At 37.3% G+C, this 72089-nt stretch overlaps 1 protein-coding gene and 1 long non-coding RNA gene across 2 annotated transcripts; one reads left to right on the forward strand and one right to left on the reverse strand.

Moving 5' to 3' along the window:
- The first annotated feature begins 26267 nt into the window (after positions 1-26267).
- On the forward strand, positions 26268-27346 carry LOC145015286 (ethylene-responsive transcription factor 5-like). Its single transcript, XM_078973742.1, has one exon. The coding sequence runs from the start codon at positions 26380-26382 to the stop codon at positions 27166-27168; it is 789 nt and encodes a 262-aa protein (XP_078829868.1). The 5' UTR covers positions 26268-26379; the 3' UTR covers positions 27169-27346.
- An 8802-nt stretch (positions 27347-36148) lies between these two features.
- Positions 36149-36990, reverse strand: LOC145014368 (uncharacterized). Its single transcript, XR_013665509.1, has 3 exons — positions 36939-36990; positions 36499-36567; positions 36149-36412 (listed from the first exon to the last, which is right to left on the reverse strand). It is a non-coding gene; the product is annotated as an uncharacterized LOC145014368 (long non-coding RNA).
- Between the last annotated feature and the right edge of the window lie 35099 nt (positions 36991-72089).

Genomic DNA, 72089 nt, shown 5'->3' on the forward strand with positions numbered 1-72089 from the left:
CAACACCTCCCGCAGGTGCTCCTCGTGCTGCCCCTGAGTCTTGGAATATACTAAGATGTCATCTATGAATACTATCACCGACCGATCCAACATCGGTCTGCACACGCGGTTCATGAGATCCATGAACGCGGCTGGGGCATTGGTGAGCCCAAATGGCATCACCACGAACTCATAATGACCATACCGGATCCTGAAAGCAGTCTTCTGTACATCCTCATCTCTAACCCTCATCTGATGATATCCAGAGCGTAGATCGATCTTGGAGAACCAAGACGCTCCCTGAAGCTGATCAAACAAATCATCTATCCTTGGAAGTGGGTAACGGTTCTTCACCGTTACTTTGTTCAACTCCCGATAGTCAATGCATATCCGATGCGACCCATCCTTCTTCCTCACAAATAAGATCGGCGCTCCCCAAGGCGAACTGCTCGGCCGAATGAAACCCTTGTCTAACAGCTCCTGAAGCTGTGTAGACAACTCCTGCATCTCAGGGGGAGCTAGCCGATATGGTGCTTTGGCTATCGGAGCCGCACCAGGAACTAGATCGATCCTGAACTCAACCTGTCTCTCTGGAGGTATCCCCGGAAAATCCTCGGGAAACACATCCGGGTAATCTCGAACAATAGGAACATCATCAATCGTCGTCCTGCCCTTCTCCCGGGCATCCAAGACGTATGCGATAAAACCGGCGCAACCCTGCTGAACATAGCGCCTCGCCCTTGCGGCGGAACAAAAGATCGGACCACGCTGTGGCCTCTCGCCCTGAATCACTAACTCTCCCCCACTGGGAGTGTGAACCCTCACTAGCTGAAGCTCACAATCAATCACCGCCCCATTGGGGCTTAGCCAATCTATGCCCACGATAACTTTATTCCCTCGCAGGGGGATAGGAACCAGGTCCACTGAAAACTGCTCATCGAATATCTGAAGAGAACACCCTCTATGCACTCTGCCGACCCTCACGGTCCTATCATATGCTATCTCAACCTCTAACGGACAATCCAGCTCCCCTGGAGCTCTGCTAAATTTCTTGCTAAGCGCAAGCGATACAAATGATCGGGTAGCTCCCGAATCGAACAATACCAAAGCAGAAATGCCGTTCACCAAGAACGACCCTAAATAAAGCATATCATCAAGAAATATACAAACGATAACAATAATAATCAAAAGGTGAAGGAAAGATACCTACCCGTCACCACATCAGGAGTCGCTCGCGCCTCCTCTGCTGTCATCTGAAACGCCCGGCTCTTCGCTGCTGGTGCATCAGATCGGCCCTGCCGGCCATCTGTAATCCTCAAGGTGGCAGGGGCAGGTGCAACCACCTTCCCTGCTGCAGCTAGACTGGGACACTGGGACTTTTTATGTCCCCTCTGATTGCACTGAAAACAAATCAGGTCTGATGCTGAAACCGCAGTAGCAGGGGCCGTACAATCCCTGCTCATATGCCCAATCCGACCGCACTTGTAGCAGCCGGAACTCCCTGTTTTGCACGCCCCCTCGTGCATCCTCCCACACTTGCCACACCGACCGTGGCTCTGCTGACTCCTGGACCTGTGATCTGAAACCTTGGGCTTTTTGCCCGCACAACCTGAACCCGAAACCGCCTCCGGTTTCCTCTTCCTCTCCATCTCGAGATCAATCTCCCTCTCCCTGGCTCTAGCAATCATGTCGTCCAGCGTTTTACAACTGGACCGGCTCACAAACATGCGGATATCACTCCGCAACATCTCATGATAACGGGCCTTCTTCATCTCCTCATCGGCTGCATACTGAGGAACAAGAAGAGCCCTCTCCCTGAACTTGGCGGTGATCTCCGCCACTGACTCGGTAGTCTGAGTAAGATCCTGGAACTCCCTGGCTAGCTGCTGCACCTCAATGACCGGTGCAAACTCCGCCCTGAACCTGGTAGAGAAATCAGTCCAGGTCATAGCATCCAACGCCGCATCATCCCCGATGGCGTGTCCGACCTCCTCCCACCAATCCCGTGCCCTGTCCTTCAATAGACAGGATGCCAATCTGACCTTGTTCCCCTCGGGACACCTGCTAGTGCGGAAGGCGTTGGCCACATCCGCTAACCATCTAGTACTCGCTATGGGGTCCCGCGCCCCATGATAGTCTGGAGCTCTGCACGCCCTGAACTCCCTGAATGTAAGAGTGCGCGACCCCATCACGGCCGCCATCTCAGCCCGGAAAGTACTCAGTCTCTCATCCATCATCTCCAAAATACCCTCCTTGATCGAACCGAAGATCACAGGAGTCTGCTCCAATATGATGCGGGTAACCTCAGAAGAAAGGAACTCTCTGGTCTGCTCATCCATCTGCCCGACCTCCGGGCCTGATCCCGATCCTGATCCCCCTCCGGCATCTGAGCTGCCACCTGCTGGTCTCGGGCGCAAAACTACCATTCTGAAACATATCATAACAACATCAGAACATTGGAATATCTCCAGGGATCATGACACTGCTACTAGCTTCCTGGTCTTGTCTTGGCCTTCCTTGATTCGAGTACGGATCCTCTGCTTTCAGTAGTACGGGCCTATACTACCTTCCACATCTATCCGTACTTTCCTCAAGAACTGCGTTGACTCCACCAAGTCACTTCTACTACTGCTATTCTCTACTACTCTCATCCTAGGCTTGCCCTAGGAAAATCTCAGGCTCAACACAACTGGTCCTCAGCTGCTGAAGGTTTCCTCATAACGCCAATTAGCCATTACCTAAACACCATCACATGTGATGAGGATCAGATAATCCTCCGAGTAAAAGACCCGTCCCTATAACGGTTGGACTCAAACAAGAGCTGCGCAATAGGGCCAGTTCCAGTACTCTGAGATTATTCAATCCTAGTCACATGTGGTGTGACGTGTTCACCTAATGGCTAACTCCCATCACTCGGAACCCCACTAAGTACAAAGCAAGCAGCATTCGGACACGGAAAACAGACTCAAGCAAACTATTCTCATAACAAGAAACTGCACTAGCATAAGATGCTAAGCTCCTGCTATCAGGCATAACCTAATCAGGCTATCCTACTGCTGTCTACTCAGTACTAGCATGCAATACTCATAAAGCTGTAACACATAAGCAGGCACATAAGGCATTCTCCTAAATCCTTAGTCCTATACTAGCATGCTGTTCTACAAAAACTGAAATTGAACAAATAACTTGTATGGGTAATTTGGGAGTACTTAGTTGAGCTCGGCTGACCGCATGCACACACCTCTATCTTGTTTAAAAAAAATTCTTCCCTTCTAAGTACTTTCAAAATTCTTTTTATAAAACGTTTTTATTTTAATAAAATCTTTCATTTCCCTTAGTTTGAGTTCAGATACACCCGGAAGTGTATCCGAATCCCTCAAACCAGGGCTCTGATACCAACTTGAAACGACCCAAAAATACGACCCAAAAATTTTTGTTTTTAATATAATCAAAACTATAATCAGAGTATCAATTAATAAAACCATGCGTGATGTATTCCAAAACATAATAAAATACTGAGCGGAAAACTGTATCATGCTACATCAAATCAAACAACTAAATCAATCCCAGGTTAAAGCTGAGGCGGTGGTGTGTGCGATGCCGTCATCCCGAGCTCTTCCCTTTGCTTGCGGAAGTACCTGAAACCAAAACTGAAACTGTAAGCACGAAGCTTAGTGAGCTCCCCCAAAATACCACATACCATACATATCAATATCATATAAATACATATCGGGCCTTGCCCACTGCATCGAGACGAAGCCCGGAAACTGCATCGGACCGAAGTCCGGAACTGACTGGGACCTTGTCCCCTGCATCGGACCAAGGTCCGGAACTAACTGCATCGGACCGAAGTCCGGAACTGACTACATCGGACCGAAGTCCGGAACTGACTGCATCGGACCGAAGTCCGGAACTGACTGCATCGGATAGCATCTCATAACAACTAGCATGAACACATATACTGCATACTACATCGGGCCGTAGCCCGAAACACATAATACATAACACATAAAACATAGCTCACAATCAATCCCCATATATTCAATTAGTCTCTTTTGATCACAAAATTAATTCCAAATTAATTATTGACCGATACTAATTAAATAATATGATTTCATATTAATATATTATACTTGTAATATATTAATAAGTCATAAATAACCTTATTCTCAAAAGTCCATCCTATCAAATTGCACTGGTGAAGGCAACCCAAAAGGACCATGCTACAATCGGGTCAAGTACATCCCCGTTAAAGTTATGGACTTAGACACCAAATCCAACAGTCTCCTACTTGGATAAGTCTAATAACTATAGCTGCCAATGCGACTTCAGGATCCGACTTATCAATTGTAAGCTTTCAAAAGTTGCTGTCAAACTCTGACCTAGTCAGTGACGCATCCTTCAGATAAGGGATCATATATTCCTTTGTTCTCAAGATATCTATGCAGAAAAATACATGGAACATAGTCATACTTATTGTCCTGCAATTTGTTTCCCGATTTTCGATTCGTCTGACATAGAACAAAACCGAACACATCAATTTAGTTTTGACCGGGCCCGATACATAGTCAAAACAGAATCATCAAGGGGCCCAAGATACCGCTTTTAATCCTTTTAAGATAAAAGGAATAGATAAACTTTGACATTATATGCTTGTACGAATAACTCATCAAATCATGCACAATGACACGTTTTATAACATCAAGTTACTGATGCATTTTCATGCCATCAATGCACAACCAACTCGTAGCCAACAACTCATATATCTTGGTTTGAAGACTATATGATATTATCATCTCAAAATTACTCGTGATAAATTCCATGAAGTAATTCAGGTGAGCGTGGGTTGAATCTAATACTCAAATCATATTTCAGGAGCACTCACGAATAGTGTAGCATACTTTTGCTATGTCTAAGACCTTAGACAATCTACAAGCCAACTCATGACAGTGTAGCCTCATTACCTACTTCTAAAGTATGATTGACTGTGGATGCTTTGAATAATCTTAGTATTCTGTACGTCAAAACATGCAAAGTGAAACAATAGTAAATAATTGACACAAGACAGTAACTTTACTTATAAATAAAACTCCTTTTATTTAATCATCAAATATGAATTACAATTTAGTTATTACAAGTTTCTATCAAGTTTCTATTTATCTAACCACTAACACTAATATCATCCATTACCCGAATGCCCCTTGCATGCTGCAAGTGCTTAACCCTAGTCAGCCCCTTTGTAAGGGGATTTGTTGGGTTGTCCTCTGACGATATCCCTTTTACCACGAGATGTCCTTCTTCTTCTTGATGTATTATGAAGTGGTACTTTCTGTCAATATTCTTGGATCTACCATGATCTTTCGGTTCCTTGGTTAAGGAAACTGTCCCTTCATTATCGTAGAAAATATCCACGAGCTCCTTTATGGATGGTATGACTCCAAGGTCTCCGATGAAGTTTTTCAACCATATCGCCTCCTTAGATGCTTCAGTTGCTGCTATGTACTCTAATTCGCACGTTGAATGATCCACATTCTCCTGCTTGGAACTTTTTCATGTTGTTGCTCCTCCATTCAGGGTAAATACCCAACCCGACTGTGAGCGGAAATTATCTCTGTCCATTTGAAAGCTGGCATCGCTATACACTATCACTCTCAAGTCATCACTCCCACTAAGGGTAAGGACCCAGTCCTTAGTCCTCCCAGGTACTTAAGAATGTTCTTAACCACAGTCCAATGAGCTTTACCAGGATTCCCTTGATATTTGATGACCATGCTCCAAGCAAAGGCCACATCAGGGCGAGTACAAGTCATAGTATACATGATCGAGCAAACTGCAGAAGCATATGGTATCTGACTCATCTCTGTTATCTCAGCCTCTGTACTCGGACTCTGAGTCTTACTCAGTTGGCATTGCCTTGGATAGGTAAGTCCCATTTCTTGGAGTTCTCTATGCTAAAACGCTTCAACACCTTGTCCAAGTAGGTACTCTGACCAAGTCCTATTAGTCTTTTACTCCTGTTTCTCAATATCCTAATCCCTAGGATGTAAGTAGCTTCCCCAAGGCCCTTCATAGTGAAACACTTCCCTAGCCAGAACTTAACCTCCTGCAAGGTTGGGATGTCATTTCCTATGAGTAGTATGCCATCTACATACAATACCAGAAAGCTTACTATACTCCCACTAGCTTTGACATATACATAGGACTCATCCTCGCTTCTTGAAAATCCAAACTCTTTTACTTTGTCATCAAAACAAAGATTTCATCTGCTAGATGCTTTTTTTAATCCATAAATGGATTTCTCGAGCTTACACACTCTATTAGGGTACTTTGCATTGATAAAACCCTCTGGATGACTCATGTAAACATCTTCAGCTAACTTTCCATTAAGGAACACGGTTTTGACATCCATTTGCCATATTTTATAGTCATGAAATGCAGCTATGGCTAGCATAACCCTTATATATTTAATCTTTGCTACTGGTGAGAAGGTCTCATCATAGTCAACTCCATGAGTTTGAGTAAAGCCCTTCGCAACCAGTCGTGCCTTATATGTGTGTAATTTCCCATCGATATCGATCTTCTTCTTGAAGATCCATTTGCACCCGTCTGTCTTACGACCCGGTACATTGTCAACCAAGTTCCAAACTTGATTGTCATACATGGACTGAATCTTGTTGTCCGTAGTCTCTTTCCATTTTGTAGACTCGAGGCCTGCCATGGCTTCCTTGTAATTGTTAGTTTCATCCAAATTTACCAGTGTGTTATCACTGATAAATGTATCACGCTCAGATGTTATATGGAAACCATACAACACAAGTGGAACACTAACTCTACTGGAACGCCTCATAGGTACGGACTCGTTAATTGGTTCAACCAGAGTTTCCTCCTCAGGTTGATTTGTAGTGTTTGAGGTTCTTTCATCACTTGGCTCTTGAAGCTATTTTAGTTCAATTTGCCTCCCACTATCCCCTTGGCATATGAGTTCTCTCTCACAAAAGATTCCTCTCCTCGCAACGAAGACAACATTGTCATTCGGTCTATAGAAAAGATATCCAAATGAATTATGTGGGTAACCAATGAAAATACATCGCTCACTCCCAGGTTAGAGCTTGTCACGAGTCTCGTGTCTCACGAAAGCCTCACAACCCTAAACTTTCATGTGGTCTAGTGAGGGAACCTTCCCTGTCCACATCTTGTGAGGCATGTTGGAAACATTTTTGGTAGGGACTAGATTAAGGATATGAGCGACGGTCTCTAAGGCGTACCCCCAGAATGAGATAGGTAACGAAGCTCAACTCATCATGGAACGAACCATGTCCAACAAGGTTCGATTCCACCTTTCAGCCACACTATTAAACTGTGGTATCCTAGGTGGTGTCAATGGTGAAACAATTACACATTCCTTAAGATAGTCTAGGAACTCGATACTAAGATACTCTCCTCCCTGATCGAATCGAACCATCTTTATCTTCCTGTCTAATTGATTCTCCACTTCTTGCTTAAACTCTTTGAACTTTTCAAAGGTTTCTGACGTATGCTTGATTAAGTAAATATAGCCGTACCTACTGTAATCATCAGTGAAAGTCACATAGAGGCGGTTAGCATCCCTTGTAGCGGTTCTAAATGGTCCACACACATCAGTGTGTATGAGATCCAACAGACCTTCACCCATTTCACAAGTACCAGTGAAGGATGACTTGGTCATCTTTCCAAGTAAACAAGATTCACAAGTGTCATCCGACTACAAGTCAAATGACTCCAAGACTCCATCCTTTTCGATTTGGGCTATGCGCTTCTTTTTTCCATGTCCAAAACAACAATGTCACAAGCATGCCTTATCCAAATCATTGGAAGAATCAATGTGCAACACATTATTTCCTAAGTTATCTACAACTATCATAGTTTCATATATACCATTGCAAGGTAATGCTTCAAAATAAAATACACCATTTTAGTAAGCATTAATACCACCAATTTTATTATTAAAAGAAAAGGTAAAACCTTGTTTATACAAACTGTGAAAAGAAATAATATTTCTCGCCATATCGGCCGAGTAACGATAATTATTCAAATATAAATTTAAACCATTACTAAGCAATAAAGAATAAACTCGAATCTTGGTCATAGACGACACTTTCCTATTTCCCATGATTAAGTTTATCTTCCTGTGCTCCACATACCTACTTCTTTTTAGTCCCTGCAAATCAGAACAAATGTGAAATCTACAATCTATATCAAGGACCCAAGAATTAGCATGTGATGAGTTATTAGATTGAATAGTGTAAATACCTTCAAAGGAGGGCTTGATCTTGCCATCATTTATGTCCTACAAGTACTTGGGGCAGCTTCATTTCAATTTCACCTTTTCATTACAGTGGAAGCACTCTGTATCCTTCAGATTGGAAGAGGGATTAGCATAACCAACTTTGGTCCCACTTGAAGAGGATCCATCAATAGACTTTCCCTTGTGGCTCTTGTAGGAAGCCTTCCTCTTCTTTCCCTTCCCATGCCCGATTGCCAGAACACGGGCATAAGTAGTAATACTAGGAGTAGACACAACCAACTTGCCTTTCAAGTTTCTTTCTACAGTTCTTAGAAGGCCTTGAAGCTTGCTAAGAGTGACCTCTTCCTTGTTCATATGATAGGTTATACGAAACTGGTCATAACAAGAAGATAAAGAGTGTAGAATTATGTCTATGGCCAACTCTTCATCAAAACTCACATTCAGTTTTAGCAAACAGTCCACATATCTTTGCATCTTCTGCAAGTGGGTCGTGATGGAATCTCCATCCTTCATTTTGGTTGTGATCATCGAGGCAATGATCTCATACCTTTCCTGCTGATCACTTTGATGGTATCTTTCCATCAAATATAGATACATTTCGAAAGTATAAAAGTACTCATAGGACTTCTGCAGCTCATCAGTCATGGTAGCAATCATTAGGCACAACACCTTTGTTGCATCCCTCTCATGAGTATTATGTTCATCGATTTTTTCAGGAGTAGCAGTGGTTACATCAATCTCCTTAAGCTCTTTATCTAGTACATATTCTTTTTCCTCATAGCGAATAGCCATTCAGATATTATGAATCCAGTCATTGAAGTTCGATCCATCGAAATGACCCTCCCACATAGGTTCATGAGGGAGAAAGAGCCTGAAGGGATTGGGTTGGAAGCATTGTTTGGCATAGACATTTGAAAAAAAACAACAAAGTTTAGGTTAGATGATAATCCTTAATATTACACCCAAATGAAATATTAAGGCTAGGACCCAACATAATATTCTACAATTGTGAAAAGGGATGTCGTAATCCAATTGTAAAATATTTGAAGGTAGGTAAATGACAATTCACCAGTTTCCACCATAATAAACGAAATAGATTATTAAGTTTTAATTGGATTGAAATTCCTAGATCCTTTGAGATTCACTAAACTTTACAATGGCATATTTAAATCTCGATTGTGCCCTTCAAGTTTGTGAATGGGATGTTGATGATCACAAACAAGGTATGAATAACCATGCAAATTAGCTTGGTATACTCAATGTTACAAATCAACTCAACAATGTGTCGGTTAACCGTACATGTTCCATTGATATATGATTAACATCAAACTACCCTTTGCTACACATTGTCAGTCCCAGATTAGTGTGTTGGTTAACCACACACACTCAACTAACGACTTAACAAGGTGTAAAGTGTAATTTCATGGATTAGCGCCATTTTCACATTTTCCTAAAGTAACTAAGATTGGGAATTTAATAAAAGTTTAGTTACTTTATATTTATCATTATACATTTATTGAGGGATAATTAATGTCCTTTCCTACCCATTCGGCTAAAGACCCTCCACCAGTCAAGGAAGCGGTGGGTGAGAGTGGAAACCCATTAAACCACCATTTTATAGTCAATGACCTTATACCCCCTTATAGACCGGCTTTGTGAATGAGGCCTACTAACAGTAAGACTGATTTGTCTTATACATACATACATACATACATACATACATGCATATATATATATATATATATATATATATATATATATTATCAAACTTATAATATTATAAAGTATAAGGGTTGAATTTTAACTTTTAAAACTCTAGGGTTTGGAATTAAAGTTTCATTAGTGAGACTTAACAAATTCCAAAACTTGAAGTCATGTTTTGAAACTTGTCAAAACTCTTCATTTCTATAACTTATGAGTTTAATTGCATTTTAATGGACGAGACCTTTCATTTTCCATAACTTGAGGACAAGTTATGGAGGTCACTAAAAGCATTAAGATCAACATTTTATCTACCAAAAATTATCAAGTAATTTATCTATGATCTAGTTAAACTCATAACACAAGATAATTTACATCAATAATTTTACAAGAAATTAGTCTAATCATATAAACTAATACAAATTTTGAAATTTTGACAATTATCTTTTAATTGTATGAGGATGATTACTACGATATAAGAAAAAATAGATTTTATTATTCAAAACAATTTGTGGTAATGATCCTAATCCAATTCTGGCCAAAAACCTCGGATTTCTGCAACTGGAGCCTGCAACTCGTCGAGTTGCTCTGTTACTGAGTGGACTCGTCAAGTCAACCAGTGGACTCAGCGAGTTCACCAGTCAGATGCCAGGAAATTGATTTTTTTTTCAACTTTGAAAATTAATAAGCATCAAGCATCACAAAAAACAATCCTAGGCTCTAATACCACTATCGGGTTTTGAGCACTATAACACTCCTATGGTGCACATGCAACCCTAAATGCTTTGGATCTTTGTTTTCTCTAATTATACATGCATATTTTCAAATTTTCAAAGCATATATCCTAACTAGCATACAAATTGTTGAATGAACTATACAACTAGTTAGATGACTTACCTCTTAGAAGGACTTGTAGTTCTTGACCTTTTAAAGCTTGAGCACCTCAAGTGTGATACCTTTAATGGTTCACAAACACTAATATGAAAGAAGAGGCTTGATAGAATAAGTTACTTAGCACAAAATCAACACACACTCTCTAAGAATGTTGTGGCAACCGATTTTGGCTCTAGGGGGTTTATTTATAATGTAGCAAATGCTAGGGTTACACCTTGTAAACCCTAATGACCTTTCATATTACTTAGAATCCATGGGTTAACCTCCATGGATTATCTCATTGGTTTAGCCCATCCTAAATAACCATGGATCATTAGCCCACATTATAAGAATCATTGATTTACACAATCAATCCCCATATATTCAATTAAACTCTTTTGATCACAAAATTAATTCCAAATTAATTCTTGACCAATACTAATTAAATAATATGATCTCATATTAATATATTATACTTGTAATATATTAATAAATCATAAATAACCTTATTCTCAAAAGTCCATCCTATTAAATTTCACTGGTGAAAGAAACCCAAAAGAACCATGCTACAATCGGGTCAAGTACATGCTAGTTATGTTTATGGGCTTAGACACCAAATCCAACACTAATTTAGACCAAACATTGATCTTAAAGATTAACTCAAGGTTTAAGTTTTCAAACCTTTTCCTTGCATATTAACTAATTGTATTCACAATTGGGATCAACACTTGACTAGTTGTCCTTTGAATCCATAAGAACAAATTATAGTTGATTTGAAATTGCCTTGGTATTTTTTTCATTTCTGTGTTTAGAATAAAAGTTCTTCTATATACCACTTCTGCTCTAATATCTTAACTTTAATGGTTACTCCTAATTCTCAACAAATGTATTCAATGCAAATAGCAAATAGCGTGGGTTACCCTTCTCATGCCCCGTTGCTAGTTGTTGAAGAGTATGATCACTAGAAAATCATAATGGAAAGGTTCTTACATGGTAAGGAAAAAGGTGAAGAAATTTTGAGTTCTATGAAAGAAGGTCCACATGTTCCAGTTAAACAGGCTGTAAGAGATGCCGCTGCAACTCTTTTGGGCCAAGATGAACTGTGTCGGGTACCTCCCAGTGTTGCCGACTTAGAGAAGTTGCATGTAGACGAAGTTGCATTCTCAGAGATGGTGTTTCGTGTTCCTCTTTCTCTCTTTGATCACATTAAGTTGTGTTAGTCTGTAAATGAGATTTGGGACACTCTCCAATACCTGTTCGAGGGATCTGAAAACATGAAGGATAAGCGGTTGACCTTGTTCATGAACGAGTTTGATACTTTCACTACAACTCCTGGTGAGTTTATTGCCTCGGCTTCCAACATTATCGAATCATTTTCAACAACATGATAACTCATAAGATTATCTGAACTCCGCTAGAATACAATCTCAAATTTATCAATAGTCTTGGTAAAGGATGTATAAATATGAAATCGTGTCTTCAGAGTAATGGCTATCTGAAGAAACTGAAGCTTTATCAACTGTTTGATGAACTTCAAGGACATGAATAAAATGTTTCTCAAACATTGAGAGAAATCTCAGGAGATCCTCTTGCTCTTGTTAGTTCTTTTGATTCTCACATCTCGAACCCCTCTGTTTTGGATCCTTTCAAAGCCATTATCCCACCAATCCCTCCTATTGAACCCTCTACACCTACTTTACCTGCTCCTATTAGCTCAAACTATCAGTTTTATGGAGACCTCGACCCTGAAGCAATAGACTTTGAACTTCGCTTTCAACAAGATTTTGCTTTGCTTTCCATGAAATATAAACGTCCTTTCAATCCTACTCACAAACCATATCACAACCGTTTCCATGCTCCTCATCAAAGTAATCCCCATACATTTCCCAACCCTTCAAAAAATCTTCCTGCTTATAAACCCAACATCTCTATACCAAATCATACCTTGGAACTTTACGATACTCCGAAGTCAGACAAACCAAAGATCTTTTGTCACAAGTGTGGTCATGCAAGTCACTTTGCCAAAGACTATTTGGCTGAAGCGCTACAAAAACCCAAGATCAAGGACCTTGCATACTATGCACGCCAAGCTCAAGAGACAGCTACTAGTGAGAAAGCATTTTTTTATCGCTGTGTCAAGAGATGTGGAAGGATATTGGTCACCTGGAGATGACGATGATGTGAGTACTGGTAGAAACATGTGACTTATTGCTAGATAAACCATCGAATGTGTTGAAGGCTACTGGTCATTTGGATCAGAAGGTGATGATGAAGATGCTAAGCCAAACTACTGCTACGTGGCTACCAATGATCCTCCAGCACGAAGCATCATTCAGGTAAAGTCTATGATTATATATAATAATTTTGATCTATCTCTTTATGAACCATATCTAACCTAGATCTAATCAGGTATGAACATCATCTATAAATCCTATGAGTCTACCATAGAAGCCAGTTAGAAGATGGAAAGTAAATTAAGTCGTCTTAGATTACGTTTTGAGGATAAGAATCGTAAAATAGAGTCTTTAGAGCATATACTTGTAATGTCAAAAGATGAATGTATCATTCTCAAGGATAAATGCGAATTCACTTATGATGAAATGAATGTTTTAATTTCTGATAACCAACGTCTTAATTCCAAAATAGATGCTTTTCATAATGTCATAGACATTCTTGAAGCCAATGAAAGCATGACTCATAATTTTCGTCATCCTTGATCCAAAGCACTTAGTCTTGGAAGAGAGTTTCCGAAACCAATTGCTCGTTCCTTGGAGGAGTTACAAGATTTGACTTTTATGGGAGAAATTCCGAACCACGCAAATTCGGATACCCTTGTCTCATCAATGTCATGCCTTCCTGAGACCTCAGAACGATTTTCGTCCCTAATTCCTAAGTTTTAACCAATAGTTGTCAAGTGTCCTGATTCCACGCCTCTTCTACCTCTGATACCCCTGTACCTAAATCAAACCTCGGAATCCATTCCTAGCATTATCCATACTGTAATTCAAGTTCCAAACCACATTCCTCCTAACAATTGTGTCATTGAGGAAATAATTTCGGAGACAACTGGACCTAACTCAGATAAACCACACTTTGTCTGGGCGTCATTTGATAGTGATGTCGAAGAAGAAATTGTAGTAGGATATACATTTGATTCTTGTGTCTCTGATTCTCAAGTGATTTCAAAAAAACACCTTAGTGCCAATTAAGCCAAAGTTTAACAACCCATCTGTTGGTCAAACTTCCAAGTCATCAATTGAATCCAGGAAGAAACCCTTGTTAAATGAAAAGATGTCGTTGATCCTAAGAAAGAAGCCAAAATGCACATAAAAAGGAAATTAGGCCACGACATGATTCCAGATTCATTAAAAATTCTAAGAAGAATGTATCTTGGACTGAGATCCCATTCACTAGGAATCACAATACCTTTGCGCCTGTTAAGATTCTTAAAAGGCCTTCAAATCCTCCTAGTTTGGTTGCTCAAAACAAAGTTGTCAGTACCATTCCAAAAACGTCTATAGATATTCATCTTACCAATACTAACTCTTCTCAGACAGTTTCTACAGTGTTCATTGCTAAATTTGATGGTACATTTTTTAGACCACAACAACTTTCAAAAACAAGTGTGCCATCAAAAGTAGCAACCGAAAAACGATTTGTCAAAAACATTGTTTCTCAAAAATCTTAATGTAACAACGTGAATTTTCAAAACAATTTTTCATTTTTGCAAACAACATAATCCATCATTTAATATTCTGAAATGACATGTGTAACAAATGTCATTGTAACAAAATACATCCCATGATCATAAAACAGTTCCTTCGTCAGTGTGTAAAAATCACATCGGCGCCTTCCCACGGTCCTCGCTAGTACCTGAAACACATAACACAACAACTGTAAGCATAAATGCTTAGTGAGCTCCCCAAAATACTACTTACGCACATACGCCTTTCCAGGCCCTGACCTTCCGGTCCTTGTGCCTCAGGGGACTTCCGTCCCGACTTGGTAAACCTTCCGGTCCTACCTGCATCAACCTTACGGTCCACATCACAACGCCTTCCAGCCCATAACATAATGCCTTCCGGCCTATATCAAGCATAGCATACGTAGCACATACAAACGGTTAACTTATCATATACAATGCATACACTCATAACATATTAGACCTTCCGGTCACACAATAAAACCCTTCCGGGTACAGTATAGTGAGAAAACTCACCTCGTGGAAAGTCTAGAATCTCACGTGCTCGCTATCTCCGAATCCCAAACGAAGACTCAACCTCGCCTAATCATAACGAATATCATTTTAATTAATATAGACTTCCACAACTAGACTTTACCCCTTATTAACATTCCTAAGAGGGGTAAAATACCATTTTACCCTTCCTTGACTCAAGGTCAACATGTTGACCAAAACCCTAAAAGTCAAAAAAAGTCAACATCTTCAGTATGCAGGGCGTACAGACCGATGTACGCAGGGCATACATCGCCAACCCAAAAGTCGGGGTCTCCACCCAGTACGCTGTGCGTACTGGGAGTTACGCCCAGCGTAATAGTCAGATCTAGCCACTCTTCATTTCTGGTCTTAATCGGTTAAGCCACTTCTTCAACTTCCAGATCCGGCTTTATTTAAGCCTCCTTACTCATAAAGTCGAAACCTTTAAGCCTTGGCATGGCTGTAAAGGCCCCTACACTCCTTAACACCTTTCCATTTCCACTCAAGGATCTAGATCTCATGCATGGCTAATCATTCACGTCCAAGATTACATTTTTATGAATTTACAACTCAAATGGACCAAAAATATGATGGATCTAAGCTAATGGAGACCACTTGCTCATAAAGTCTCCACCTTTGGGACCAAAACACTAGAAAATGGTCCATAAAGCATACCACAAGAACTACAAGTCAAGATCCGAACTTTTTACCTTAGAATGAAGCTCAAACCTTTGCTAAGCACGGATCTACACTTGAACACCAACTTCTAGCCTTCACAATGGACTCCTCTTCTCCTTTGCTACCTTGAAATAACACCACCAAGCTTAGAACACTCACAAATAAGCTAGGAACGAAGGGAAACTCTCTTAGGGTTTCTTTCTGAGGGATGGTGGCTGAGGAACCAGGCCATCACATTCCTTTTATATCCAACTACAAAAATTAGGGTTTTTGGGTCTGGACCAGTTACGCCCAGCGTAACCTTGGGTACACCCAGCGTACCCGAGGGAGGATGCGTTTAAATGAAGCGCGCGAGTACGCCCAGCGTACTCCTTGTACGCCCAGCGTACTCGCCCAACACAATAGCCCTTAAATGACAACATAATTAAAGATGAAGGGCTAAATAAAAGGGTACCTGGATTTCAGACTGTTACAATTCTCCCCCACTAGAACCATACTTCGTCCCCGAAGTCTTACACCGAAAACAATTCCGAATACTGCTCCCGCATCTCAAACTCGGACTCCCATGTTAGCTCGGACCCCTTCCGATGTTGCCACTGCATTTGCACCAAGGGTACTTCCTTGTTCCTCAGAACCTTAACCTTTCGATCCCTAATTGCCACTGGTCTTTCACCATAGTTCAGGCCTGCATCCACCTGAATATCATCTAATGGCACCACTGCCGACTCGTCGGCAATACATTTCCTCAACTGCGACACATGAAAGGTGTCGTGGATCTGACCCAACTCAGTAGGTAGATCCAACTGGTAGGCTACCCTGCCTACCCTATCTATTACCCTGAAAGGTCCAATATATCGAGGTCCCAACTTGCCCCTCTTCCTGAATCGTATCACTCCTTTCCAAGGAGAGACGTTTAAGAGCACAAGGTCACTAACCTGAAACTCGAGCTTGGACCGACGCCTATCCGCATAACTCTTCTGTTGACTCTGCGGTCAACAATCTTTGCCTGACCTGTTGTATATGCTCGGTTGTCTGAAGTACAATATCTGTACTACCCATTACCCGTTACCCCACCTCTCCCCAGCAGATGGGGGTGCGACACCTCCTTCCATACAACAGCTCAAAGGGTGGCATACCAATGCTCGAATGATAGTTGTTGTTGTACGAAAACTCTGCTAAGGGTAAATAGGTGTCCCAACTCCCTCCAAAATCCAAAACACACGCTCGGAGCATATCCTCGAGCGTCTGAATCGTCCGCTCGCTCTGTCCGTCCGTTTGCGGGTGGTATGTGGTACTGAAGTGCAGCCTCGTACCGAACTCCTCGTGAAACTTCTTCCAAAACCTGTAAGTAAGTCGTACATCCCGATCTGAAACGATCGACATCGGAACCCACGTGCCGCAATACCACCTCCCTCACATATAACTCTGCTAACTTCTCCGTAGAAGAGCTCTCACTGATAGCTAGAAAATGAGCGCTCTTTGTCAATCTATCCACAATCACCGAAATTGCATCGACCCCTCTCGCATCCTTGGCAATTTGGTGATAAAATCCATGGTAATCTATTCCTACTTCCACTCAGGAATCTCCAGCGGCTGCAACTTACCATGCGGACGCTGGTGCTCGGCCTTAACCTGACGACAAGTCAGGCACCTCTCGACAAACCATGCAACATCCCTCTTCATACAGAGCCACCGATACTCCTTCTTTAGGTCCAAATACATCTTAGTAGCCCTGGGATGGATCTAGAATTTCGATCGATGCGCTTCTTCCATCAGAATAGTACGCGTCCCGCCCACAAACGGTACCCAAATTCGACCCTGAAATGTCATAAGTCCTCGACCATCAGTAACGAATTCCGATACCTGCCCGACAACTCTCTCCCTCTTTCGGTTTTCTGGTCTCGCAGCCTAATCTTGGGCCCTTCGGATGGTGTCCAAAATCGAGGTCATCACCGTCAACCTCATACAGACGTCTCGGATCGGGGCGCTCTTCGCGCTACGGCTCAATGCATCGGCTACGACATTAGCCTTGCCCAGGTGGTACAGGATCTCACAATCATAATCCTTCACCACATCCAACCATCTCCTCTGATGCATATTCAGATTTGGCTGATCCATCAAGTACTTCAGACTCTTGTGGTCCATGTATATGGTACACCGAACCCCATAAAGATAGTGTCTCCATATCTTGAGGGCAAACACCATAGCCCCCAGTTCCAGGTCGTGGGTGGGATATCTCGACTCATGAGGCTTCAGCTGCCTCGATGCATACGTTATAATGTGTCCCCTCTGCATAAGCATTGCCCCTAATCTAGATATAGATGCATCACAGTATACCATAAAATCCTCCATCCCCTCCGGGAGTGCGAGCACCGGGGCCTCACACAATTTCTGACGAAGAGTCTCGAATGAGGACTGCTGCTCCGGACCCCATGAAAATGCAACACCCTTCCGGGTCATCTTAGTAAGTGGCACAGCGATCTTGGAGAAATCCTTGATAAACCTTCGATAATAGCCGACCAATCCCAGAAAGCTCTTGATCTCAGTGGGCGATCTCGGCACTTCCCATCTCATCATCACCTCGATCTTGGCCGGATCGACCAATATCCCCTTCTGGTTAACAAGGTGCCCTAGGAATTGGACCTCTCGTAACTAGAAATCACACTTGGAGAATTTAGCATATAGCCTCTCCGATCTCAATACTCCAAGAATCTCCCTCAAATGTTCCTCATGTTGCTCCCTAGACCTCGAATATACCAAAATATCATCAATGAATACGATCACCGACCGATCCAGCATGGGCCTGCACACCCTGTTCATAAGATCCATGAACGCAGCCGGGGCATTGGTGAGCCCAAAAGGCATCACCACAAACTCGTAATGCCCGTAATGAGTTCTGGATGCAGTCTTCTGGATATCTTCATCCCGAACCCTCATCTGATGATAACCTGACCTCAAGTCTATCTTAGAGAACCAAGATGCCCCCTGCAACTGATCGAACATATCATCGATCCTAGGTAATGGATACCGGTTTTTAACCATCAACTTGTTCAACTCCTAGTAATCGATACGCATCCGGTGTGAACCATCCTTTTTCTTGACAAAAAGAATCGGCGCTCCCCAAGGTGAGCTACTCGGTCGAATAAACCCCTTTCCCAACAGCTCCTGAAGCTGCGAGGATAACTCTTGCATTTCTGGTGGAGCGAGGCGATAAGGCGCCTTGGCGATGGGCGCCGCTCCCGGAACCAGATCGATACGAAACTCCATTTGCCTTTCCGGAGGCACACCTGGCAGTTCTTCGGGAAACACATTCGAAAACTCGCACATTACTGGAACCTCGTAACTGAATTTGGCCTCCTCGCGACCACTCATGTGTCCATCACATAGGCTATGAATCCACTGCAGCCCTGCTGCAAACTCTGTCTCGCCCTGGCAGCCGAACAAAACGCTGACTCACACCGAGTCCCCTCGCCATACACAGTAAGCACTCCCCCACTAGGGTCTCGTATAGTCACCAGCTGTCTCTCGCAGTCAATGACTGCTCCAAACTTACTCAACCAGTCCATGCCCACAATGATGCATACATCTCCCATCGCTATAGGAACCAAATCTGTAGGGAACTTGACACCAAAAATATCGAGCACACATCCTCGAATCACGTCGGTGGCGTATACCGCTTTCTCACCAGCTATGGAAACCCTCAAGGGTCGAATCATCACCTCCCGATCAATACCGATGTGGTGACTAAAAGCCAAAGATACAAAAGACCGACTCGCACCCGAGTCAAATAATACCAAGGCAAGTACAAAATTCACAAGAAAAGTACCTACGCATATCATAATATAAGCACAATATCTTAGCATAAAAGTAAATACGTGAAAGAATACATACCAGCCACGACATCGGGCATCGCGCGGACCTCCTCCGCAGTCAACTGAAAAGCTCTCCCACGAGCCTTCGGAGCCTTGGCTTTCACCGGCCGAGTCTCGGTAACCCTAGCAGTAGGCGCAGATCCCTAGTGAAGCTGAGGACACTCGGCCTTCCAATGGCCGGTCTGGTTGCAATGGAAGCAAACCATAAATCCCTTGGGGCAATCCCTAACGATCTGCCCCTCCTTGCCACACTTGTAGCAAGCACCTGATCAACAAGCCCCCTCATGACCCTTGCCGCACTTTTCGCAAGTGCAGCCCTTCTGACCTCCTGTCCTCGAATCGGCGGACTTGGTCCGCTTGGCTGCCAGCTAGGACTGAGCCGGCTGCCGATCCACCCGCTGAGACTCGGCCTCCTCCCTGGCCTAAGTCTCCAACTCACTCTCCATCTTCCGGGAATTTGCTTGGAGCTCGGAAAAGGTCCGGTATGAAGAGTTCGATACGAACTCCCGAATGTCCCTCCTCAGTACACCCAAATATCGACTCATCCGAGCCTGCTCAGGGCAGAACATCGCCCTCTCATGAAACTTCCGTGTGATCATAGTAACTGAATCATTACCCTGCTTGAGGGTCAAGAACTCCTGAATCAACCATTCCCTCTCCATTGGGGAAACATACTCGTCTCTGAACATAGTAGTAAATCTCTCCCAAGTCACGGCCGAAACCTCCGCAAGAGTGAAGTTTGCCGTCACGAACTTCCACCAATCCTTTGCTCCCAGGCGGAGCTCGTTCAAAGCGAACCGTACCCTCAAATGCTCCGGACATGAACATGTGTAGAAGCATCCCTCAATGTCAGCAATCCATCTTATCACAACGATCGGATCCTGCGTCCCGTCAAACTCGGGTGGCCTTGTGTTGCTGAACTCCCGGAATAGCAACGAGTCACCTCCCTGTGGTCTGGCAGCAGCCACAGCTGTGGTAGCTGCAGCGGCTGCGGCCTCAGTCATCGCGGCGTACTGCTCATCGAAAGTCTCCATCAGTGTGGTCTTGATAGACCCAAACATTTCTGGAATCTCGGCCCGGATCGCTGCAGCCACCTCTTCATGAATCATCTGACAAAGCTCCTCGTCACTCACACCGCTCGTCCCAGGTCTGTGGCGTGGCCCAACCATAATGCCTCTAAAATACAACATAAAAATATCAGAGACTCAATCGAGCATAATCGCACTCGATAACACAACCCTACTCGGCCTTCGATACCCAAAGGATTCTTACTTGGGTTGCCCACTAACCGTGTGTCTTCAGTAGTACGGGCCCAATACTACCGACTACACCGCATCAGCATTCACCCCAAGTCCTCCTCCCTGGACCCCGGATCACGAGTACTCTATTCTTGCTATGCACTGGCTACCTACTCGCTCTCAAAGTTTCTCATAGCAGCAGGTTCCCCTAGACTAAGGCATCACAAATCAAGCCACTCTAGTCCAAATATGAATACCTAGTCTACTAAAGCATGCATAACATATCATAACATATCTCATATCACTTATTGTAAGGGTATTTTGGGGATTTTACCGTTCGGGCGCTGGCTGACCGTACACACTGCTTCTCCTTTGGTTATTACAAAATCTCTTATAAAATTTTTTATGCTTTTATTAATTGAAATTTTTCCTCAAATCCTCGGTTTGAGTTCAGTTATGCCCGAAGGTGCATCCGAATCCCTCAAACCAAGGCTCTGATACCAACTTGTAACAACGTGAATTTTCAAAACAATTTTTCATTTTTCCAAACAACATAATCCATCATTTAATATTCTGAAATGACATGTGTAACAAATGTCATTGTAACAAAATACATCCCATGATCATAAAACAGTTCCTTTGTCAGTGTGTACAAATCACGCCGGCGCCTTCCTACGGTCCTCGCTAGTACCTGAAACACATAACACAACAACTGTAAGCATAAATGCTTAGTGAGTTCCCCAAAATGCTACTTACGCACATATGCCTTTCTAGGCCCTGACCTTCCGGTCCTTGTGTCTCAGGGGACTTCCGTCCCGACTCGGTAAACCTTCCGGTCCTACCTGCGTCAACCTTACGGTCCATATCACAACGCCTTCCAGCCCATAACATATATGCCTTCCGGCCCATAACATAATGCCTTCCGGCCCATATCAAGCATAACATACGTAGCACATACAAACGGTTAACTTATCATATACAATGCATACACTCATAACATATTCGACCTTTTAGTCACACAATAAAACCCTTCCGGGTACAGTATAGTGAGAAAACTCACCTCGTGGAAAGTCTAGAATCTCACGTGCTCGCTATCTCCGAATCCCAAACGAAGACTCAACCTCGCCTAATCATAACGAATATCATTTTAATTAATATAGACTTCCACAACTAGACTTTACCCCTTATTAACATTCCTAAGAGGGGTAAAATACCATTTTACCCTTCCTTGACTCAAGGTCCACATGTTGACCAAAACCCTAAAAGTCAAAAAAAGTCAACATCTTCAGTATGCAGGGCGTACAGACCGATGTACGCAGGGCGTACATCGCCAACCCAAAAGTCGGGGTCTCCACCCAGTACGCTGTGCGTACTGGGAGTTACGCCCAGCGTAATAGTCAGATCTAGCCACTCTTCATTTCTGGTCTTAATCAGTTAAGCCACTTCTTCAACTTCCAGATCCGGCTTTATTTAAGCCTCCTTACTCATAAAGTCGAAACCTTTAAGCCTTGGCATGGCTGTAAAGGCCCCTACACTCCTTAACACCTTTCCATTTCCACTCAAGGATCTAGATCTCATGCATGGTTAATCATTCACGTCCAAGATTACATTTTTATGAATCTACAACTCAAATGGACCAGAAATATGATGGATCTAAGCTAATGGAGACCACTTGCTCATAAAGTCTCCACCTTTGGGACCAAAACACTAGAAAATGGTCCATAAAGCATACCACAAGAACTACAAGTCAAGATCCGAACTTTTTACCTTAGAATGAAGCTCCAACCTTTGCTAAGCACGGATCTACACTTGAACACCAACTTCTAGCCTTCACAATGGACTCCTCTTCTCCTTTGATACCTTGAAATGACACCACCAAGCTTAGAACACTTACAAATAAGCTAGGAACGAAGGGACACTCTCTTAGGGTTTCTTTCTGAGGGATGGTGGCTGAGGAACCAGGCCATCACATTCCTTTTATAACCAATTACAAAAATTAGGGTGTTTGGGTCTGGACTAGTTACGCCCAGCGTAACCTTGGGTACGCCCAACGTACCCGAGGAAGGATGCATTTAAATGAAACGCGCGAGTACGCGCAGCGTACTCCTTGTACGCCCAGCGTACTCGCCCAACACAAAAGCCCTTAAATGACAACATAATTAAAGATGAAGGGCTAAATAAAAGGGTGCCTGGATTTCAGACTATTACACTTCAAATTATTCGAAACAAAAATTTGAGTGGAAAGTTAAAAATGACAAAAAGGAAATTGTAACTCAAAGTAACACTATGATTCCTATAGCTCCGAAAGTTTCTAGTCCAAGAAAAGTTGTTCCGAAACAACCTGTTGTTGAATATGATTTTTGGATCAATGACAAAACCATGGCTTTTTGTTTCTTTCCAAAAGGATCTCGGAACAAGTACTCTAAGACATCTGTTGCTGAAAAGTCACAACAAAAGGCTAAAGCCTGTGTCCATGTCCCAAAACCTAACTTGGAGCCTTAAAACTCCAAAATTCACTCATTTTTGCAGGCACTCTGTGCTTCAGAACAAGATACAATATGGTATATTGATAACACTTGTTCCATGCACCTAACGGGGTAGAAAGATTTTCTGTGTGATCTTAAACTCTCACCAAATGTTGGATACCTGACATATGGCAACAACTCCAAATATCAGATCCAAGTTTATGGCGTCCTCACTAGTGGAATTTTTTTTTTGTCTCAAACATTGCATACGTAGATGAGCTGAAGCATAACCTAATCAGTGTGTCTCAACTTACTGATGCAATTGTCAAGTTGATTTCCACATGAAACATAGCTACATCATGACAGAAGACCAGAAAGAATGTCTAATCAAATCGAATCGTAACAACAATATGTACCCTCTAGACATCAACATGATCATTGGCAAACCTCAACTTTGTTAACTCTTAAAAGTCGTTCCTGACGTAAGTTGGTTATGGCATTGGAGGTCTTCTCACTTAAACTTTCGATATATGAATGATCTTGTTTCCGGAGAAATGGTCCGAGCTCTGCCTCTCCTCAAGTTTGAAAATGATCATTTATGTGCTGCTTGTGAATATGGGATGCAATCAAAGAAAGGTCATCCTGTCATCATCAAAAAATCAATCTCGGAACCGTTAGAGCTGCTTCATATAGATCTGTGTGGACCTTCCATTATAGAAAGTCTGCATCACAAAAAGTATATTCTTGTGATTGTGGATGATTTTACAAGGTTCACTTGGGTCTTCTTCCATAGGATCAAGTCAAAAGCAGCCTCAAAACTCATCACCTTTACTAAATGAATTGAAGTTCTTGTGAAACTGCCAGTGCGACGAATCCGAAGTGATAATGGTTCAGAGTTTACTAATCTCATCATTGAGAAATTCCTCTCCGAGAAAGGAATTGACCACGATTTCTCAGCTCCCCACACTCCACAACAAACTAGTGTAGTCAAAAGACGTAACAGAACACAAGTTGAAGTTGCTCGATCAATGCTAAATTTTGCAAATCTACTACTTTATCTGTAGGCTGAAGTCGTGTCCACTGCTTGCTTCACTCAGAATCCAAGCATCGTCAATTGACACCTCAATATGGCACCGTATGAAGCAATGAATGGTTGTAAGCCGAGTATCTCTTTTTCACATGTCTTTGGCTGTCGGTGCTTTGTCAAGAACAATCGTGATCAGCTCACAAAATTTCAGCCCAAAGCAGATGAAACAATTTTCCTTGGATACTCAGTGAAGTCAAAAGCTTACCGAGTCATGAATCGCCGGACTCGTGTTCTTGAAGAAAGTTTTGATGTCACCTTTGATGATAATTATGTTCAGAATTCTAGCCAAACTCATGTCACCACTCACATCATGGAGTCCGATGCACCAGCGCCAGGATGTCTGAATACTCAAGTCAGTCATCAGGTTGATTTTGAAACCCTTTTGCGGACCATCAGAAACCGTTCTTGATTTGGAATCTTGATCAAGACCGTCCTCCACCTCAACTCAAGTTTCTCAAAATGTTTCTGGCCTAACCCCTTCCTTTCCTCCATCTGATTCCGATCTTTTTCAACCTTCTTAGGTTGAGGGGGAGAATGGTTCTTCCTCTCTTGAATCAAATGTTGATGGATTCCAAGATGCAGCGAATCAATTTGCTGAATTTGACCCTATTTCGACCAACGACGACGACGATGCTGACTTCTTTGACTTTCGGATCAAAGAAAACATAGATATCTCTGGTTCTGAAGTTCAGGGGGAGTAACACAATTCCATCGTGATATCAAATCATCACCTGCATAAGAGCTTTGTAGACTGCAATCTGGATAAATGATCTTTTTATGGTGGATACCACATTACTTGTCGGGGATACTCTTTTACTTTGACTATGGCTTCGCCACTAGCATATAAACTATTTGAAATTTATATAATGACATAAAAAGACCTTTAAAAAATATGTTTTTTTAATTAATTATGGGTATATTTTGGAAATTAATTTTTTTTGTTTAAGTAGTTTTTTAAAATGTTAGCTTATAATCGACTTTTTAGCTTACCAAGCATGACAACTTAAAAAAGATATAAAAAAAACTAGTTTATCAGCTAGCTGTGGTGCACAAACATAACCTTAATCATTAAGGGTTTGATTATTATTATTATTATTATTATTATTATTATTATTATTATTATTATTATTATTATTATTATTTTGTTTAAGTAGTTTTTTAAAACGTTAGTTTTTAATTGATTTTTTGGCTTACCAAGCATGACAACTTAAAAAAGATATAAAAATAAACTAGTTTATCAGCTAGCCGTGGTGCACAAACATAATCTTAATCATTAAGGTTTTGATAATAATTATTATTATTTTGTAAAAATGACAAAATTGTTTTGTAACATTTCAATTGAAACTGTGGTTGTGGTGAATGTGCGATTAAAATAGGAAGATGAAATGATAAAGATATCTAACTAGATACAAATATAACTTTTAAAAGAGTTAGATGAAAAGATAAAAATATTAAAAATAAGGACCAGTGTGGACAAAATTAAAACTTTATTATTCATTTTTAAACAGTTATGACAACCATATTGGTATAATATCTAAAAAAAATCTTAGGAACCTAATATAAGCCAAAATAAAATTTTATTACATTTTTTAAACAGTTATAATAACTATATTGATGTAATACATAAAATCTAAAGAATTAATATCTTATTACTTTTCTAAACGGTTAACCCTAATTTTTAATATCCAAACATGTAATTCTTTAATATTTCGATAGAAAAGGATATGGATGAACCAATATTTTTGTAGGATCACATCTTAAAAGTTTTGCTCAAAACCGGTCCACAGTAATATTTTTGAAAGTTTGTCGTATATTATTTAATTGTTTTTATGGATACTTCCCTTCTCTATCCACGAACCTCCCTCCCCCGTTCATCCAAAATTTCAAGCATTCATTCATCACTTATATAACTCTCCTTTCATAACACCTTATTTTCCACTTCAATTTCATCACTTCCCAACACTCCTACCTCTAGCATCTGCAACAATGGCTTCCCCTCATGAATCTTCAACTCTAGATCTCATCCGTCAACACCTTCTAATCGACGACTTATCTTTCCTTCAGAAATACTCTCTTTCCCACAAATCACACAACGTTTCTCCCACTCATTCGTCTTCTTCCCAATCCTCTTCTCTTGATAGCCTTCGTGTTAACAAGTCTGTTTCCATCGAAAGTGGTGTGAGTAATGGTAACAACAACAGCTTAAAAGAAAGAAAACCGTCTTTACAAAAGCTTTCCATTCCGTTTCCTCCGCCGGTGGTGGCGCCGGTGAAAGTGGACGATGTCGACGAGAAGAGACATTACAGAGGAGTGAGGCAACGACCATGGGGGAAATTTGCGGCAGAGATTCGTGACCCCAACAAGAAAGGAACCAGGGTATGGCTAGGAACGTTTGACACCGCCATCGACGCCGCGAAGGCGTATGATAGAGCGGCGTTTAAACTTCGTGGTAGTAAGGCTATTTTGAATTTCCCACTGGATATTGGGTATGAAGAGGAAGCGGCGGAGGCGCCGGCAGCGAGGAGTAGCTGCCGGAAAAGAGTTGTCAAAGAGACAGAAACGGTGGATATGGAAAGCCGAAAGGTACCGAAAGTTGAGCCGGTAACGGAAGAACCCGTCGCCGTTAAGACGGACGCTGGTGTGGGGCCGTTAACTCCGTCATGTTGGACGGCCGTTTGGGATTTTGGGGAGGGTAACGGAAAGGGGATCTTTGAGGTGCCGCCGTTATCACCTTATCCTAATATAAACTTTTCGTCTGGTTGCATCGTCAGTTAAAGAACTTTTAACGGCGTTTACTAAATCTAGAACGCCAATATCAACTATGTATATACAGAAAAGGAAACATTTAGCTAGTATTCATTAAATTTGTTGATTTGTTTGTTCTTTTACGCGAGGAATGTTAGAAGGCATTGCAAAAAAATTTCATATAAATAAAATTTCAATTTATGTTTAATTATTTAATGAATTCAGTTCCAATGATTATATGCTAAATCTATATATTAAGATAATCTATTAAGCTTATGAAGTATTAAGGGTTTCTGGTCCTATCAGATGTTATTTTTCCCTTTTGAAGTGGAAGGTTAAAGTGTTGTTTGGAACATAAAGTAAAAATAGATGTAGTTTAGGATTTAAATTAAATTTGTTGTTTAAAAAAAATATCATTTCAAAACATTTACAACACTAATATTTTGTACTATGAAAATACCATATTATCCTCTTCCCATTTTATCCACTTGCCATATTGCCAACTTGATTTTTGAGTCGAAAACTTATCCACAAGTACGAATTTTTTGGGTGAAGGCTCATCATTCAAGCATATATTTTTTTTTCTTTTTGCTTTAGAGAATGAAGGAAAATGTAGCTGTGTACGATATAAAATTGTTTCCAATGTTTTATCACTTGAGTGTATCTTTTCACTTCCTCAAAACCCATTATTATTAATATTTATTTATTTTTTATTATTTTTCACATTAATAGGAATAAATTGTGTACCATATAATAGTGTTTCCAATGTCTTATCACTTGAGTGTACCTTTTCACTTCCTCAAAACCAAATATTTTATTATTTTTCACGTTAATAGGAATAGATTGATACGTATACCTTTGATATAGTTATAGGTTTAAAAGAATACTTTATTATTACACTACGTTGATCGGTGCGTCTTGCGACCGATTGTGTATAAAAAAAACAAGGAAAAGAAGTCAAAGATTTATACGTATAATTTATACGCGAACATGAACCGACAAGCAAACATTACAATCGTTTGTGCACTATACATTACCACATGGAGGTGTGTAATTGGGTTTTGGGGTTTTAGTTTTAAGTGCAATTATATCATATATTTGGTTTATTTTAAACATATAAAAACTATACTAAAACTTATCATTTTTTAATTTATACAAATAACATATAATATTGATATATTTTAAATACGTCACATAAGATATATTGTTGATAAATATTAAACAGATTGAATTTGGTTGATAGTATTTTTTTATATAAATAAAAGAGGATATAATATTTTAATAATTGGTCGGGGGTATATATATATATATATATATATATATATATATATATATATATATATATATATATATATATATATATATATATATATATATATATATATATATATATATATATATAGAGAGAGAGAGAGAGAGAGAGAGAAGTTCAATAGAGAACCATAATTAACCAATTAACCAATGAACCAATCGTGAGCGTCGAAAATCATAACGATCAACAACCAAGGAAATAAATGTATATTTTTATATTGGACGCACACATCGGATTATACCAAAAAAATCCACAATTTACAAAAAAACATACCACTTTTTTTCGTTTAATTTTTTTAAACCATGTTTTTTATCGAAAAAAAAAAACGAATATACTGTTATTCACGATTTTTCTTCCTCCTTTCCATAGAGATCAATGATGATATATAAAAGACGATTTTTTTTTTCTTCGAAAAAACTCACTTTATTTTCTTTAATGAAAAAAATTAAGGTCTATTTTTTTATAGAAAAAGTTTATATATATATATATATATATATATATATATATATATATATATATATATATATATATATATATATATATATATATATATATAAAAACTGTTCCCTTATGAACATTAAAATGGCCTTATTTTTCATTGAAGTTGTTGGGCTTATCTTCTTAGTTGGCTTTGTCACTTTTTTTTTTACGGAATGCTCTAGATCCTTACCACTTTAGATGTCGGTCCTTGTGGTTTTTCCATTTGTCAGACTAGGTCCAACGATATTACACCAAATGTTTTCTACCGCCTCTGGTGTCCAATGGTTTTACACCAACTAGTTTCAATTGGGGTTAACTTCGCCGATCCACTGGTAGCCCTCCTCGAACCTTCTTCTACTTTGATACGGTTCAATACACATAATAGATATCACTATTTCTCCTCACAACCACTTCTCTTTCTTCCTGCTTTACGTCTCACCCCTTCTACTTTGCCTTAAATTCAATGGTATGTTATTCACATCCGATTACACTTCTTCAGGAATTTAGGTCACCGCCTTCTTTCACTTTTGTAGGATAACCCAATGGATTATTCATATTGAACATCGATCTCAGCCTTCTCTCACTTCAATACCAAGCCGATCAACTCAATCAGGACATGAAGATGATGTCAGGGTGTTATCTCAGTCGACGATTGCATCAACTTATATGAAGTGTAGGTCTTGCGCGCTCTTATCGCCAATGGTTGTTGCTGCAACGGGTGACCATCGAACACAACTGCCATCATGTAATTTGGTTTGGGGGGAGACGGAAGGCAAGGGAACACATGGAAGAGTGTAGGAGCAGGTTGATTTCATCATTTATTTCTCAATTTCACAGTTTTTAGTGTTTTTAAATCTTATTGATTTTGTTATTTGTTCTTTTCAAGTTTTGAACACCAACTACTTGACAAAACTCCTCAATGAAAAATCTGGTCAAGATTGTGTTTCTACTTGGTAAACTGTATCATTGATCTCTTCTTTTACATTAAACTTATATTTGTTTCTACATGGGTAAACTATATCATCGATCTCTTCATTTGGAATTCCATCTTCTCCTGTTCTAATAGTTGCCATATAATATGTCAAGAAAGCTTAACTGCAACACTATAACAAGCTATGATGCATACATAATGCATTAAACAGTTTTGAGAAAAAAATGAAACTTTTGAGGGACTAAACTTTTATTGTTCTTCTTAATTTGTTTTCAATTGCATCAACCACAAATCCATCCAATGATCCTCCTAAATAGATGATTCCTTCGGTATATAATGAAAAGCATTGTTATCGAGATTTAAGAAAACAAAGTATGATTTTAGTAATCTAAGAGTTAGAACACGAAGAGTAAATATTAATCAGATCTCACATTGATGAAGACTGATTACAGAATAAGCAGAAAGGATATTTGCGTTAACAAAAGTTATCCTCTACTTCTAACCTCAGTCCCTATTTATAGGGAACACGAGTGTACAAAAAATATATTAAGTCTAAACATTACACTTCGCACAAATATGACTTAGTAAAATAACATAAAATGCGAAACAATACAAAACACAATATTCGACTTTTACAATTTTGCTTCTACAATCTCCCCCTTTGTAAACAGTCGAAGCTATTCAGTTTATAAGCTTTTGAACAGCTGAGTGAATTGTCTTTCGCACTTCTCCATACCATGAGATCACCTTCTTGAGATCCTTCTTGTCTCCTTCATTGTTCTTCTTGCAATTGTTCATACGAACAATAAAATGTGTATATTGCGAAGAATTATATCTTTCTACCTCTGAGACTTTAAACAAAAATTTCTTAGGTTTTCCCTTTGTATCTCTTCCTGAAAACACCATACCAAAAGGTTTCAGGCATATTTCACCAACAACATATTTCGACAATGCTGACTGGGATAAATTTTCTTCCCAAGGAACTTTCACTTCTCTTCCCAACACATTCGCCAATTCATCATCTGTAAGAGCCAAACAATCGAAGTAATTGTCGATGTATGTCTTAACATGTGCGAAGCCTATCTTGAACACTTCAGTCTCATATCCTTTGAGCTTATTCTCTTCCATATGCTTCAAAATCAGAGCCACTTGAATCAAATCGTTGCAGTTCATTAGAGGAAAATCTACTACAGTGAAGTCATATTGCTTGTTGTCTGCTTGGATAACAAAATAACGAAAATTTTGAAGCATGTCTTCAAACAATATATCTTTCTTGATTGTTAGCACCTTTTTGATCTTCAATAAAGACCAAACTTCATCTGGATTCTTCCCCAAAACAGCATGAAATCTGATTTTCATTTGTGTAAACTCATCAGGATTATCAAACTTCTCACTAATCTTGTACTGAGCATTGATGAAGAGCATTTCATTGATTGGAAAATGTAGCTGGCAATTATCTGAATTCGCAATATCATAACTTCTCTTTGGCTTCTTCTCGAATTCATACATTTCCCTCCCCACAACTTTTGACTCTATAGTTTCGTAAGAGTAAAGCTTCGATGGATCTCCTTTGTTCATCGTGGGAGGATCACTTGCCCTTTGTCTCATGATGCTTTGTATCTGCCTCATTCTTTCCATCTCTGCTTCAGCCTAAGCTTTCTTCTCCTCCTTTGATTTTTCGTATAATATCCCTTTTCCTTTTCCCTCCATATCTGTTTGAGGTTTTGAACTCGAGCCTCCTGCTTTTTCTCCAATAACAATTCCTTTGGCAATCGGTCTTGTGGTTATTGTAGTTGAGGAAATTTGCTTCGTAAGCATGGGAAGAGTAGTTTTAAGTTGGGTATATAACTTTTCCCACTGTCTTTGCATCCTCCTCTTTACTTAAACTTTTCTCTCCCCCTTGCACCCCTGTGAAAGCAGGTGGGGCACCCCTTGGTAGTAAAGAGGTAAAATTGGCGAGTGGAGCAAGAGCTTTGTGAATTGCTTGTTCTAAAGTATTAATCTTTAGAGACAAGAAGTCAGGAATGAGAATTTGTGTAGGTGAAGATTGTGAAACCACCGTTTTAAGCTCTGTCACCAACATGATCAGCTGATCAAACCTCTCTATTATTTGTTCGTTATTGACTTGAAGGGTAGGAACCTCAACAAACTTTTGCACTTTTGAAAAGAGCTCCTCAATCTGCTTTTGAACTTCAACATTGTGAGTATGAATATCCTAGAGCTCCTTCGCAAGTTCAGTTTTTAACTCTTAAAGCTTATAGTTGACATCCTCCCAAACTTTCTTCACATCCTGTACAAAAAGAACATGACGTTCTTTTGCAACTGTTTTCAAATCCTGGACCACTGAAGAAAAATTACTCCCTTGAGCTTGAATTCAAAGCTCATTGTTCTTATCAGATTGATCAAACTTCTCCATTATACGCTTCTCAGCACCCTTGATCATTACATCAACTTCCATGGCTGAGATAGAAGACATCCTGCCAGAATCAACTTGCGACTGAATAATAACATTCAACTTATGATTCAGGATTTTAAATTGTTTTCCTGTCATAAGCATATGATCAGGAATATCCTCCTCCTCTGAATCAAAATGAATGTCTTCAAATACCCCTCCAAAGGCTCCTCCTTCAGCTTCATTATCAGATAAAGGTTGCGAAGGTTGAGGATTTTCTGGTGATTGTGATGGAAAAAGTGTTGTAAATGGGTTTTGAAGAGGATGATCAAAAATTGATGAGGTAGTGGATAGAATTGTAGATGGGATTGAAACAATTGGTAAAGAAATGGGTAAGGTGATTGGGATTGTGGTTTCAACACCCGAGATAGGTGCCCCAGTATCAGATACGTTGACAACCGTATGAGAAATAGGTACCTCCTCAGAAATTGATTTGGTAGTGACTATTTCGAGTGATTCGGTGAGTGGTATTGTGGTAGAAATTTGCGAAGTTGGGATAATGGGTAATGAAAGATTTACCGTAGACGTCACTGGTGGAGTTTCTGGAACTATTTATTCATCAGATGATTCATTTCGAATCACCAGTTTCCGTCTTTTTGTGAGAGTATGTTGCATGTTTTTCGCAACATGTTCAGCTCTTTGCCTTTTCTTTCCTGGAGAAACCGGAGCTGGAATACTACGAATAGTAACTCCTTTACTGCTCACCTCAGCCTTGCAAATTTTCTTCAATACCCCAGACTTGGAAGGTATTATTTCTTGCTTTGATTTAGATGAAGTTTCTTCAATCTGAACATCTTCATTTTGAGCTTGTTGTGAAGATGAACCTTTCGCATCCTTCTTTGTGGACTTCTTCTTCTTTGACGGAGTAGCAACTTCTAATAATACTCCAGTCTGCACAAATTGATCAATTGTTCGCAAATATCTCACCAAGACCTTGTGAGTTTGAGATACCTTGCGAAGCATCGCATCTGGAATGCGAGCTACATGAGTAAAAATAGCCTCATCATCTTCTACTACCTTTGGAAACTGATATAAAGAAAATTCAGCAACTTCAACATCCTCCGTTACTTGAATCCCTTCTCTTTCATATACTTTCTCCAGAATTAAGCTCCAATACCTTGCACACGAAATCCCTTTTTCAGAATTTGTGTTTTCGAGACTCTTAACAAATTCCTTCCATAACTGGGTTGCATAATCGACGTTTATGTCATAGTATATGCCCATAACCATGGCATATACTTCCATTTGTCCTCTATCCAATCCAACTGTTCTTCCTGTTAGGCATCTGAGAAAAATTCCAAATAAGAAGTTCCACATGCACGGTAACCCAGACTTTCGAAAGGCACTGATCTTCTCAAGCTCTGGTTGATGACCCATCTCATTGAACATGTGAATGACTTGAGGATTAACAGGTTTGAAAAATGGAGGGTTGTTTGGAATCTGCAAGAATTCAACAAACATCTTCTTGGAAAGTTTGGCCCGTTTGTTGTTGATCAAGTTGAATGTTATCACATCAACTGTATGATTGTATGATGCCGTTGAAGCTGCCAAGGATAACCATATCATCGGAACGAAGAAGGAACTAAACATGGCAGTGGACAGAGGTGATCATTTCAGGGAAACGATAAGCATCTTCAAGCCTTCAGGATAAGAAGATACATTTGGATCAACTTGATAATTGGTGCTTTGGATTTTCATCAGGGATTGAGAAAGAACTTCATCAGTGTTGGATTGAGTGGCTGCCATTGTTAGGGTTTGAAAGAGATGAGGTTTGATCAAGTTTGAAACTTTGGAGGTTTGTGAGAGTTCTGTTTGCGTAACCGTATATAGTGTTCTTGATCCCCCTTTTATAGGTTACCTAAATTAATTTGAAATTAAAGCGGGATGCATTTAATGTTATCCGACGTGGCACCTTGAAAATCGGATCATAACTGCAAAAGATAACCATGCTTCAAAAAGTAATTGTCACATCTCCTTGAAAACCGGATAGAATACCAACCATCTTGAGTACACAGCCTGTCAAGTTTCCCATTATAGAATCTGAACCGTTAAAACCCTTCGCATGGAGTCAAGGCTCTTTCACTTTTAGGATATTAAGTGAAGTCATATGCCAGATTTGCGAAATCATCAGTCTGAGTTAGTTTTACTCAAAACCTCAAGGATTTCGAGTGTGCATTGTGTCAACAGAATAAGATGAGAAACAAAAAAAATTTGGAATTCTGTGATGTCAAAAATTGAATTTGACATGAATGCAGTTAAACCCCAGGCAAAGGTTGCTTCGTTAATCATCGAGAGAGATAAACAACAGCTTGTGTAGTTTCCCGTGAATTACAATCGAATACTTATAGAGAAGTATCGAAGGGCTTCTTTTAAAAGACATTTTGGATTGGTTTTAAATTTCATTACATATCAACCTTAACATAAGGTGAGAAATTGTAAATGAAATTACTTGTTTAACCAGTGTAGTCAGTGACAAGTTGGTTTTTGAAAATATTTATCATGACTAGGATTTGCGAATAAAACTCACACTGAAATCATATTCAAAAGAAAAATTTGTTCTGGATCTTGTTGGGTAACAAATATTATTGGTTGCGAATATTTGATCAAGACCACACATGCGAATTGAATATGATTTGGAGTTTCGAAATTTTTGATACTGAAACAAAGGTTTCGTAAAAATCTGGAACAAAGTCCCCCGTCAATTCCTTAAGGTTTATGATGTTTGGGTTTTACTTCCATCACGGACTCATGATGTTAGATCTTAAACACAGACTTGTGATTTGTCTAAGTTTTGAATGGTTTGATCAAAGACCTCAAGGACAAATCTCTTCAAAAATTTTGGATTGAAAGAATTGTTTGGTATAAAAAGATTGGATAAGAATCGAAGTGTACCTCTGTTATAATGGACAAAACAGAAAACTCTTAACTCATTTGAGAAGAGTAAGGTAACTCTTTTGACTTATGCGAATATAAGCCTTTTTGGGAACACTACTAGAAAAAAGGCCTTTTACGACGCTCATTGCGCGTCGTAAAACGCTCAGACGACGCGCAAATGCGCGTCAAGGAAGGCCCTGTCATAAAGAGAGACGGCGCGCATTTACGACGCGCGTTTACGACACACAATGCGTATCAAGGAAGGCCCTGTCATAAAGGAAGACGACACGCATTCGCATGTCGTAACCTTACGACGCGCGTGTTAATGACACGCAATGCGTATCAAGAAAGCCCCTGTCAAGAAAGGCCATGTCATAAATGAAGATGACACACATTTTTGCGTATCATAATTTTAAATGTTTAAAAAAAATATTTTTAATAGATTTACTAATTTTCAAATTAAATTTGAATTTAATGCCTCATAATAGAAAATAAAATATCATATACAAAAAATATAATCCATTTCATAAAATTTAATGTCATATATAAATAATCATTCCAATAGTAAGTAAATGTAACACATTGCTAATATTGCATAATATTTATTATTGAAAACAAAACATGTACAACATGAAAAGAAACCCTTGAATAAATTCTCCTTTGACAATCACCTTTGACAATTTTCTTTCTAAAAGAATAACCTGAATGCAAGAACTTTGAGAGGCTGCAAGGCACTAATATGTCAAATTTGTTTGTCTGCATGTTTTCAGCCAAATATAGGAAATTTCAGGAGTATGTATACATGTCATTTACATATATATATATATATATATATATATATATATATATATATATATATATTGACATAACATAAAGCATACATTGACATAACATAACTAATTCCAAACAATTCAAACATGACAAAGGGAAAACAAAGGTGGCATACCTGATGCATTCACCCTCATCTTAGAAGAAACCCTGCATTTGCTTCAATTTGCCAATTTCACGTTTCAGGTATCGATTTAAAGAATTGGTGGGATCGCAAGCATGACGTACCGGAGGGCGTTTCTGTTGGCGATCGATACGCAATCGTACCCCGTTTGGGATCGAGCCGTTTGGAACGTGGATCGTGACTACTTTGGCGAATCCTATGACTATGGTCCCCAACTCCTCCACGACTCCATGGAACATTTACACAATACCCTTCTCCACCCATGGACCCCACCTGATAACATATATAAGAGTGAAATGACCATTTTACCCTTCTCGATGTAAAAAATGAGAGAGAAAAAAAATTAGGGTTATGTTTACCTCATGGGCAGCGCCTGTACCAGGGTAGAATTTTCCACCTTCATGTCTATGTAAGGATATATACAACACCTATAACAATTAAAACAAGTATCATCAGAAATAGTCAGATAGTAATCTACAATGTTATTTATGATTTAAAATAAATTAATCAACTATATTGTTTTATATTTATGTTGAGTTTCATTTTTTTATAGGAGAATGAATGATAGTTAATTTTACATGGCCTCCTGCAATTTATTACCAGGAAACACTTATAGTGTTTATGTTTTTTTTTAAATATCACAAACTCTTTGTGGTTAACCAAGAAAAAAATTATTTATGTGGTTAAACCAAAAAAAAATACAGAATATGGAGTTAACCATATAATAATAATATCATTAACAAGTTGAAGAAAGTAGTATCAATTATTGCACGAATAAAAAAAATAAAAATAAAATTACTGTTTTGTTCTGCTCAAATATTTCTTGAGTTCCATTTCCATGGTGTACATCCTGTAAATAAATAAGGTTAGATAACTACAACTCATAGTAGTAACATGTGGTTTGATCACGCAACAACAAAGATTTTAGCACGCCAATTGATCAGGCTTAGACAACAAATAGCCAACCTACAAAGTAGTCGGGCTCAAATGAGGGGCATAGCAACACATACACAGGTAAAATGAGGGAAGTACCTCTATGAATTTTTGGAAGACTAACAGTTCTGATATATGGGAAAAACTTCATATTTCCGAAAATGCCCCTAAAAATGCCCCTCCTCAGGCATCTCCTCCATCAAATGGAATAAGTTCCACTGCTAAAATTCCTTCCTTGCCCCCATCAGATATAAATCCACTTGAAGATTGTCCAGCAAGAAGAGGCAGGAATCGGTATAATCTGGGAACATATTGAATAAGAATAACTATTTGGAGAAGAAACTTTTCATAACCAGCCCCTGGTGATGAAAGCCCATTTAGTTGGACGAATAATACAATCATCTGTAGTAGTAGATAAGTTGTTATCTTATATGAGGAACAAACAGCAAAAACAGTGAATATGTAATTAAAAGTAATGTTAAGTAAATTGTTTGGGGGCAACACATTCAGTCTACTCAATCACATTTCAGAAGAAAGCAATCATCAGGTCCTTACATTCTTCAAATTAAATTGAACTTAGTTCATGATAAAAAGTGAAGCATATCCAGCAATTTAACTACAGAAAAAGAGAAAATCGTCAGAAGAAGCCAGAAGACATTAAGGCATACCTGTTTAATGCCTCTGATTAAGCTCTATCAAATGAACAATGGGGGAAGTTATAAAAATGTGTGTTTAAATAAGAGGATGATAAGAAACAGCCAAATGAAAGGAGGAAACCAAGATTTGAGACGGAAATTCATCGATTGAATGTAGATTTAGGGCATATGTATCAGGTTCGCTAACATATAGAACTAGAATTTGGAGTGAGAGTGACTAACCTAAAGAAAAATGACATGGTAAAGGCCTTCCAAGTCTTCTAAGAATTTTCATCTCATCATATGTTAATTTTGGTTGAACTCCAAAGGGGAGAAGCTTGAAGTGTTTCCTGTATCTAGGAACAATTGAGATTTTGAGTGAAGCATAGCCACATAGGGACCAAATTTGTAATTTACTCGTATTTTTATATAAGTAAAATGCTATAATCAAATTTTTATACCTGTAAGGACTCCTTTTGAACTTTTCAGCAACTGATAGAAGAATCTCTATATACTTATTCCTTCCCTCAGCCTTAGAGTCCAAAATATCAGGGAGGAAGGAAACAAAACAGATGGTAGCTGAACCACGTTTCTCTTCCATCACATCCTAAAATGGAAAATTCATGATTTTACCAGGGGCAAAAAGGGAAATCCTGAAAAATTATAAAAGGGATTCGGAAAACTCAATGAGCTAGTCAACTCGATCACTTCAAGAGGAGCAACATTTGTTTCTAGTTCAACAAGGGCAAATGACTGGACTCTCTTTATATGCACCAAATACTAATATAGTTGGGAACCCTTGTACCTTAAACCTGCTCATTAAAGACTGAAAGAAAAAAAAACATAATCAGTTGGTAATAATAAAAAATAATAATATTGTTTTAGATAAAAAGAATAGAAATTCAAGAATACCTTTTCGTCATCATAGTTCACATATCCAAGCTTCACCTTTCCTTGTAAATTCTTTGCAGCCTTCTTCCATTCAGGTGGAAGCTTTTTACAATGTCTACACCTGAAAAAAAATAACATATATATAAAAAGTTATAGTGCTAAAATATATACTACGTTGAAAGCTGCCTAAAAAAATTTAAATCCAAAAAGTCAAATTAAAATTGTAAACACTAAATTAAAGGGGTTTTTAGTATGATTATGATTATGTGATTCTTTAATGTTAAGAATTAAGATAACTGGATTTAATTTAAACATCTTTACCTGAGCTATGATAGGGTTACTAGCATCATCAAATGGTGTGAATACAAACTCAAACGTGTGCTTGATAGATAGCTTCCCAAATAGCAGCTAGTTCTAAGCCAATAGCTATAAGATGTAAGGGAAAAATCATAAGCCTTTTTCTTGATAGAGAAGATGAAGTCGAGATATGAATGAGAAATTGCATGCCCTGTTATTTGTTGAACGACTGAAGAAATAAGGCAGGGTAGAAGCATCCTTTACATACCTTAGTGTAATCACACCTTGGGCTTGTAAAATCGGGGTTCTTCCCTTGGAAACTTGAAGGAAAAAAAAGAGGAATACAATATCGGGTGAAAGGTAGGTGTCTTGAATACAGAAGTAAAAAACCTAGAACAGATTGGCTAAGCAAGTAGAGAAATAAGAGATCAGTGCATTTTTTTGGAGTAAAAGATAGTAGTTGGAGATCGAGATCTGGAAAGGGGAGGAAAGAGGAATGAGGGAACTGACCTAGAAATTGGTGAGGATGATGATGAGGAAGCAACGACTAATAGAACTGATCGCAAATGAATCCATGATGACTAATAGATTGGGAGCCAGAGCCACCACTAGCACCAATACCGCCACCGGTAATCTAGAAAATCGCACCAGAACCTCCATCGCTTTTTCCAACGACGCCTTCAACAAAACCGTAACGTGTCCGACGACCATCACCACCGGAGAAGACGTCGAACATCAATGAGAAAATCAACACCAACAGGAATGAAATCAGATAATTAACCTTTTTCCTCCTCCTCATCCTCGTTGTTTTCCCCAAATTCCTCCTCACCATAACCTCCGATCAAAAAAAGCCCTAGCTTACGTTGTGCAGACTTAAAGAGTCGATGTGGGTTGGAGGTAGTGGAGGTGGGTGAGGGGCGGAGACAAAGGAGATAAGATAGATGTTAGAGAATAGATCGATACGAATGTAGGAGAAAAAGCGGGGTTCAAAATTTTTTGGGATTTCATTTTCCCTCTTAGAAGAGAAGAGAGACGCGCGTTCCTTAAAAAAAAAATATAAAGCGACATTCATAGAGGGCGCACATTTTTTATAAAGTGCCCTCCGTGTTTTTAATTTTTTTACATGAGACATTAATTTAACGGCACGCAATAATGCGTGATCTAAATCCTAAATTTTTTTAAAGAGATGACACATTTTTAATGTCACTCTCTTTTGCGTAACATAAAACAACGAGTGTCGTGGTTTGCACGTCGTAAAAGGGCCTTTTTCTTGTAGTGGAAGAAATTTTCATGTGATCATTTCATTAAGGCTTTCTTTTCACACATAGAGTCTTGTTGAGGCTTTTGGTCTACATACAACAGCATGCTTCTAGGGACATCCTAATTAGTTATTAAAAAAAAATTAATATCTTCCCGTAGAAACATCTAAGTATGACTTATTCGCATTAAGCCCTGTACTAAATTCTTAGTACACAATGTTTAAAGAATAGAGAAAATAAAAATATTTTTGTGATTTTTGAATTTTTCAAAATAAAACTTAACCAAACAAAATCTTTTTGGATTTTTAATTTTTCAAAAACAAAAATGAATAAACATAAAATCTTTTTGGATTTTTGATTTTTCAAAAGTTAAAAACTACAAAATGAATCGTAAACCTAACCTTTAGTTGTTATGATCACAAATGCGAAAAGATGTAGATGCGGAGCCATGCGAATCCTCTGGATGAACAGTAACATCTGAACAAGTTTGACTCATAACTGCTGAACAAGACTTTCATTCTTGAGTTTTTGAAATTGAATTCGCATCAATCATCCCCAAACCTGCTAAAATTCTAACAAATGATTTTTCATCAAGAGGTTTTGTAAAAATATCAACAAGTTGTTCAGTTGTTTTAACAAAATGAATTTCAATATTCCCATCTTCCACATGATCTTTGATAAAATGATATCGAAGAGCAATGTGTTTTGTCTTTGAATGTTGTACTGGATTATGACAAATGCGAATTGCACTTTGCGAATCACAATACAAAGGAATCTTTTTCATGTTTATTGCATAGTCACGAAGTTGACTCTGAATCCAAATAATTTGCGAAGTGCAAGCAGCAGCAGCAATGTATTCAGCCTCAGTAGTTGATATAGCCACACAAGTTTGTTTCTTTGATTGCCAAATCACTAACTTTCCATCCAATAGTTGACATCCACCACTCGTACTTTTCCTATCCAAAGTACATCCTCCTAGATCAGAATCTAAAAAAGCTTGAATGAAAAACCCCGTTTTTGAAGGATACCAAAGTCCTAACGAAACTGTTCCCTTAAGATAGCAAAAAATATTTTTTACTGCAGTCAAATGAGGTTCTCTGGGATTAGCTTGATATCTAGCACAATTGCAAACCGAAAACATAATATCGGGTCTACTTGCAGTTAAGTACAATAAAGACCCTATCATGCTTCGATAAAGTGTTAAATCAACAGCTGGAGCATCTAACGAAGGAGTTAGTCTTGTTCCTACTACCATTGGTACTCTTAGTTTCGTGCTATTAGTCATTCCAAACTTTTCAAGCAAGTTCTTCGTATACTTTTCTTGATTAATTAAGATTCCATCCCTGTTCTGTCTTATATGTAAACCAAGAAAATTATTAATTTTCCCCATCATGCTCATTTCAAACTGACTTTTCATTAGATTTTCAAATTCAATTGACAATGCTGGATCAGTTGAGCTAAAAATAATATCATCAACATAAATTTGAACAAGCATTAGATGACATCCAACTTTCTTGTGAAATAATGTGGGGTCAACTGATCCTTGTTTAAATTTAGATTGTTTCAAGAAATTTGTAAGTGTTGCGTACCAGGCTCTTGGTGCTTGTTTTAATCCATATACAGCCTTATCTAGGATGTAAACATGATCAGGATGTTCATTGTTTATAAATCCTGGTGGTTGTTCAACATACACTGTTTCTTCAAGTTCTCCATTTAAGAATGCACACTTAACATCCATTTGATAAACATCAAAGTCTTTGTGAGTTGCATAAGCTAAAAATATGTGAACTGCTTCAAGTCTTGCAACAGGTGCAAATGTTTCTTCATAGTCTATTCCTTTTTGTTGCGAATAACCTTTAACCACTAGTCTAGCTTTATTTCGAATAATATTGCCATCTTTGTCGGTTTTATATTTAAAAATCCATTTTAATCCGACAATTGAAACATCAGAAGGTTTAGAAATTAATCTCCAAACATTGTTTCGTTCAAATTCAGCTAGTTCAGATTGCATAGCAACAACCCAATCTGAGTGTTCCATAGGATCCTTTACTGTCTTTGGCTCTATTTTCGAAATAAAGACATTAAACATACATATTTCTTGGTTCGCATTCAGTACCTCATTTTTCGCACAAATTTGAGCTCTTGTCAACACACCATCTTGTGTATTACCAATTACTTGTTCTTTTGGATGATTTCTTGTCCATTTCTCAAGTGGTGGAAAAGTAGGATCAAATTCTAATGGTGCATCTTCATACATATCTTCATTTTCAGATCCTGCAACAGAAAAATTATCATTTAGTTCATGAAACTCATCATTTTCATCAAGATTAATTGTCTATGTTTCATCATGCTCCCCCTCAACATGATGTTCCTGTTGATTCTGCGAATGCTCCCCCTCAACTTGATGATTCATATTTTCATTCTCCCCCTCGAAAGTTGGCTGACAATCTTCATGAATACTCGTATGATCTTCTTCCATACGAGCATTAGGCATACTTTCGCAAGTTATTGACCTTGTAGTTATTGTCGAATCATCAGTATGTTTTGAGGATTTTGATGTTTGATTATTAGGAGCATTATTTTCCGCTTCAATTGCCCTGTCAGGAATTCCGAAAATTAAGTCATAATCAAAATCATTTATTTCAGAATTATCAATTTGAGTATTTGTATCCACAAGTATTGATTTATTTTCAAATTTAGTATCCATGTGTTTAAGATAGTAATCATCAAACGTTAAATTGAAATTTTCTTCAACTCTTCTAGTTCTTTTATTAAGCACTCTGTATGCAACTGAATTTTGTGAATATCATAAGAATATGCCTTCATCAGCTTTAGCTTGGAACTTGGACAAATTATCTTTGAGATTCATGATAAAACACCTGAAATTATTGGAAAATTTTAGGAACCCAAGACTTGTTGGGTCCATCATTAGTAGAATAAAACAAATTCTTTGAAATTAAAAACCATGTTTTCACTTTGTTTGTGACAGAATCCATTATATCAACATCATCAGATTTAGATATTGAAATATAGTCATTCAATAGTTTTGGATTTCCATTGATTGTAATCTTATCCTTCACAACATTCACATTTTTGATAACTGGTTTCCATTTTTGAACTGGAACTTGCGAATGATGACATGATGAACTAGCAGTGGAAGAGTTATTTGCGAAGTTGTCAAATGCATTCTTGATTTGTTGCTCTGTAAATTTACCACTTTGATATTTTCTTCCTTTCTCTTCAAACCAACGATTGATTGTACTTACATCAGATTTTCCTTTTGTATATGAAACTTTAGTTTGTTTTGAAACTGAAGAATTTGGAAATTTTGGTTGTTTTGGTGAAAAATTTATTTTTTCTTGAGTTGAATCTGTCAAACTTGATGAAGTATTCGTGAATTTGCCAACATTTTGAAACTTTTGATTATTTGCAAATTTTTGCGAACTCTCAAATTTTCGATTGTTGTCATATTTGCGAACATATGGAATTTTATCAACAAAATTTATTTGTTTATTAAAACTTGAATCTGTTTGTTTATTTTTGATCTGAAATTTTGATGATTTTGTTTTTGAAATGTGTTCTTTTTCATCTCTTGGTTTGTCATTTGACACAACTTGCCAGAAAATTGCTTTTCTTTTTGAAACATTATTTTCTGTTGAATAATTTCCAACCATCAATTTGAATTCATGAGAATTTAATTTCACTTCAGCCTTTGATTTTTCAACTTTTTCAAAAATTTTGTTTTGTTTTTCACCTTTAACCACCCATTTTTGTAATGATTTTTGTTTTCGAAACACATAAGAATTTTGAGTTAAATTGTTTTGTTCTGTGTTTTGATTTGCGAAAAAACCTTCTGTGGTTGACTTTAGATTATCTTTTTCAATCATTTTGTTGAATTCAGGATGAACTTTCTCAGCATTTCCAATAGTGACAAAAACTTGATTTGGAAAAATGGTTTTATCAGTACATACAAAATTTGGATATACAATAGTGTTGGTTTCCAAATAATGTACGCCTTTGTCATTTAAAATTTTTTCAAATTCTTTTGTATTTTCAAACACTTGATCAACCACAACTCGTTGAGGTATTTCATGTGAATCTTGCATTTCTTCTCTGTTTTCTTCATTATCATCAGATTTCCAGCTTTCAACTTCCACATTATCAAACTTACAATGTTGCGAAGTTAAAGATTTATCAATTTCATCCGCTACTATCGAATCAACAATAATTTCTTTATCTTTAATCTTAGATGTGATATTAATGATTGACAATTGAGAACAATCAACCTCTTCTTCCTCTTCTATCTCACTGATTTCACTCACATTATCTGAATTTTCATCAATATCAACATAATTGAATTGAGAGGCAAGAGTTGAAGTTTCTGTTTTCTTTAACATTTTCACTTGTTCACTCTTTGTCAAACTTTCATTGACAATGTTAACCAACTCATCAACATTTAGAAATTCATCAATTTTGACAATACCATATGTATATCTATCATCAAGTATTTTGTCAAATTGAGCAATTGTACTTCCGCAATCATAAGAAACAACATCAACTTTTTCACGTTCATATTCAAGAAAAGGTAAAATTTTCCTATGTTGTTCTTTGCTAATGTCAGAAGAATGATGTAAAGCAGTTAATTTTGCATATAACCGTTTGGCAGAATTACAATATATGTTCCTTTGTGCTAGCAACAACCTAACATCATTTGTAAGATTATTCCTATCACAATCTATATTTTTGATCTGCATTTCAAGTTTTTCTACTCTACTCCTCTTTATTTCTAATTCTCTCCATGTCTTACCTAGTTGCATATTTAATTTTTGAGCTTCAGTACTAGCAGACACAATAACATAATCAAAATAAGCCACAGTTTTATCAAATGAAACAATTTCAGTATCATAAGCAGATAAAGGAATATTAAAAGATTCAAGTATTGCACGTACCTTGGTGGTCATGGGTGATTTGTCCGTGGATTTGGATACGAAGCACCTTCCTGAAATTTTCTCTTCTCAATCTTCAAAACTTGCGAACATTACTCCATGTGTAGGATGCCTCATTTCCTCGTCATCAGATCCTGAAGACCAGATCTGATACGTACCACTTTCTTCATCATCAGTTTCACCTTTCGCAACCAAAGACACTCCTTTGGTCTTAGCACGTATCTCTTCAAGCTTTTCAGAGTAGTATGCTTCATCTTTAACTTTTTCCTTCTCCTCTTCTTTCTTTCGCAACATGCAATCGGTTGCAAAATGATTCGCACCATTGCAGTAGTGACAGTAAATTCCTGAGTCACCTTTCAACTTCTTCATTTCTTTCACATCTTTTTGTTTCTCATCAGCTTTCTCTAATTTCTTCCTCTCCTCTCCTCCAGTTTTTGTGACTGCACTCTTCGCATCACTAGCCTTTCCTTTTGGATTAAAAGGCTTTTTGAAAAACTTCTTAATTCTGTTGGTGGAATAAAATGCCACAACTTCATCATCAGAGTTCATCAAAAACCTTTCATCATCTGAACCATCTTTTTCATTAACATCAACTTCTGATACCTTTGAAACAAGAGCCAAAGGACCTCCAATACTTTGTTTTGATTCTTCATACATTTCTGAAACTTCACATTTACGTGTTTTCAGCTGATTGTTGAGATCATTCAAACGGGTTGTATCAAAACTTTATTGATTCTTAATCATCATGCTCACACTTCGCCATTCCTTGCGAAGACCCATAATGAATGTTAAATTGAACTCCATGAGAGACCTAGTGATTCCATACCTATTGCAGCGAAATATAAGCTCATTCAGACGATCATAGTAATTTTCAAGAGTTTCAGCATCCTTTTGTCTGAATCCTTTCAGTTTAACTAGACATTGCTTCACAGAATTGATCTTCGTCTTTTCGCTACCTTCATACTTCTCTTTTAGAGTGTTCCAGATGTCCTTTGCTGTTTTACAACTACGAATGTAATTATAAACCACAGGAGGAAAAGCACCTCTTAGTTCCCTCATGCACCTCTTTTCATTATTCTTCAACCGTTTTTGTTGATCAACAACTTCAGTAGATCCAGCAGATGGACCAATTGGTTGAACATTAACAGGAGCTTGCACTGTTCCATCGATACAATTCCAAAGTTCTTCATCAATTCCATTTAAGTAATCTTCTATTCTATCAGCCCACTGATCATAGTATTCTAGAATTAACATCAAAATTTTGGTTGAAGAACCAAGCAAGTGAGAGAAGGAAGTCATTGTATTCATGTTGAAGTTCGCCATTGATGAACACAGAAGTTTTCAGAAAGCTTGAAAAACTTGATGAAGTTGAGAATTTGATCATTTGAATTGATCACAAATCACTAATCGATTACCCGACTAAACAATTCAAAGACAGAATCAATTCAAATCTGAAGATCAAATGTGATTTTCAAAACCAAAATGCGCGGAAAATTTTGAGTAAAGTTGCAACTCAAAAAGCAAATGATTCTAACACAAAAATCAGATCGATGCAGTTTGAATCCTGCTCTGATACCAATTGAAGAGAATTGTTATCGAGATTTAAGAAAACAAAGTATGATTTTTGTAATCTAAGAGTTAGAACACGAAGAGTAAATATTAATCAGATCTCATATTGATGAAGACTGATTACAGAATAAGTAGAAAAGATATTTGCGTTAACAAAAGTTATCCTCTACTTCTAACCTCAGTCCCTATTTATAGGGAACATGAGTGTACAAAAGATATACTAAGTCTAAACATTACACTTCGCACAAATATGACTTAGTAAAATAACATAAAATACGAAACAATACAAAACACAATATTTAATTTTTACAATTTTGCTTCTACATATAATTGTTCATGTCGTACAAAACACAGCAGTAAAGGATCATCCATGTTTCATACGTAGTACTGAGGTAAATGTCTTTATGTATAATCAATTGTATAGTATAAATCAATTTCAATATCAGCTACACCATGATAGAATATTATAATTATGGATATGTAAATGGACAGGTTTAAGTGGAATTTAGATTATTATATACAAGTAGACATTGGAGTATTGTGTCAGTGTTGTATGAGTATGTGTGAGCATGATTTTTTTTAAACCAGATATATTCAGATCCATCAGAAATTGACTTCATAATCCTTAATATTGTATTCTGATAATGACATATGACTAAACATTAGCAACTAAGATTACCTAAGGTTGGTTGTGGAAGATTTTAATGTGTGCTAATCTATTTATCATGAAGAAATAAAATATCTTGAAAGGTGTGTATCTAAAGTTTACCATTCATCCTTTTTTTATGTTTCAATTTGTTTATATATATATTGGTGCCATTTTTTGTGGATTCGTTTTTGTTTAACAAATTATTTGTAGACAAATTTAGTTTTAGTGTTGAATCTGATTTTACCTTTTGGGGTGTGATCTGTCCTTTTTACATTATTTAACCAAACCATCGACTATAGATGATATGACAATTGCACTTCAAAGGTATAGTTTTAATATTTTGTTTTTTTGTTACATAGTGAAACCAACTTCAGTTTTAATGCTTCCACTTTTTAGTAATTAGAAGTATGGGGCACCATTTGATGTATGAATGCATGTTGTATGCAAAGTACCCACTTATAGCATTATTGCACTTTATTTTTATTTATAGATGTTATTCAGTTCTTAACTTCTTTAATGGAAACCTAATTTCTAATTTATGAGTGTTAATAACAATAAACTTTCTACTTTCTACAAGCAACAATTTGTGATTGGTTGCAATTTTCAACATTAGGTGATCTTGAAATTTTTCAAGAGAGCAGTGTAATAGGGTATATATCTTTATTTATGGTTTCCTTACTGCATAAGAACATTATATTTATTCAAAGCATTAGAAATTTTAAAAATCTAATAAAGATTTATGCTTAAATGGTAGTTTTCCCATGGCATGATGTTGTTGCCTGAATTTATACTGCTGCTAAATCTGAGACCAATTTGGATGTTTTTTTCTCCTGATGCCATGGTTTCCAAAAAAAAATATTTTTCTTTAGTTGGTGTTGCTTAGGCTATTCAATTGGTCACGAGTCTCGACCTTACTACTTTTATTATATTTCTTAATATTTTAATCTTATTGAAATCATGCATTGATATTGTTAATAACACAAGATGTTGGCATATTAAAAAAAGTTTTTTTTTTTTTTTTTTTTTTTAGGTTTTGACGAAATGCTTTTTAATGCTCGATGGAAAAACGTGACATACTTTTTCACCAATTTATAAGGGTGAATCCAAACCTACAACAAAGTAGAAAAGGGTAGTTCAAGTTCAAATTCAAGTTCTTTGTCTTACGAGAATGAGGAGAAGAAGGATTCTACTATTATTTTTTTAAAACTATTAACTAATATAATATTGTCTACCAACTATACTTGATATAGCATTGTACTTTGGTTCTTTGTAAAATTTCCATGATTTAGCATTGTTTTTTGTAAAAATGTTGAACACCCTCCATGCAAATCATGGGCATCCTTTTAGTTGTAGATAAACAAAATCTTAGGGGGGAGGCCATGATCCCTTTTAAACCTATAGAACTTTTATTTTGGGTTCATTATTCAATTCAAACCTCTTCAACAAGTTAAATCTTAATTTGAATCAATAAGTTCATTTTGACATGTTCTAAAACTAACTATGCAAAATTCTTTGTTTCGTTGGCAAACTCCTTCAACCGCCATATACAAAATTAAAATGAGAGAAAAATAAAATAAAGGGGTAAATTACACAAACCATCTCTCATGCATGTGTCAAAAAGCATGATGAGTATTTATCTTCAAAAATTAATTCAGATTGTCCATCGTTTGCTAAAAAATATACGTTTCATCCCTTGTTAGTTTAAATTTGCACGTTGTATCTTTGACCATATTTAAAATGACTATATTGTCTTCACTCTTATATTTATAACTTAATTACAATTTATTTTGAATTTTAAAAAAGAAAAAAAAAACGTAAACTTTCTCTTTTCATTTACAATAATGTTTTATTTATTCATTATCCCTGAATTTAGGTTTTGGTATATCAGCTCAAAATAATCAGTAACACCATGTTGTCAGACCACCACTGTCGGACCACCATTGTCAGGCAACCATCGTCGGACCACAATCTTTCCGTCTATCTCTCATCCTCATTCTTCTCTAATCTGAATACTGCCTCTTTGAACCTTCACTTTTAGTGTATCAGATCGTCATCATCGTAGCCTAGGGTTTCAAACCTTCACCTTCATTGTCTTAGATCTCATCGTCGATGATGCCTAGGGTATCAATACCCGTACTTCTGTTTATCGACTCTACTACGATGGGAAAACAAACAGTTTCACCACCCGTAGTCGTTATGAAAGTGGGTTACATATCTGCAAGTGTGAAGAAACATGTGAGCACACTCCTCAAATTTTCATTCGATATCATCTAAGGCGGTGGGTTGTGTGTCGCCTATGATCGATCTCCTCTATTCAAAACCTTAGATCTGAGGTTGTGTTCTTTTGTATGAGAGGGGGGGGGGGGAGAGAGAGAGAGAGAGAGAGAGAGTGAGAGTGTGAGAGAGAGAGAGAGAAAGAGAGATAAATATTGGAGTGATGTGGTATGGTTGGTGAGGGTTTGATGGAGCCGGTAGGTAAGGGTTTGATTGCATCAGAGGTGTCTTGCAGTGGTCGGAGATGTCGCCAGAGTCTGGGGTCGGTTGGTGTGGGCAGTAATAATATATAATAGATGTGTTGAAGAAGAAGGAGGAGACGAACTGATTTACTATTTATTTTTAAAAAGAAAATTAAAATATTTTTGATAATAACAAATAAATATGAAATTAATCAAAAAAGAAAACAATAAGGGCAAAATGGTCTTTTTATGTCCGGGGGGATGAGAAGTGTAAGGTTTAAAATTATAAGAGATGGTCTGAATTAATTTTTGAAAATATGGACTGAACGTGCATTTTGGCACAAGGATGATTCATGTAATTACCCTAAAATATCAAAATGTTGCAGGTGTCAAAAGGTGCGTTCAATCTTTATTTTCAAAAGTTAACTCAGATTGTCCCTCATCTGTTTATAGCTTGCACACTTCATCCTTGCTAACATGCAATGACTATATTGGCCTTACCAGTTTCTTTTTTTTTTTCATTTTTTATTTATTATAATTTATCTATTATTATTTATTAATTATAATTTAAAAACAAAATGGACCCTTTCTCTCTCTCTCTCTCTCTCTCTCCCCCCCCCCCTCTCTCTTTAATTTACTAGAAAATATATTTCTTTTTTCTCCTAGTAACCCTCTAAAAACCACTAACAATAAATCATCAATCTCCACCATCATCATCAAAAGCAAATTTAGATCAGAGTAGAAGCGGATCCAAATTAGAAACTTGAACCCAACAATTACCATCACCACGATCACCATATCTGAAACTCAAACCTAGATCGGAAGGTGGTTGTGTTGTTACCAAGTCCTGTGTGGTCGTATGCTCTCTCCAAGATCATACAAAAAAGCATCTATTGGAAGCGATGATGAGATACGTATCTATTGGAAGCGATTTTGAGATCTCTAAGTGCTGATATTTGAAGATCAATGAGTTATAGGGTGATCATTGATTTGAGGTGGAGTTGAATAGTGTCTCGCCGTTTGATTTCCTTCTTACAGAGAATGAAAATAGGTTAGAGATGCAACTGAAGATTAACTTTCCTTCGGAGAACTCAGAGATGGTGATTAGGTTTTTCTTTGACCGACTGATGGTTTGTGTTGATGACGTCGGAGATCTGTCTCTTGGTAAGATATCGTACGATACTTCCCATCGTTAATGTTATGCATTGCTTATGTGTACCCTCGACCAGTTATCATTGTAACGCCTGTTTCCTAGAATGGATCAGGTGAGGGCTTGGTGGGATCAGAGGTCTATTTTTTTAAGAAAAATATATGTGTCACAATGTGGTGAGTGGAGCACCACGACGTGGCATATATTATACAATAATGCGCATTTGGTTGGTCGCCACAACGTGACAATGGGAAGGCCATGACATGGCATATGAGGCGGCCCAATCCCATGGTTTTTAGGGTTTTATCCATATTTAAGCACCTAATCTCACGGATTAGGGAATCCTTTTCAGTCTCCAACCATTTCAAATGAAAATCTAGCCTTCTTAGAGTGATTCTTGTTGTCTTAATGGTGATTATCGATGTAACATCCTTTTTCGGATCGTTTTGAGATTTAAGGCTCCTGGGCTATAATCTGAGTATGAGAGGCTTTTGAGGCCTTGAAGGAGAAGGGTTTAGGCCCTTCTTGGATATGGAAAAGGTGGGTTGTATGATAAAACGGTTCGAGTTGTGCTTTAGACCCCTAGGGTATCGGTAAAGGTGTTGGTTCAGGCCTTTCTTGAATTTTGGATTTTAATTAGAGTGGATTTCAGGAAAAATAAGGTTGATATAAGCATAGGGCTTCTCTTTACCTTTCTGTGGATATAAAGAACGTCAAAAATGGAGTTATAACGAAAAAGTTATGACCATTTGAAGTTATGAGGGTTTTGGGCCGAATCGAGTACGCGGGGCGTACCAGATGGGAACACATGGCGTTCGAGGGAAAAGTGACGCGGGCTAAGATGGGAATGCAGGGCGTTCGCTGAGCTGTTTCAAAGACTCGTTTTTAGGGTTTGGCCCCTTTATAAGCATCATTATGGACCCAAACCACTTCCATTCTTCAGCCTCCATCCCCTCCAACCCTAAGAACGAAACCCTAGCCTCCATTTGAGTGATTCTTGATCTTTTTGGTGAATAAGCGGGTTTTGGTGCTTATTAAGGAAGAAGGAGTTTCTTGAGGAAGCATTGTTTGGCTTGGAGTTTGTGGATCTAAGACCTAATCATATGGATCTAGCACCAGAAAGTATAAAGTTTGAATCTTGGTGGCTTTCTCATGTGGATCTAGTTGGGTTGTGACTCCTTATGTTTGGCCCTTGAAGAAGAAGGAACTTGGTGATCAAGCTATGGATGGGGTAAAGCTTCTAGATCCAGAACCTTCATCAATTTTCCAAACTTCTAGAGGTATCAAGTTTCCATCTTGGTGAATCATGTGTTTGATCTAACTAGTTGTGGGGTTTATGTGCTTTTTGTCCCAAAGCTTTGGTCTTTATGAGTATGGGCTACTCTAGACCATTCGAGTTGTCTTTTCTGAGGTATTTGAGTGTTCTAAGTCATAAAAATGTGATCTTGGTACATTCCTTCTATCCATGCAAAGGATTATGAAGTTTGGGTTTTTGTGTTAAAAGATTGGGTTTGGGTTTTAGAACATTTAGCCATGTCAAGGCATAAAGTTGGGAACTTTATGTTAAGAAATGTCTTCTTGGACCAGATCTAAGTATTGGTTGAAAGGACTTAATGGATTAAGTCATTAAAATAAGAATTGGAGTTTCTTCGGGAACGTCGTGCGTAATCTCTCGGAACGCAGCGCATTCCGGCCTGAGTCCCGGTCAGAGATTTGGTAACGAACGCTGTGCGTTCCGCTCATGAGCACCGCACGTTCGTCTGATCAGTAGAGTTATGGGCTTTGGACTTGGACTTGTTCTTGAGGATGGGCTTTGCTGTTTTGGGCCTTGATGGGCCTGTCTTGTTGGGTTGCCCTGTTGGGCATAAGGAGTTGTTGAGTTAGGACTTTGAAGGCCCATTTAGATTGTGCCTTGTGCTTTGGGTATAACTCTAAATGTTATCTGAGAATGATCTTGTTCGGATTAGTAGGTATGGATTCGTTGTGCACCGAATACGAGTGTATGAATTTCTAGCCTTAGACTAAGGTGAGTCTTCTCACTATACTTTACCTAGAGTGGTAATTAGAGTTATGTGACAGAGTATCTTGTATGCTTTTGTATGATGTGATTTCTATGTGATTTGTGCCACGTATGATTCAGAGTTCACAAATTTAGGACCTTAAGGTCCACAGAGTTAGGACCAGAGGGTCCACAGAGTTATAGGACTTGAGGGTCCCACTAAGACACATTGATCAGAGGGTCATACAAAGTTATAGCCTCGAGTGGTTAATATGTGTTGTATGTGGTATTTTGGGGGAATCACTAAGATTCGTGCTTACCGTGTTATGTGTTATGTGTTTTAGGTTCTTATCTGGATCGCGGGAAGGTGACGACTCGATTGTACACACAAGAGAAAAGAGTCACGAATGGGGATCCTGGATTTTTATAATGTTTGAAAACTTGTTAACTATTAAATGGTGTTTATTTAAAATGACATGTGTTTTATGAAATTGAGAATGAAAAATTTGTTTTGAAAATTCACGGTGTCGACTTGCTGAAGTGGACTTTGACCATTAACCATTAACTTTGACATTTTTTGACCAGTTTAGATTTTGGTTAAACTTGGAGAGGTGTTGATCTATATTATGAGGGTTAGCTTGTGATTGGTTTAGGAGATTCATGTAGCTGATTCTACAGAACTTTAAGTAGTGGATTTCAGCTTTTCATTCAGGTGAGTCTTATCACTATACTTGCATGTGTGGTAGTATATACATGTTGACCAGCAGAGTCTTATTTGTTGATTGATTTTATATGTAAACTGAGTTGTTGATAACTCCTGGACTGATGTGAGTCCATGGGGCTTCTGATAGTCCCTAGGGTTAATAACAATCTCTGAGGTGTACAGTTAATCCATAGGGCGTGTTGTGAGCCCACTGGGACTATTGATAGTTCCTAGGGTTGCTGATAACCCATAGTTGTTTATATTATTGTGTTGTATGTGATATTTAAGACTACTGGTAGTCCCAGGGCTACTGATAACCCTTTGGTGATTATTATGTTGTCTAGTATGTGACATTTTGGAAAGGTCACTAAGCTTTGTACTTATGGTTTTGGACTAAATGTATTTTAGGTACTTTACAGATTGTGGGAAGGCGAAGGCTTGATTATACACATCCACATGTAGTTTTGTGATTTTGTATGTTTTGATACTCTGATATTTTGGGATGACTGTATTCCATCATAAATTAACTTATGCCTCGTGTACTTGAAGCATTCGCGACTTCTGAGTTTGGACCTCACCGAGTATGCTCAACGTACTTAAGCTGTGCGCCCCGCATGCGTATTCGTCACAGGTTATACCGTTCTTCTCTAACTTCTTTTTCTCTTTCACTTCTTTTCCAAATCATGTTATTGATGGGTCTTATACAAACAATCCTATGTGTGCATGCAACCCTAGTATTGGATCTATGTTTTCACTATTAGTTATACAACTTTATGAACACAAAAAGAAACCTGGCATGCTACTATAATATTCGAAATTCATATATAAAGCTAGAATACATACCTTTTGTTGTTATATAGCAATAACAACTAGTTCCTTGAATTTCCTTAGCTCTTGAAAGCAAGTACCACAAGTGTAGTACCTCTAATGGAGTCACAAACACCATATGCAACTTGGATGAAGAGGAGAAGAAAAAGAGGCACCAAAAACGGCTGGAAACCCTAATGGAAGTGTTGTTCACGTTTTTGGGGCTTAAGGGTCCCTTTTATACATGTAGGCTATTAGGGTTTACAACTAGGAAACCCTAATCTGACTGCTTAGGCCCTAAGCAGCCCATGGACTCCTTAAACATATCCCTTGGACGATTTCTAATGGGCTTCCCATAGAATTCGTTCAACCTATATATTATTAGGTGATCCATAGCCCAATTATAATTATCTTATAATTACAACTTCAGTCCCCTAAGTTTAATTAATCTCTTTTAACCACAAAATTAATTCTTAATTAATTCTTGACCAATATTAATTAAACAATATGATTTCTCCTTTAATATATTATTCTCATAATATATTAATAAATCATATTTAAACCTTTCTCTCCTTAAATCATCCTACATATTGCTATGGTGAAGGCAACCCAAAAGGACCATGCTCATAATCGGGTCAAGTACATACCAAAACAGTTATGGACTTAGACACTAATCCAATAGTCTCCCACTTGGATAAGTCTAATAACTATTTTCCGTATGACTTCAGAACCTGATCAGCAATCGTAGCTTTCAAAAGCCGCTATCAACTCTGATCTTATCAGATAGTGTGTCCTCTAGATAAGGGATTATATATTCCTCCATTCTCAAGATATCGTATAGACAAAAGACATGAATTTCAATCATTCTCTCTATACTATTTCCCGACTTCCGATTCATGACGACTGATAACAGACTACAATTGAACACATCAACTTAGTCCCGGCTTGGCCAAGCGCTTAGGTGTCATCACTAAATCATCGAGAGGCCCACATATATTGCTTTTATCCAACTTTGGGTAAAAGGAATGGATAAACTTCGACTCAAATGCTCGCTTGCATTTACTGATCGAATCACACACAACAATAAGTTTTATAACACCAAGTTACTGGTGCGTTTACTTATTATCAATGTGTAACTGACCAACAAATAACAACTCACACGTCTCGGTTTCAAGAATATACAATATTATCGTCTCACTAATCACTCGTGATAAAACCGTGAAGTGATCCAAGTGAGCGTGGGTTTAATCTAATACATTAATCTTATCAAAGCACTCACGAACTCTGCAGCAAACTTGTGCCATGTCTAAACACTTCAGACAATCTATAGACAGATTCATGACAGTCTTTATTCATACCTACTCCCAACGTATGACCAACTGTGGATGTTTGAATAACCTAGTTATTCTGGAAGTCAAAACATGCAAATTGAAACATAACAACAATACTTAATCCTATATGGCCCCAAACTTGTGAGAGTAAATAAAACCCTTCTATTTATCCACCATATTGATTACTCATTATTTATCATTTAATGTTTCGGATAATCAACTCATTGCTTGAATTACAACAACAATTGTCCCATGCTCTAAGCATGCACACCGTGTTTCCTATGGTCCATGCTTTGTGAAATAGATCAATTGAACACATTTCCAATCATTCTCATTTCACAACTCCAAATCCATTTTCATAAGTGTAAGAATATCAAATTCTCGTTACTTATAGAATATGCTAGATCTTAACACTTTATGCAACGATCCCTTCATGATGTCACTGCACTATTGCCAATGATATTACAAAGTCTTCTATCGGAGATTGTTACAAGACAATTCCTTAGATATGATGTCTCTCACTCAAAGTACATTCCTTTGAACATCCTTTTGCATAAAAGTTTCTAATCTAGACAAAGATTTTCAATATTTACTTCCTAATATGAACACGCTTCCATATTTTCCTCATGACAACCCATTCTTAATAGAATCTTTTCTATTTGTAATGATGTCGATATGGTCCATCCAATATGGAAACATTTCCATATTTTCCAATACTATACTTCCAACTACTCACAAGCGACCAATTCTCGTCGAACTTTGGATTGTCCTTTGATAGTTGTTTGATTATTTTAGTCAAAACCAATTCTAGTCCCTTTTTCCCTCTAAATGCGCTAGACATTTGGAAAATTTTAGAATGGTAAAATACTATAGCATTTGCAATCGATCCTATACCCAAAGCGTATGGGACACGATGTATAATGTCTTACATAAAGATATGATACTTTACCAATCTTTTTCCATAATATTTTATGTGTCATGTTCTCATAATTCGAACTATGAAGAGGGATGCCGTAATCATAATCGTTTTAAAAACACACAATGTATCCTTTGACTAAAAATATTAAAATTTCTTAATCTAAGCTTTAGATTTTGAAACGGAGTATAATATTCTCTCCCTTAATTATAGCAAAACAACTTTTCAACCCATGCAACTTTGCAAATTGAATCTTTGTTTTTCTATAATTAATATTGCTAACTTGCAATACTTTCCATAATAATCATACAATCATAACTTTTATGCTCCCACTATCATGATGATTACTATAAAACATAACACTTATGCTCCCACTAGCTTCGACATGTATTCATAAACATCTTAACTTTCAGAAAGACAATAACTATTGAATTTCTTAAGTCCATGTTTCTAATACTTAGTGCTTTGATAATCTTTTATCAAGGCTTCTTGAACTTATACACCTTTGCCTTAGATAGTTCATATGTGTGTCTTAACAATTAAGACTAATTGCCAAACCTCACAATTCAAATTATGGAAAGGGATACCGTAACCATGATCGAATTCGAGAATGCAATTTTACAATCACTATCTTCTTAAAATCTTTCTCAGTGAAAGCATTTCCTCACAATCATTTTCATGAAGGAGGAAATCTTATGACACTTAGATTTAAATGGTGTATTTGTTCCTATCCATGTGAATTTGTTAAAACCAAAGTTTATGACAAATTCAAACTCAAATGGACTGACCTTTCTTTATCTTGATTTCTTGCCTTATGGTAGCACAGCTGCCCACCACGTCTTCCAAGTAGTTAAGCAGCTCACCCTTTCTTATCAATGTACTTTTATTGATCAAGGTCCTTGCTTTTTATGCATTCAAATGAGAATTCATAGAACTCACATGCATAATTAACTCGATTGGATTGGCATAGAATCAAAATAATGTCAACACGATAGGTTGTAAACCTCAACTCGTGCGATAGTGATGATCGATAAGGTTTATTTGATTTGTTCTTGAAACTTTTTCAAAACATTAAAACTCCCACTGACCTCTTGACATATATGATTCTCTTTGTCAAGAAACATTTCTTGACAATCAAATATTCAAGAGTCAGTGCAGTTATTATCAAGACAAGAACACTTCACAAGTTGGTCCTGGTTGGTCTTTGTCTTATCCAAGACATCACAACTTACCAATCTCAAATGTACAAGAATAAGAAAACTTTTCCAAGTTCCATATTTGATGAGTGTTATAAACCTACTTAAAACTTTTCACTCAATGTCACAATCTTGACTTTAAGACTTGATATTGGAACGAAGTGTGATTGACTTCTTGATTTAACCATTTCTACAATAGTTGATTCCTCTTCTTAGACATGCAATTGCACTAAGACTCACTTAGAGGATCTATTGAGACATGGTTCTTAATCTTTAAGACTTATCATAAAACACAATAAAAGGTACTCTCCCTTCTTCCTAGAAAAGAGAAACTTTTATCTTTCTGCCTACTCGATTCTTCTTTATTCGTTCTACTATTCATTGAAACTCTTTCAATCAATCTCAGAATTACACTTAATCTTATAAGTATAATCACATTTACTAAACTTTAGTAAATCATGACGAATATCTTTGTCACTCTTGTGGTGGACTTGATCAACGCACAACCTAGTGTACTTGATCTCCTAGTCCTTCAACTGACGCTTTGCCAAAGAATTAGTCTAAGTTTCCCAAATGTGAAAGTTTTCCATTCATCATACAATACACATTGCATGATTCCAAGTTTCTGTCCAATTGAAACTTGGGCGATGAGAAAGTCTCCCTATTTGGTACACTTTTGACATTTCCATAATTAAGAATCAAATCCATTTTGCTAATAATAGAAGTACATGAACATCAATTTTTCATATATTTCATTGTAAGGATAAATAAATAAGACAAAATCAAAATTTATTTTATTGTGGAAAAAACTTGTCCTTACAATGCAATTCAACTGAAAAACTATGTTAACAATCTATTCTAACTCCAAGTTGTAGCTCAAGAATCCATTCTTCAAGTAATGCGATCGAAATCCATTTCTTCATGATCAGATTCAGCTCACTTCTTTTCTCAAGCTTCCTCTCTTTTCTTCGATCCTACAAAACATCAAAATGTAATATTATCACATCATGTATTAAGAATCTAGAATAGGAACTTAAAAGAGTTAGTTAATGGATTTTACCTAAAGCAGAGCCATACGTCTTGACTCTCCCATCTCTTAGATCTCTCAGGTAATTAGGGCAGTTTCGTCTCCAATGCCCCTTCTCTTGGCAATAAAAGCAAATAGACTCCTTTGGCACAACACATCGGACAATCACAGACTTAGTTCTTTCTGGACTTCCAATGTTGCCAGTGTCCATTGAAGTTTGGGAGTTTGATTCACTAGACAAATTTGCTTGACCAGCACGCCAAATCATTGCTGATTCAGCAGCAAAAGCAAATAGGTGAGATCAATTGGGGTCACGTCGTGGTCCATCATATAGTACTCTCTAACGAACTCACTATATGATTCAGGAAGTGACTGAAGAACCCAGTCAACAGCCAACTCACTTGAAATCTCGACACCCAACATGTTTAACCTATCAATGTATGACTTCATCTCTAAGACGTGCGCACACACAGGTTTCTCATCTTCGTGTTTACTTGCCAAAAGGGCTTGAGTGAGCTTGAACTTTTCAAGCCTTTGAACTTGTGGGTCAGGGAGAATAATTGGAGGAGGTGGAGGAAGTGAAGCATGACTCTCATTTCCTTAATCGTATCTCGGAACGTCATCTTCATTTGGAAAGCTTGTTCCAAAGGATTTGGGAAGACCATTGTAAGATTCAGACATCTACAAAACGGGAGAAAATTCAAGTTAAGTTGATTAGAATTCTTGATGCAACACCCAAATGAAACATCAAGCTAGGATCCAACACAATACTCTACAACCTAGAAGAGGGATGTCGTAATCTAGTTCCAGAATATTTGAAGGTAGGTAAATGACGATTTACCAATTTCCACCATGAAAAACGAAAAAGAAGTTTAAGTTTTAAATGAATTGAAACTCCTAGATCTTTTGAGACTCATTGAACTCTTCAATGGCATGTTTAATCTCGATTATGCCCTACTATTCGTGACTGGGATGCCGAGGATCACAAACAAGGTGTAAATAACCATACAAATCACGTGGTGCACCCAATGCTACTATCACCTAATCAATGTGCCGGTTAGCCACACACGCTCCATTGATCTATGATAAGCATCGAGCCACCCTTTGCCACCAATGTCATCCCCAAATTAGTGTGTCGGTTAACCACACACGCTCCACTAACGTTTGACAAGGGTACGAAGTGTAATTCCATGGGTTAGCATACAATTTCACATTTTGCCTAAAGTAACTATGATTTGGGAATTTGAAAAAGCATTTAGTTACTTTGTACTTCATTATACTTATAATGGAAGGTTTCTGTCCTATCCTACCTGTTCGGCTAACGACCCTCCACTAGTCAAGAGTGCGGTGGGTAAGAGTGGATACCCATTCAATCGCCATTTTATAGGCAATTTCCTTAAACACCCCTTATAGACTAGCTTCGTGAATGAGGCCTACTAATGGTAAGACTGAATTTTTAGCTATACATATATAATATTAAACTTTTAATGTTATATATAGTATAAGGGTGTATTTTACACCTTTAAAATACTAGGTGGTTTAAATTATACTTTTAATTAACCAAAATCATTATGGATTTATTAAATCTCTTTTAATTATACACTTAATTAATTTAATAAACCCATAAGGGTTTAATTTGAACTTTTCAAAATCAGGGTTTTGGAATTTAGACTTTCAAAATTAACTTTTAATCAACAATTTAAATTCCAAAACTTGAGGGCAAGTTTTGAAACTCTTCAAAACAATTAGGTTTTAATCTCACTTAAAATTTTCGAATTTAAGACATTTAAATTAAAATTTTAAATATTAAAACTCTTGATTTAATAATTACCATAAATTAAACAATTAATTTAAATTATTAAATCACAAGGGATTATCTAGATCATGAGGATAATTACCAATTATACATCTAAGATATCCTAATCCCTTGAATCCCTCTCTAAATCTCGAAAATAAGGGATGGGATAATTCAAGATCTTTAATTACCATATTTAACAATTAAAAGATAATTACAAGATATGGGATTATCCAAATCCCTAAAATTTAGGATCTAACCTTGGGGAAGGAGGTAATTTCGAAATCCAAGGGTTGGATAACCCTAGATTTCAAAATCTTGGAGGCTAAGGAAAGGATTTGGGAAACCCTAGCAAAAATCACCATCTAGGGTTTTGCAACCCTAATTGCGAAAATTACCTAGCCTTTAGGGTTTATTAGCCATAAAACCTAATATGTCAAGTTCACAAATTTGAATAAAAGCTAATTGAAAACAAAAACCAATGGCTCTGATACCACTAATGGGTCTTATACAAACAATCCTATGTGTGCATGCAACCCTAGTATTGGATCTATGTTTTCACTATTAGTTATACAACTTTATGAACACAAAAAGAAACCTGGCATGCTACTATAATATTCGAAATTCATATATAAAGCTAGAATACATACCTTTTGTTGTTATATAGCAATAACAACTAGTTCCTTGAATTTCCTTAGCTCTTGAAAGCAAGTACCACAAGTGTAGTACCTCTAATGGAGTCACAAACACCATATGCAACTTGGATGAAGAGGAGAAGAAAAAGAGGCACCAAAAACGGCTGGAAACCCTAATGGAAGTGTTGTTCACGTTTTTGGGGCTTAAGGGTCCCTTTTATACATGTAGGCTATTAGGGTTTACAACTAGGAAACCCTAATCTGACTGCTTAGGCCCTAAGCAGCCCATGGACTCCTTAAACATATCCCTTGGACGATTTCTAATGGGCTTCCCATAGAATTCGTTCAACCTATATATTATTAGGTGATCCATAGCCTAATTATAATTATCTTATAATTACAACTTCAGTCCCCTAAGTTTAATTAATCTCTTTTAACCACAAAATTAATTCTTAATTAATTCTTGACCAATATTAATTAAACAATATGATTTCTCCTTTAATATATTATTCTCATAATATATTAATAAATCATATTTAAACCTTTCTCTCCTTAAATCATCCTACATATTGCTATGGTGAAGGCAACCCAAAAGGACCATGCTCATAATCGGGTCAAGTACATACCAAAACAGTTATGGACTTAGACACTAATCCAACAGTTATGTCAGCTTGTACTCAACAAAAAGTTCCGGTTTTCTCTTATTTACTTGCCAAATTTGACACTAAGGTATGATTTTTGTTAACCCTTTTACTTTAATTTGTGTTTAATGCCAAGCTATTTGTTGCATTGTGCGAAATTAAAAATCTAGTGTTCATACCAATTTTGATTTGAGGTTAATTTTTCATGCAATTGGTACTACATGATACTTAAATGGACTAATTAAGACCCTAAGAACAACACCTTTGGAGTAATTGTGGCCTTGAACTCGACAAACAACCAATGACTTGTGCCTCTGGACGTACGCCCAGCGTACGACCATCGTCCAACAAGTAATTTTTCTGATTTAATTTGTTTAATGCTGTGTTTTTGATGGTTTTTGTTTTGCGTTAATTTTTTTTAGTTCATGGCTAGAGGAAATTAAAGAAAAAACCAACATCCCGAAGAAATAACCGATCACCGTTTTTTGAAATTTCCACAAAGTTTGAACGAAGGAACTCGTGGAAGATATTTGAACAAGCATAGTTATGCTCATCAGAGAAATATATACCGCGCCATCATTCGATTGGGGATTGACAACCCAAACTGGACTTGATGAACTAACCCAAGCTTTTTTGACATATACCCACTTGGACACGAGTGGAGTGCCTTTGTTTGTATGTCGATGTTAGGATAGATTGTTAAGGATACAAGAACCTCTTTACTGGGAAATTTTGCTGGAATTTTATTCTATAGTTTCCTATGATTCTAGGAAGACTATTGATGACAAGACAACCTTTTCTTTTCGACTTGGTGGAGTGAGTAGGGAGTGTAGTGCGATTGAGCATGCCATGTGAGTGGGGATCTATACTTTGGATTATACGATGAGTGTCCAGTTCTAGACATTCCTTGCTGATTATGTTATGGGATGGTCTGTTGACTACAAGGAAAATACATTTTGGGGTAAGATAACAAAAGGAATATATATACCGTCAACCGCAATAGGAATCATGATTCACTCCACCACCTATATATTATTGCATTGTTTGATCTCCATTTCTCTCTCGCGTCCCAAGAATAGTGAGAGAATGCCTTCTTCCAATTTGTTCTTCCGATGGACGCTTGTTACACAAGGGAGGCATCTGAACCTCCCAATTGCTTTAACTACTTATATGGGGAGCAGGTCCAGGTGGCTTTGAGAGTATAGCCAAATTTATGGTGCGAACTTCATCACATGTTTGGCTAGAGCATATCTATTGTCAACGGGGGAGATCACAAGATCCAAGGTGTTTATTGATGTAAGGCCGATGAGTTTATAGTTGTTAGAGTCGATGATGGTACTTGAGCGTGGTGAGGATGATTTTACGGTACGACCAAATGACATGGCTTACGTGGAGGGTGTAGTTGAGCTAGAGCCTAAGAGACGAGGGAGGTGTAGACCTGCTCCATGAGGAGCCTAGTGGGGACCACAATAGGATATTGATCTTAGTTACTTATCTCAGCGCATGGATGTCCTTTCTCTTCATATGGTGACTGGTTTGATTACGTGGAGACTAGGCAAAACTGGTTTGATGGGGCATTGCTTGGGTTCTTTGCTTCACATGGGTATCATCATCCAGTTCCCTTGCCTCCACCATATGGACAGAGGAGTGATGGAGCAGGGCCATTTGGGATGCACTAGCATGACGCCGAGGATGATGAGTGACTGAGTTATCATTTTTATTTTTATTTTTATTTTTATTTTTATTTTTGGTTTATTAGACTTATTTTTATTTTGTTTTGGTGTGTATTTAGTTTGTTTAATTTAGGATGTTTTATGTATTTGATGTAATTCTATTTCCTATGTTGATGCTCTTTGATCTTTTAGATTTTTTTGTAGAATTTTCGTCATTAAAAAGCTGGCACTAAGTTTAGCTGTTAGGATCGACTGTTGTTTTATTATAAAAGAAAAAGTTGTGTGAGAGTTTGAAGTTTATAATCGAGAGCCACATTTTTTCATAACTGTAGGGTGCGTGTTGATATTTAGAGAGATTATTATTTTTAATAGTGGCATTTTAACTACATTGATTCCTATAACATGGATGAGTTGTTCCCACACCATGGAGTTTTATTTAGATGTGAAGTAGAAGTATCATCTGGCATTCTCAACATGGTTGACACTTTCTTATGTCGTGCGGGAGTTTTTCATCGTGAGAGGAGGCTGCCATTCTAGACACCATGACATCGTCAACAATTACCACGTCATGGCTATGCTATTATTTGAAATTTAGATTTTTTCCTCATTTGATGACATGAAGTGGTCGAAACATTCCCACGTCGTAGTCACTATACATTGCATTATTTTTCAATCCTTTGCACCACATTTCAGAATTCAGTGTTCTTGGTTTTATTTTTTTGACACATTTAGAAACATCAGTTCTAATTTTCAGTCTTCCAACAAATTTATGTAGCAACTTTTAGCAGCCCCCAATCTTTCCACTACAACCCGAGGGGAGTCTGTTCCTTTTTCTTCATTTTTATTGCTTTTCTGTGTTTAAATAGTTTTATGCATACAATGAGGGGATTGTATGAAATAAATGTGGGGTAAGGTAAGTTTAATTTGGAAAGTTAAAAATCACTAGATCAGGAAAAGTTAAAAATTTATAAACTTGCAAAATGGTGTAATATGAAATCTAGTGAATTATAATTTTTTTTGCTAATATTGTGTTGGATGATCCGATGCGAGCCCAAATGTTTACCTAAGCCAACACATGTTATAGTGTATTTGTGGCTTCCTATTATTAGTGAAAAGTCATGAGATATGAAAGATGATCTGGTAGTTTGTATGATGTAATAAGTTTTGCAGTGTGTACCTAAAATCTATCTAGGAGAGCTTATGTAGTCATTACATTTAGACTAATACCTCTAACCAATAAAGGTTGATGTTAACCTCATTTCTTAAGCACGTAGGATTTGAGTGAAAAAAATGAGATAAAAAAAGAAAGAGAAATTACCAAAAAGTTAAAAGAATTTTGGAGCTGTCAAAGTATGAAATCAAAAGATCAAAATTTTGAAGAGTCAAAAAGTTAAAGATACTAAAAACCAAATAAGAAGGTGGTGAATTCAAAGAAATTGAAAAGCAGATATGAAAGAAGAGATGAATTCCAAGAGCTTCATTGTGGTATTAAAGTTGTAATTCTTTCTAGAATTTATGTATGCTTGGTAGTTTAACCAAAAATACATTGAGGTTAAGAAAGATTTCTAGGGATGGATTTAGAGGGTTGAATAAATGAGTGTCGTATAAACTAAGGGGTGGAGGTTCATAAGGATTGTGAGTATTTAGTTATGGGAAGTTTTTATGAATTATAGACCCAAATACATGCAGTGCGGTCTTGGGGTAATGGTTGGGTTTAAAATGAATCGTTTTTTTCAATACTGGTAATTAAAAATCCGTTTGCTTGGTGGCAAGCAAAGGTTAAGTGTGAGGTATTTTGATATTTGTATGTGTGTGTGTGTGTATATATATATATATATATATATATATATCATATCTTAATATTTAAGTCTTAATTATTTCAATTTAGAACTAAAAGGTACTTATAATTTGTAAATTTATGTTTTACATGTATAAATGTTGCTATAACGGAAACAAAGTGAAAAAGGCAAAAATTGAAGCTGGATTGCAAAAAGCGGAAAAGAGGTTGAAGAGGTCCATTACACCCAACGTACTGTGAAGTTGTGGAGTACGCCCAACATAACTTCATGCTACGCCCGACACACTGGGCTACGTGCCCGTATTCAGATCATGATGACTTCCTTAGTACGCCCCACATAAACTGATTTATGCCTAACGTATGTAAGTCGGTTCCAAAATCAATAAATTGCGATTTTTGGTCAACCACGGGAGAGAACTCAATTTTTATTGATCCTTGGTCAATAAGCAACCTTCCTTCTACCATTTTGAGAGTCTAGAAGGCGGCCTAAAGGCTGTTAAGCTGACAGGAGCAAAGATCTAAGGTGTAAGAGAGCGAATTCCTACCAGAAATCATGTGGTTTGTTGTCATGACCATGATTAGCATTCCATTGTGATTCCATTATGTGCAACTTTTTGATTTGGGTGTTAAAACCTTTTACTTTGTGTTTATGATTGAATGAATATTTTAGTTTATGGTTTGATTGCTATTTGGATTGTTTATTCTTATTTAATTTATTTTTTCAAGTTTGATTGAAAGATACATTTGTTAAAGATTGTTACTTTGTTCCTTATTGTTGAATTAATAGAGTTTAGATGACCAGCTGACTGTGTTAATTTGAGACATAGTTGTCTAGTGATGATTAGAGATTATGACTAGTGTTTTGACCAAAACCTAGGGTAAGGAAACAAAATGGTGAACTTTAATGTGTGTGCATGAGTAGATGACCATTTATGCATAATTTAACTCCATGATCATTAGGGTTAAATAAGATCAAATCTTGCTTAATATGAACTAAATACTGATTTTCATGATTGTTTGTTCACTTGATCAATGAATTAATAGTTGTGTTGAAATCAAAGGATTAGTAGTGTGACCATCATTCTAGTCATATTAGGAATCAGTGAATAGTGAATAAATATCCATTGTATCAATAGTTAGCCATATATTGAGATGTAATTTATCTAGACCAAAGTACCTAAAGAAATTTGTCTTCAAGTCAGTTTATCAATATTTGATGTTAAGTGTTATTTGAGTTCTAATAAAACCTTTCTTATTGCTTTTGTAAATAACATATAATCAAAGATTCTAAAAGTAATTCACACACCATTCCCTTTGTGTTCGACACCTGGTCTTACCACAACTATACTAGTGAACGATTAAGTACTCTGCTAGTGTGTTTATCAGTCTGGTTTAGATAAAATCAATTTTATAAATTTAAAAGTTTAGTGTATATATATATATATATATATATATATATATATATATATATATATATATATATATATATATATATATGTAAACACGTCAAGTATTTGGTGCTGTTGTCGGGGAGCGATTTTCAATTAATTTGGTTTATTTGATTATTCGTTATTCGTTTTAATTTTTAGTTTTATTTTATTTTATTTTTCGTTGATAACGTGTTCCTTGTTGGAAGGGTTTTTGATGTTGTGCGCAATTTAACTATTCAGATGTGTCCATTGGAATACGATTGAAGAAATAATAAAATGCAAAAAAAAACACTAAATTACGCCCAAAATAATTTTTAGAGCGCACTGCGTACAAGGAAAGGGATCGCGATTGGCGATTCATGGACCAATGATTACGCCCAATATAAATTGATTTACGCCCCACGTACTTTAAGTAGTCGTGACTTTCGAGTTTTGACCCACTGAGTATGCTCAACGTTCTTAAGTCGTACGCCCCGCGTACCTCGTTGTCACAGGTTATATCGTTATTCCATAACTTCTTTTTCTCTTTTAATTCTTTTCCAAATCATGCTGTGTCGGCTTGTACTCAACAAAAAGTTTTGATTGTTTCTTATTTTCTTGCTAAATTCGACACTAATGTATGATTCTCGTTAACCCTTTTACTTTAATTTGTGTTTACTTCCAAGTAATTTGTTGCATTGTACGAAATTAGAAATCTAGGGTTCATACCAATTTTGATTTGGGGTCGATTTTTCATGTAATTGGTATTACATAATACTTAAATGGACTGCTTAAGACCCTAAGAACTACAACTTTGGACTAATTGTGGCCTAGATCTCGAAAAACAACCGAGGGACTTGTGCCTCTGGACGTACGCCCAACGTACGACCATGGGCTAACAAGTAATTTTTCTGATTCATTTAGTCTGTTTAATGTTGTGTTGTTGGTGGTGGTTGTTTTGTGTTTAATTTTTGTTGTTCATGGCTACAGGAAATCAGAGAAGAAACCAACCTCCTGAGGAAATAAATGATCCCCATTTTTTGCAATTCCCACAAAGTTTGAGCGAAGGAACCCGTGACAGATATCTGAAAAAGCTTAGTTTACTGCTCACCAAGGAAATAGATATCGCGCCATCATTCGATTAGGGATTGGCAACCCAAACTGGACTTGATGAACTAATCCTTGATTTTTTGACATACACCCAGTTGGACACGAGTGGAGTGCGTTTGTTTGTATGTCCAGGTTGGGACAGATTGTACAGGATACAAAAACCTATTTATCGGGAATTTTTGCTGGAGTTTTGTTCTATAATTTCCAATAATCCTAGGAACACTCCTGATGACAGGACAAAATTTTCCTCTAGACTTGGTAGAGTGAGTAGGGAGTGCAGTGCGATTGAGCTTGTCGTGTGAGTGGGGATTTATACTTTGGATGAGACGAGGAGTGTCCACTTCCCGACATTCCTTGCTGATTGTGGTATGGTACGACCTGTTGACTACAACGAAAATACATTTTGGACTGAGATAACAGGAGGAGTATATATACCATCACCCGCAAGAGGAAGCATGATTTACTCCACCACCTATAGATTATGGTATCGTTTGATAACAATTTCTCTCTTGCATCACAAGAATAGTGAGAGAGTGCCTTCTTCTGATTTGTTCTTCCTATGTACACTTGTTACACTAGGGAGGCACCCGAACCTCCCTGGTGCTTTAGCTACTTATATGGTGAGGAGGGCCAAGGAGCTTCGAGAGGATAGCCCAATTTGTGGTGGGCACTTCATCACACGTTTGGATAGATCATATCCATTATTGACGATAAAGATCTCAAGATTGATGGTGTTTATTGATGCGCGACCGATGATTTTACAATTTTTGGAGTCGATGAGGGTAATTTATAATGGTAAGGATGGTATTTTACATATACGACCAGATGAAATGGCTTACGAGGAGGGTGTAGCTGAGCCAGAGCCTGAGAGACAAGGGAGCATAGACCTGCTCCATGAGGAACCCAACATAGACCACAATAGGAGATTGATCTTAGTTATTTATATCAGCGCATGGATGTCCTTTCTCTGCATATGTATGACCGGTTTGATTACGTTGAGACTAGGCAAAACTGGTTTGAGGGGGCATTGACTGGATTATTTGCTTCACTTAGGAATCTTCATCCAGTTCCCTTTCCTCCACCATATAGACAGATGAGTGATGGAGCAGGGCCATCTAGGACGCAACTGCATGACAACGAGGATGATGAGTGATCGAGTTATCCTTTTTATTTTAGATTTAGATTTATTTTATTTTTAGTTTATTTTTGGTTTATTCGGCTTAGTTTTATTTTTATTTTGGTGTGTATTTAGTTTGTTTAATTTAGAATGTTTTATTTATTTGATGTAGTTCTGTTTTCCATGTTGATGCTCTTTGATCTTTTAGATTTTTCCAGAATTTTCGCCCTTAGAAAATGGCAGCAAGTTTAGCCGCTAGGACCGACTGTTGTTTTATCATAAAAGAAAATTTCATGTGAGAGTTTGAAGTTTATAATCGAGAGCCACGATTTTGCATAAGTTTGGGGTATGCGTCGATATTGGGAGGGATTTTTATTTTTAGAAGTGGCGTTTCTAACTACATTGATTCCAATGACATGGATGAGTTGATTCCAATGACATGGATGAGTTGTTCCCACACCATGAAGTTTTATTTTAATGCGAAGAAGAAGTCTCATCCAGGATGCCACGACATGGTTGACACTTTCCTATGTCATGGGGGAGTTTTTCATCGCAAGAGGAGGCTACCATTCTAGACACCACGACGTAGTCAACAATTACCACGTCATGTATATGATATTATTCATAATTCAAAATTTTCAACATTCGACGGCATGACGTGCTCGACACTTTCCTATATCATGGACAATGTACATTGCGTTAGTTTGCAATCCTTTGAACCACATTTCTGAAGTTAGTGTTCTTGGTTTTATTTTTCGGCGCATTCAGCAATTGTAATTCCAGTTTTCAATCTTCCAGCAAATTTATGGAGCAACTTTTAGCAGCCCCATTCGATCTCGCCACTACTACCCCAGAGGAGTCTTTTCCTTTTTCTCATTTTTACTACTTTTATGTGTTAAAATACTTTTAAGCATACAATGAGGGCATTGTATGAAATAAGTGTGGGGTAGGGGGTCGAAAAAGGAATTTAAGTTTAATTTGGAAAATAAAAAATTGATAGATCAGGAAAATTAAAAATTTTCTAAACTTGAAAAATGGTTTAATATGAAATCTAGACGTTTTAATTTTCTTTTGCTAATATCATGTGGGATAATCTGATGCGAGACCAAATGTTTACCTGAGCCAACACATGTTACATTGTATTTTTGGCTTCCCATTATTAGTGAAAAGTCATAAGATATGACAAATAATTTGGTAGTTTGTCTGATGTAATAAGTTTTATATCGTATACCTGAAATCCATCTATGAGAGATTTTGTATTCATTGCACTTAGACTAATACCTCTAACCAATACAAGTTAAAGTTAAGCTCTTTGCTTAAGCGAGTAGGATTTGAGTGAAAAAAAAAGTGAGAGAAAAAAGAGAGAAAAATTATCAAAAATTTTGGAGCTGTCAAAGTATGAAATCAAAAGATCAAAATTATAAAGAGTAAAAAAGTTAAAGATAGTAAAAATCAAACAAGTAGGTGGTGAATTCAAAGAAATTGAAAAGCAAATATCAAAGAATAGATGAATTCCAAGAACTCCATTATGATATCATAGTTGTAATTCTTTCTAGAATTTATGTATTCTTGGTAGTTTAACCAAAAAATACCTTGAGGTTAAGAAAGATTTCTAGGGATGGATTCAAAGGGTTGCAAAAATGAGTGTCGTATAAACCAATGGGTGAAGGTTCATATGGATTGTGAGTATTTAGTTATGGGAAGTTTTTAGGAATTATAGACACAAATACATGCATTGCAGTCTTCGGATAATAGTTAGGTTTAAAAAGGATTGTTTTATGCAATATTGGTAATTAAAAATCATTTTGTTTGGTGGCAAGCAAAGGTTAAGTGTGGGGTATTTTGATATGTGTGTGTGCGTGTATATGTATATATATATATATATATATATATATATATATATATATATCATATCTTAATATTTTAGACTTAATTATTGCTATTTAGAACTAAAATGTGCTTATAATGTTTAAATTTATGTTTTATAGGCATAAATGTTGCTAGAGTGGAATCGAAGTGAAAAAGGAGGAAATTGGAGTTGTATTGCAAAAAGTGGAAAAGAGGATGAAGAGGTCCATTATGCCCAGTATAATGGGTGTACATCCAATAAAATGTGAATTTGTGGAGTACACCCAACGTAACTTCGTTGTACGCATAACGTACTTGGCTAGGTGTTTGTATTCAGATTGCGATTGCTTCCTTAGTAAGCCCCATGTAAATCAACTTACGCGCAACGTACGTAAGTCAGTTCAAATATCTATAAACAACGATTTTCTGTCAACTAGAGGAGAGAACTCAATTTTTATTGATCCTTGGTCAATAAGTAACCTTCCTTCTGCCGTTTTGAGAGTCTAGAAGGCAGCCCGAAGGTGGTTAAGCTGACAAGAGCAAAGATCTGAGGGATTAGAGAGCGGATTCATGTTGGAGATCGTGTGGTTTGTTGTCATGACCATGATTAGCAATTCACTGTGATTCCATTATGGCCTACTTTCTGATTTGGGTGTTAAAACCGTTTACTTTGTGCTTATGATTGAATGAATCTTTGAGTTTATGATTTAATTTCTATTTGGATTGTTTATTCTTATTTAATTTATTTTGTCAAGTTTGATTGAAAGATCCATATGTGTTAAAGCTTGTTACTTTTTTCCCTATTGCTGAATTAATAGAGTTTAGATGACCATCTAAATGTGTTAATTTGATTCATAGTTGTTCAGTAACCATTGGACATTATGACTACTATTTTGACCAAAACCTAGGGTTTGGAAAGAAATTAGTGAACTTTAATGTGTGTGCATGAGTAGATGACCATTTTATGCATACTTTAACTCGTATGATTATTAGGGTTAAATAAGATCAAATCTTGCTTAATATGAACTGTATACTGATTTTCATGATTGTTTGTTCACTTGATCAATGAATGAATAGTTATGTTGAAATCAAAGGATTAGTGGTGTGACCATGATGCTAGTCATATTAAGAATCAGTGAATAATGAATAAATATCCATTA

The sequence above is a fragment of the Lactuca saligna genome, chromosome 9, assembly GCF_052625555.1.
Source record: "Lactuca saligna cultivar CGN05327 chromosome 9, ASM5262555v1, whole genome shotgun sequence".
Lineage (NCBI taxonomy): Eukaryota > Viridiplantae > Streptophyta > Magnoliopsida > Asterales > Asteraceae > Lactuca > Lactuca saligna.

Bases quoted from the DNA above. Each gene is read 5' to 3' on its own strand.
- LOC145015286 (XM_078973742.1), top strand. From the start codon at position 26,380: ATGGCTTCCCCTCATGAATCTTCAACTCTAGATCTCATCCGTCAACAC.